This window comes from Chamaea fasciata, unplaced genomic scaffold (assembly GCF_029207755.1).
Source record: "Chamaea fasciata isolate MVZ Bird 193981 ecotype frontalis unplaced genomic scaffold, bChaFas1.0.hap1 SCAF_7, whole genome shotgun sequence".
NCBI classification, from domain to species: Eukaryota; Metazoa; Chordata; class Aves; order Passeriformes; family Sylviidae; genus Chamaea; species Chamaea fasciata.
Window position 1 is genome coordinate 3,745,600 of NW_027094092.1, and position 70,263 is coordinate 3,815,862.

Consider the following 70,263-nt stretch of genomic DNA (forward strand, 5'->3'; position numbering starts at 1 on the left):
AATGCGGACACAGTCTTTAGCTCCAAACTGCCTTGGAAGTATCTTCATATAGTGGTACAGCACCTCAATGTGTATTTTTACTATTTACTAAGTAACCTATAATGTTACCTATTGTCTCTTAGATATAATCTATGTCTCATCGATACAGGTATCACACAATCTGAAAAAAGACTGGAAATCACTGAAATAGAGAGAGATGGGGAAAGGCTTCATGAAAGCTGTCCTACCACAGGAAACACAGTTTTCTGTAAAGTGCTCAGTGGTGAAAAATGTAACCACACTTACTCTCTCCTCTTTGAAATATTCCTCTTTCCCTCCTCCCCCTACATTCTCCTGGATCCTCAAAATCCTTATAACAACAGGTTCTGTTAAGGTCACTTTGATCATACAGTTCCTACTGTAGAAAGCTTTGTAGTTGAACACCTGCTTTATATACATAAAGATGAACTTTCATACCTAGAAAAAGGCTTAACCATCTTTGGTATTGATGCCAAATGGAACACAGCTAGAGATTCCTCAGCTTCAGAATGGAGAGTGAACTTTCTGAGCATTTACAATGGTATTGATGAACTGCACACGTCTTTGGCACTCTTTACAAAGTGCAGTAACTGGAAGGTAGCTGGCGATGCCCTGAAGAGGATTAGGAATTAGAAAATTAGAGGGATAGTATATACAAAATCTGATACAACTTCTGCCATGCTGCTTTTAATCTTTTACTGGGACCACACTGTAAGGAAGCAGATCTTTCAGCTCTTAACCCACATGCAAAGCAAACACTCTGGCTTTTATTGCCTTTCTTTATTCAATCTGCTCTATGCCAGCTTCTGTTAATGCAAAATCTGCTACTTGGAGTTGAGAGCTCTTTTGTCTTCCTCCATGTAAATCAGCTAATCCCAAGGCATAGGCAGCCTGCCTTCCCCACGCACAAGTGCTGAGAGAAGCGATACGTGAGGGAGCTTGCAGGTTTGGTTCTTTAACTGAGCGGTGATTTATGGCTTTTGACTGAGGTCATTGCTTGGCACATAGTGATGGCCAGTTTGATGGATTAAGAACTCAAGCAACTCAAGGGTCCTTAACATTTGCAACCAATCATAATCTGGCTGGCAATGACCACAACTGAAAACCCCACGTATTCTTCTTTGGATCTATTTTAAACTAGTTTAGCTTTGTTTTCTTCTTGGAGACCCACTGCTGCCATTAGATACTCTTTGATTTAGTTCCAAGGATGGGTCAGAGTCACATTTTTCTTTGATAAACCTATTTTGGTCCCCTCACTGATGTACACTGCCGAGAGCTGCACATTTCTTTTTGGTCTGCTATTGCATTAGCACATCAAGGAGAGCTGCAGGAGCCAGTGCTGCAGAACGGGCAGGAGGGTTTTACACAGTGTCAGAGGGCTACTTTTGTTTCATCTGAAAAAGCAAGTCTTGATTAACAGCACCTCAGATATCACCAGTTCCTCAGCATCTGTGAGGTGTGTAAGGCAGAGCGCTTCAGAAACAGCATCAGAAAGGCCTTGCTGCACGGAAGGGATGGGGAAGAAGTTCTGAATAAGGGAAACTCTATGAATACACATTGTTCATGTATTTAATATTAAGCCTAGTGCAGGGATAAAATAGTGAGATCAACTGCAATTCTCTGCCAGGCTGATACTAATGTCAGTGAAGGTGCAATACTCTGTGACTTTGATATTGAACCCCTTAAAAGCTAGGCTTTGAAAGCTGTCTTTGCTATGTTAAAAGTGTCTTGCTGTACTGCATGGCTGGAAAGGAGATATTTCTACCATATTTGCTGTAGGCTCCTCAAACAACAGCGGTAAGAATCAACACCAATCAATACTTATAGAGCACTTTTTACCCACTGAAATAGCATCTCTTGCACAGGAAAGTCCTGTTTTATTCAGACACACTTGTTCTGAAGGTGGTGATTTATTTTTCCTCTACGGTATTTCACAATCCCAAGTGTTTGTTAGGTTTTACTCTTCTCTGTTACATTTTAAATTACTGAAATATAGGTTGAAAATAAGTTGCCTCTATAGTTATTATTTCTGTTTTATTCTGTGCCGATGCCTTGGAGCCATGCTGCTGGCTCCCTCTCCAGTGATAGGGGCTGTATAAATGTAGGAGAAGGTGCTTCAGACAGAGCAAACATATATTTCTGTGGCATGCAGAAGAAGACAAATACCAGGAAGGCTGCTTTTTGGTCATGCGGCTCTTTCAGAGTGACTTGCATGGATGAACATGTTCTTTCCTGAGAAGATCCTCTAGCTCAGAATTGTGTCAGCAATGCTTCTGAGCTAAAAATCCATGCTGGAAACATCAGGATGTACATGCAATGCTCCTGAGCTGAAATCCATGATGGAAACATCAGCATGTACCTTAAGCACTTTTGGGCTCCAATGCATCTGTTTCATAGAGCTAAGAATCCTCCTCCCAGACTGCCTCAGATCTGGATGTTCATGTTGGAAAGTGCGCATCCTCTTTCCTGCAGATGAAGGAGGGAACCAAGCACACTTTGACTGTGGCCATGCGATCTGTTGCAGCAAGAGCTGGGACCAAGACCTGCTGCCTGGTAACCTACTCACCTCTGCCTTATTCACAAAAGGGTGGGGATGAAATGAGTTTTCTTCAGATCGCCAAAAATGTCATCAGACCCCAGAGATCTCCCAGCCTAAACTGTCTCCAACGCCTTCTCATGAGTCCAGGGCCTCACCTCTTCCCCTCTGTGCAGCTGCCAAAACCTCTCGCTTCCTTTCACTGACAGCTTCACAAGTGCAGCTGTGTATTTTCAATGAGTAGCACTAGGAAAATTTGGGGATGGAATATAATTAAATTTTTAAAACCCACAGGAAAGTTTCTGGTTTGAGCATATTAGTCACTCAAGTTCAATTAAAACTTTGTTTCTAAGGAAATTACCTGATGCTGCCACGGAAGGTCCAGAGAGCTGCAGGCTGATGTCTGCTTTGCTGAAATCATCACTGTCATTCACATCCTGATTGAATCCGTAGGAAAACCAAGGTGCTGAAGACCAGTGACAGATTCACGGAAGGATTTGTGTCAGAACCAGTTTGGATCTTGGGAGCTTTTGATTTCAGTTGCTGTGCAGAGAGCCGTGGCAGCATTCCCGTCATGAAGCACAGCAAAGTTCCACCTCTCCTTGTCATCTGATGAAGGGAAGGTTCTGAGCTAGGATTCATGCAAGTCTTGTTCAGCAGAAAAAAAAAAAAGTAATATTTCAAATGCCTTGTAATCCCCTTTTTTCTTTCAGGCAGCCCTAGGTGCTGCTGCGTGGAGGTAGGTCTGCTGCTGAGGCACGTCCTTGTGGAATCCTGCTTGCTTCCTAAACAAGGGATTCTTTAGCTCATATGGGGCATTTTCATAGGTGGCGTCTCTTCCTGTATATATTTTGAACATATGGGAGGTCAGTGCTGCATTGTATGGGACACTGACAAACGAGACACTGAGATGCTCTGAATTTATTTGCTGGCTGTGGAGTTGTTCAGCCCTGTCAGAGTCCTTGTCTGGACTGAAGGAAATCTAAGAACTCAAGTGCCAGATGAATGGAGACAAGAGAAAATGATCTGGGCTTTCTTGGGCCTACAGCTCTCACATGTTCAGTTGAAGCGCTGTGAATGTGTCAGTTCAGATGGAAGGCCAGCAATGGGAAAGAATTACATCCAGCTTTGACCACCAACAAAGCAGCTGAGGATTCCCTGATGTGAAAAGTCATTCCTCCCCCACCATGACCACCTTTTGATTTTATCTTTTTTCCTTACAGCACCCATTAGGTGGCACCTAGAGAATAGAGATATGTCTGGCATACTCTGGACAGGAGATGACGGCAGGAGAGTGAATGCATCCATCTCCCACAACCGTCTTTAACTTCCCCCCAGGCCTCTTTGCACCCCTCCACACTCCTGAAACAGCTCTGCTTTTCTTCAGCAAAGACTTTTGGCTTCACTGTTAGAGGTCCAGGTTAGCTCCATGAGAGAGTTTGCATGGTCCTTTCTAGCTCCTGCATCTTAACTTTCCCCTTAGCTCTGCAGAGCACAGAAGCCCAAGTGATAAAGCTGCTCATGGGCAAATTCTGCTGCTTTCCTCTCTAGGAAGGTGCCACATATTTCATCTGACCTCAATGATCAAGACCCTTTTCCTCTCTGCCATGCAATGTGCTTTGGCCACTTTTTCTGAGAGAGAACTGGGCACATACAGTATTTTTCACTCTCTTCAATTCCCACGTCTCAACTGCAATTAAGAACGGAACTCCCAGAGGTCCTCTGGAAGCCACACCGTAACTCAGGGCCAGGTTTGCAGGACAAGCTGTAGGAGATACCTAGAGATGGTGAAGGCAGACACAGCAATGGGATGGGAAAATTTATCAGGAAGAGTTAGACATAGGTGTTTCTAGTCCCACCCTGTAGCTGGCAAGGCCTTGAAGAATGGTCCAGACTTCTCCTTCTCATGAGTATGGAACCTGCTTTTTGGGAACCTCAGCTACTACTGGTATTGGGAGCAAACTATGAGGGAGTTAAATTTCTGCCCTAAAAAAATTTGTAAGCAGAAATGGCTTTCCAAGAGTTTGTACCACTCCTTTCAGGGATTTTTATTTTTTTTTAAGAGCTAACAGCTGGAGTTTTAAGTGACAGCTACTGATCTGATAGACACTAGAACTCATAATTTTGGTAATTCTGTTTCTATCCTTGTCAAGCACCCTGTTAATGACTGGGTCTCTGCCCTACCTGAAGCAAAACTGAAGCAAAACTGATTTTGGATATCACTCATGGTTAATGACATTTAGGAATGAAGGGTGCCATAATAATGGAGCTGGTGTCACAGGTCTTGTCACACGGGAAAAACTAGGAAATTGTCCTTGTAAGACTTTGTATTGTAGGGTGACCTGAGTACTTCTATATTATCTAGTCAGTTTTTGACAGAGCAAGGAATTGATATATATCTCACAAATACATCTGTCTGGGGTGGTTTCTGTCAACGGGGCTATTTCTTTTGTGGTGTCCTTTTGTGTATGTCACAGGACAACTTTTTATGGGGTCCTTTATAGGAAAAAGAGGAGAATCAGTTTACATCCCACTTAGAAAAAATGGCATCAAACAACTTCTTCAAAGTCCAGCACATCTCCCTAAGCACAAGTAAAAGCTTAAATGGTTAAATCAATCCCAACTAATTCAGCATTTAGTAAACGCTGTCCTTACTCACACATTCTACTATTCCCAAGCAGAGTAAAACATAGGAGACAGTGGTGCAGATGAAAAGAAACAGAAAATATTTCCCTTTGGAAGGAGACAACTTCTCCTCTGGCATATTTAAAACAACTTGATGTTTCCACCTCTAGATTGATGTTATTATGCATCTTTTCCTTCCCCCATCCATATAAATGTTTGGTTCAGCTTGTTGAGGATTGGTCAAATCTCCCTGCATGAGTCTCCCTGGGTAGAGACAGGATCCAAAATGCCAGCAAATAAAGGTTTTGAAAATGCAGTATCAACAGAGCTGTGCAAGTAACTCCTTTTAGTGGTTTCTTGGCTGAACTGTAATGCTGAGAAACAAGTTGTTCTGTGACAGTGGAACTAATGAATCCTGGCTGCCTGGATTTCAATCCTTGCCTCCCAGCTCTTTGCCCACCCGTCAACCCCTGCTCCCCCTGTGTCCCCTGTGATTCCCTCCCCTCCAGCTACCTTCGCTTCCCTTCCTTCTCCCCAGATAACAGCTGGGCAATAGTAGCACAGATTGCAGTTTGCTCTGAGGAGTAACTGGCCAGGGGGAGCAAACTGCAAAGAACGGCTGAGCTCACTCAGCAGAGCTTCTTTAGTGGGGGCACTGATGTAGGTCCCTCTTTTTCTGTTGAGCTGCCAGCTCCTTGAACTTTGTGCTCACTCAGCTTTGCTGGGAATGTCATGTCTGTACAGGATTTGGCTGAAACAGCTCTGAGGTTGAGAAGTTATTTGAGAGACAGATGGACTGGCAGTGCAATCACACAAGCCTCATTTCCTAGGGGAACCTGCCTTCAAATGCTTTGCTTGAACCAAGATAAAGTGTTTTTGCCCTGTTTTCCAAGACTTGTTAACTGCTTGGATTAAACTAAATGTGCGTATTAAATGATACTGTGAGCCTGTGAGTACTCTTCTGCTAGTTTGTCTTTATTTTTTTTTTTTTTAAATAGCAGTGGATTTCTTTCTTTACATATTTTACAAGGAAAGCATGGCACAGCTAGCCCTGCCTAGTTTGTGTTGGCTTCACATAACTTTTGATGTCATGACACTATTTATTTTATATCCCCCTTCTCTTTCTCTGCATTTGATGCATCACCCAAATGTTGCTGTCTTTATGGGAGAAATACACCATGTCTTTGAGCACTTGCTGTCTTCTTAAAAGGTTATGGTATTAGTCCAAAGGTATTTTTCTCCTCACCTTAGCATGGTTCCAAGTGTTTCAGCTTTATCTAATACAGAAGATCAAAGATTTTAAGGAGATGGCTAAGTACACCTCAAGTATTAATGAACTTCAGAAATTACAGGTCCTAGTTTGCCGTTTCCTTGAACAGGCAACGTGTCCAGTCACTCTGTTCGGCCAGACACAAATGAATACTGGGATAAAGTGTTTTTGCACATATAACCATATCGTATTTAATGATAAAGGTATTTTGTTTCCCACCTTATGAGCGTAGCAGCCATCAGTATTAATGGATGGCTCATCCTCATTAAAAAACCAAAAAGCTCTTAAAGTCATCTCTCATTCACAAGACCTATTTCATGTCAAATGTTTATCTTCTTTTCCTTAACTCATTCTACAATTATGACCAGCACTTTGTACTGCACTGCAGGGCATTAAGTACAGAGACACAACACAATTAGGATTTCTTTTCTGACCAAGGAGCTCTATACTGAAATATAGAAAGAACAATAATAAAAAGATAACTTCAGAGGGCCATCAATGCCATCATAATCTATCTAACTTTAGAGTAAAAAGAGTCGTGCAAACTATAAAGAGGATTCAACTGGCAAAATTGATCAGTAACTCAGAATTGTGTTGAAACACAGGCCCTAATTTCATAGTACCAGAAGTTAAGCTGAGCTGTTAATATTTTCTAATAATCACGTTTCATCTGCTGCTGTTTTTTATTTGCACCACTGAAGCACCTCAGAACCCTGGTGGCAGACCAGTGCCATACTGTTCTTAACACTATATAACCACAGAACAGAGTGAAGATTCTTGCATTTAAGGAATGTGAATTCTCACAAAATAAGTCACTGCTTTGAAAACCATCAGTCATGACACTATTAACTATTAATCTATTCAGTAAAGTGTATTTTGTCTTTTCAGCTGTATTCATTTCCAGATCTCATTCAGAAACATTTTTCTCCTGCATATATATTTGATTTTTGTCCTGTATTGAATTTAATGCACTGTGTAAATGTACAAAAAGAAGCTATACTTTGAGAGAATGATGTGATCGCTCCATTCTGCAGATGAGTTTTAGCGCATTAGCCTTGCCATGCAAGAGCAAAGAGATGATTATTGAGGCAGCTAAAAAGGAAATACAAATGTAGATTAGTAGGTCATAGTGGCTTTTATTAATACTGTATTCAAATCCAGTCTTGACTGTATGAAATGCATCATTGTGACACTGCTGGCTGCTTGGTGCCTGGTAAATGAAGTTCACAGAGTAAATCCTGCTCAGGGGAATAGCCAAACTTGATGCTAATTGCCAACTTTGTTGCCATGGTTATGCAGAACAAACATCTCCCTAACCCCCTGGGCAGGAATCAGGCATAGCACAAAGGTAGCTAATTTACTGCTCTGAATAGAAATAGGCTGAACAGAAAGCTTTGGTCAGCAAGGGTTTCTAATCCAGTTCCAGTCGTTAAGCATCCCATGTAGAGAAGTGATCTTACGGCTTACAAGCTCTTAAAGCAGACACACAGTTTTGTTTGTATTTTCTCTATTACGAATATCAAGCCCATCTGCGTTGTCTGTTCTGAAATTTGACAAAGAAGAGACCAAGTTTGGCCATGGAATCATTTCTACACATTCATTAGGTGCCCTTGTTAATGTACAGATGGTGTTGGTTTAGGGAAAATGTGTTGCATTTTTACCCACCTGCTCAGCTCTACAGTTTCTCCCAGTGGGGCTGAACTTCCACAATGAAAACATCAGAGTTTTAGCATGCCCTGGCTACTAGCCCCAGCTAGTCATGGCTAAACACTCGTGTCTGCTGGATGCCACCGTGCTGATAATAGCAAATGGAGCTCCCAGTAAAAGTGGGTGAGCCACAGAGATAGGAGAGAGCTTGGCTGCTGCTTCTGAAGGAAACAGTGAGAGCATAAAGAAGATCTATATCGAGACAATAGAGACCAGGGCACACATGGAAGGCCAGAGCAGTTGGTGAGGGCCTGGGAAGCTCCTGGTGGGCTGGACAGAGGACCACTGTCCTTGAGGGAGATTGTCCCCTTCTCCCAGCTTTAGCTACAATCCCTACTTCTCCAGTTCTGCTGGCTGCAAGAGCAACTTTGGTAGATGCAAAGGACGTGAAACTGAGATGATTTTGAATTTTGTCCCACTTGCTTTGACAAGATCCTTTTTGGCCTATGCTTGGAGGGAGGGCTGTGCACAGCCACTGGTGCTCACAGTGATGCAGGGGATACACAAACCTTGTATCTCCAGCTGATGAGGGCAAAACTGACTCTATCAACTGGCAACTGTGCATGTTCTGCCAGCAAACTATACAAAAATATATTTTAATTAACTTCTTCTGTTATGAAGGCCATTTAAGTGACATATGACTTTCAAAACACAATATTCTGTGGGGCCCGTATATCTCTCCCCACTCCTATGTTTGCTTTTCCTGCTTTAGCATTGGACATTAATGTCTGTCATTGAACATCTCAACCTTTGTATCTTTCTCGTGGGAGACACAGATCAGAGTGTTCAAGCTTTGTAATTTGGCGTTGCTGGAATTTTTGTTCACCACAAATGTTTCTGATGATCCTAATGACGGTTCAGCAAGTTTTGGAGGAAAGAATCATTAAGAATAGAATAAAAAAGAAAAACCCTTGTTGGTCTGAAGTGCTCTCTGAATGAGTTCTGAGGAGTTTAAATTCAGATATGGAATCCAACCTTTCCATTTGCACTAGAAGTGAGACTATTTGCAGTTACTGTTTAAGAGAACCCCAGTGTTGAAATCTTTAGACAAAATGTTTCGAGTTTGTTCAGCAGAGGGATGACAACTGATCAAAAATGCATTCTATGTGTTTCCAGTTTAGTGAGGCTCACTGATTTCCAAGACCAAAACTGCTGTCTTTTTATTTTTACAGTCTTTGTTTGAACTGAGATCCACATTCATTGTTACTGAGCTTTAATAATCTAAGGGTCACTTGAAGGGCTTTTGTTTGAGAGACCTTTCAAGCCAAGCCAAGGCAGCAGTTTAGAGAACGTTTCTTGTTTGTAGACAAAAATATATTAAAACAACCAAGGGAGCTATTACTCTTCCACATAATTATTTTTAATGTCTCATTGGACATGTATGAAATGCCTTTCAGTTCCTGTGGGAGAATTACTTTTTTGCCTTTTGCAGCATAGCTTTTGTTAAATTTCTGCACTGCTTTTCCATTGAGCAATGTTCACCCCAGAAGACTTTATAAACACGAGCAGTATCTCCAGGAATATGCTTCCAACACATAATCCACAGAAGTACTTTGAGATTTGTCAGCGATCATGGGCCTGATACCTTGCATACCTTGTGCCATCTATTTTTTTTCTGGCCACAGTCAGGAGAGAACGTGACCCCAGTTCACAGTGGGAGAAGTCAGAGAACAGCCAAGAGTCCTGCTGGAGGTGAGGCAGAGCCGTGTGCTGCAGCAGCCCATGGTGAGGGCAGGAGGATGTCTCTTCACCCCCTTTTTTCCTGGCAAATAAATGCCAGGGAATCAGACCACCTTGTGTCTTTGGAATAAAAATGATTGGTAAATGTTCTGCCCTGTACAGCTCCTTTCAGTTACCTGGGAAGGACTGGAATGTTTACATCCTTCTTTTTTTATGACAGGAATGCATTCGTGGGGAGGAGAGCAAGCACAGAAGCTGAGGGAAGAGGGAAGAGGGGAAGAGTAGCCCTATGGAATGACAGAAACCATCCTGCAAAAATGTAAGTCTAGTAAAAATATTTGGGCTTGGCTTGGGAAGTGCACATTTTGTGCCATTTGTGCTCCACAGAGGTCCAGGCTTAGCAGGTAGATGAAGGTGCTTCACTGGGATGTCCCCTCCTTTTGGGTATTCATGACCCTTGAAATCTGCCAGTTGCCCTTTTCATTTTGAAAGATGCCCATAGGTTTCTTGCTCACATGTTGGGAGCTCCCACAGATCACGTAGTTGCTGTCTTAATTCTGCACCCTTCTCCTGGGCACGGTGAAACTTTCAGTAATCCCAAATGGACCTTACACGAACACGCCCCGTTATCCATGTTGCATCATAAAGCTCATAAATGGGTATCTAGATAATTGTACTTGCTAACTGGATGTAAAGCCAATTCCAAATATATAGTGCTCCCAGGTTTCAATGAGATAAATTACTATATTCATTGTCTTCAGATGACTAAACTTGAAGTCTTTCAAACTAAGCTTATAAAATTGTAAGTTATGTGGATGAAGTATGATTTGCAAAATGCTCTGGTTTGTGGAGTGATCTTGCCTTGTTTATGGATAAAACCACATTCTAGCAGTTTCTAGCAGGGAAAGGCTGTGGAAGCTGCATCTTTGATCAGGATATGATGTTAGGAGCAAATTATTGTAGCTCTGTGACACAGCGATGTTCTAACGTCTGAAGCACAAGTTGCTCAACAGTGAGTGATTTAATTGTGTAAAAAGTTGCCTTCACACGAACTGCAGTGTACATCATACACAATAATTATGTTGTAGCTCAAGAATATATTGTAAGACTGTAAGGGTAGTATGCACTTACCAGTATCTGCCTGACCTCACAGTGGCAGAACACTTCTAAAACATTTTGTACATGAAAACCACTGCAGATATGTACCTAACAACAGATTCCTTGAGACAAGGACCGTAAAGCAAACTTGGGCTTATTTTTTAATATATCATTACTTGAGGGCTTCCTGTGAAGTTGATCTTTCAGTGTCATCCAAAGTTCCCTGTCCCGATTTGACAATTTTACGGTTTTGAACTCTCACTCCGTTCTTCAAGGTGATTTAATCATTGGTTTGCATGTCTCAACATTTGGAGCCTGCCAGATATAAATGTTTGTGGAATATCTGTTCGCTTTGGAGTGCTTCTGTTCAACCGAGGTGCTGTTAGAAGCACAGCGGGCAAAATGGGAAGGACTGAATATGTGCAGCCTGAATAAGGGGTAGGAAAAAGGATGAAAGATGAAAGAATATAGTGGCCTATATGTAACTGAAACATGGCAGCATGAGAGAGACAGAAGAATTATGTGGAGTTTGGCAGGAGGATGTAATGAGTAATAGATGGAATGATGAAGGGGAAATAAAATCGGCTGGATGAAGAAAAGCTTCCTGACCGCGAGATCTTGTTTGATTACTGATGTTTCCCAGGAGACTTCTGTGATTTGGGAAAAGTTGTACAAGACTGTTCAGAGCCTCACAATGCACAGCTCTTAGTTACCTAACAATGTGGCATCCAGGGGTGGATAGTGCTTCCCTCTTTTAACTCTGTTTGAGGTTCCTTGGATTCCTTGGATTTGCTGGGCATCCCAGAGCATCTCTTGAGTGCTGGCTGGCCTCTGGCTTCTCTTTTAGTTAGGCTTGCTAGATAATACTACAGATCCTGAAGAAAATCTACCTCCTCTGAGCTTGTACATGCAAATCTCTACCTCCTCTGAGGTTGTGGGCTTGATGCTGGCTCTTTGATGCTAAGGGCAAGGTTGGACTGAGCTGTCCAAAGTGGCAGGATCTCGAAAGATGCATTAGGTGGCAATTGCAAATGCCTCTGTGTATGTCCTCAGAACTCTGAGCCCAACCCTTGACAATATCTGGATTGATATTACTGATACACAGTGTTGGAGTGGAGCATGTTGCAAGTGTTAAATAACCTGAAATCCATATTTGGCCGGAGAACTTATCCAACTGATTCAAGAACTTTCATTCCACAATAAAGCAGATGCAGCTATTATGGGGTGTTCATGTTACCCAATCACAGAATTATTTCATTATAGATCTGGTGTCTGGCTAAAGCTGACTCCAGTAGTTCCTCTGAGAGAAGTTTATCAGATGAAAAATTAAGTGTTTTTAGCTGATATCCAACCAATTTGCTGAACTTATTTTGACTTCGGCCCAGAGGTTTTTAGAGTAGGTTTATAACTGAGAGTCCATTTGGGTTTGAGCATTTTAGGAAAGAAACATTCAAAAACCCTGAGGCAGTGAAGACCACACGGCTTCTATAAACTGGAGAGCTCAGATCGTGAAGTCAGAAAAATGGGTTGACAGGTTCGTTCCTGGTGGGTCTCTTCTGCTTGGCCTTTCAGTACATTCCTTGTTTTCAGGCAGCTTCTCAGAGCAATGGGACCCATTTCCTCAAAAGCACACAGAAACTGCAAAGGCTGCTGCTGCTCAGGGTGAAACTGTGATAAACTAAGATCAGTGCTGTTCAACATCTCTGTCAGTGACATGGACAGGGGGATGGAGGACACCCTCAACGAGTTGGCTAAAAACACCCAGCTGTGTGCTGCATGCTGGAGGGCCGGGATGTCATCCAGAGGGACACTGACAGCCTGGAGAGGCTCAGGAGAACCTCAGGGAGTTCAGCAGGGCCAAGAGCAAGGTCATGCACCTGGGCTGGGGCAATGCCCAGCACAGACACGGGCTGGGCTGGGAATGCATTGAGAACAGCCCTGAGCAGAAGGAATTGGGGCTGTTGGTTGACAGGAAGCTCAACAGGACCCAGCAATGTGCACTCAGAGCCCAGAAATCCAAATGTGCCCTGGGCTGCATCCAGAGCACCGTGGGCAGCAGGGCAGGGGAGGGGATCCTGCCCCTCTGCTCTGCTCTGCTCTGCTGAGACCCCACCTGGAGCTCTGCATCCAGCTCTGGGGCACCCAAAAAAAAAGGGCACAGACCTGCTGGATTGGGTCCAGAGGAGGCCACAAAGATGCTCAGAGGGCTGGAGCACCTCTTTGTGAAGACAGGCTGAGAACTGGGATTATTCAGCCTGGGGAAGAGAAGGGCTGGGGGACCTTCCAGCAGCTTTCCAGTGCCTAAAGGGGCTACAAGAGAGCTGGAGAGGGACTTTTCACCGGGACACAGAGAAGCAGGGCACAGGGGAATGGATTCACCCTGACAGAGGGCAGGGTTAGATTGGTTATTAGAAAGAAATTGTTCCCCGTGAGGGTGGTGAGGCCCTGACACAGGTTGCCCAGAGAAGCTGTGGCTGCCCCGTTCCAGGAAGAGTTCAAGGCCAGGGGCTTGGAGCAACCTCGTGAGCTGGAAGGTGTCCCTGCCCATGCAAGGAGGTTTTGAACAAGATAATCTTTGTGGCCATTTCCAACCCAAAGCATTCTATGATTCTAAATATTGCTAAGAACTCAATTTTGAAACTGCACCAAATCCAATGTCTGCTTTGCTCCCGTGATCTTTCACAGTTTTGAACTGTGGAAGCCCTGAATTTTGAAAAAAAATCACACAGAAATGTGAGATTTTTCAGGCAAGTTCATCCACAAATAAATTAAAGAAAAATTCTTGTGAAGACAGTCCTTCTTTGAAATATCTTCTTATTTAATTTAATATTTATTATCTCATGGATGCATATAATTAACTCCATATCGGTAGGTACATAACTTGTATGTTCTGAGATCTATCTAACATGTACCAAAGGAAAAAAAAAAAGTAAATCATTTAGATCTGGAACAATGATCACAATGGAAGTTTCATTTGCAAAGGATTTATGGGGACTTGAAGTGACTATTATGTTTTGAATAAATGCACCATTGACCAGTATCAGATTTCCATAGGCTTTATCTTGTTTTTCCTAAGCAACTGCTCATAAACTTTTTTAATATCTTGACTAGCATGATGGTGCTACTTGCAAATCTGTTCATAGAGCTATTAATCTATGATACTGCAATCTAGAGAAAGGAATCACACTTACTTGCTCATTCCTTTCACTATTTCATTAAAAAAACATAAATAACAAGTTGACAGGGTTCCTTTGTGCTTCTTTCTTTCTGTCTAATGTGTGATAAATATATCAGGAAAGGTTTGTCAAGACATCACAAAGCAGGTCTTAGTTCTGATCTGAACTTTACTGAACTCCACTTTCATGTAATAGGAAGAAAAACAAGCGGTAGATTTGATCAGTCTGCACCCATGACTCAACAGCTACAGCAAACCCTCAGTGCTTTTAATTCCTGTGTCATAGCAGTGCTCAGATGAATTTAGTGCAATCAAACAGACATAAAATCTGAAGGGAATGTCCTGCATCTCAGGAAGATGAAATTTGACTTCGAAGGTAAATTCAACACATGGGCTCCCTCCCTCCTCTGCTTTCTCCCCTCACCTCTCCCCACAGCTTCATCTCTAGCTGTTCCTGCATAGCTCATCTCAGCATGAGCTTTGTGGGACAGTGGCAGTGCTGGAGCTGGACAGTGACTGTCACAAATCTGAAAACAGTGACAGCTGCAGCCCATCTGAATTGTATCTGATACTGCAACTTCTTTCACTGCTTGCAGCAGATCTCTCTAGGGTGGATGCCCTGAAACCGTGGACTTTTCAGATGGCTTTTCACACCCATGTCCAGACCAGATATCCCACACCCACACAAGGGAGAGTTTGCCTGTAAACCTTCAGTTAGTCTAAAAGCCACATTGAGTGGGAAGCTTCTGAGTTAAGAACTGGGAAAATTCTGGTTTCAGCTGGGGCTACATTTTTGCTGCCTGTTGCTTCCAGCCGTCCGGATGAGTAAAATGAGATTAAAATGAGATTCTCTACCTCATGTGTATTGCTGCAATCCACACGTATCAGTACATGCAGTCCAGAGACAGAAGACACACACACACCTTCCTGTAGCTGTGGTTACGAAGGACTGGGTTTGCTCAGTTTTTAAGGAAGCCAAAGGGCTGTCCTGGGGGCTGGGGGCAGTGGAACGTCTGCCCAGGCTGCGAAGAAGGAGCCGTGGGTGTTGGCTGTGTTGTGCTGCTGGGGCTGCGAGGAGGGACTTGCCGTGTTGCAACAGCTCTCCAGCCCTGCCACCCCCTCACAGGTCACATCGCTGACACATCGCACAGAGCAGTGCTGCAAAATGCAACCATCTGCCTTTCTTTGCTTACCCAAGGTCTCCAAGCACTCCAGAAATACTGCTGGAGTCCCCCATTGTTCTAGCAAAACTGCTGCCACCTCTTCCATTTCTCTGGGTTGTGCGGAAGGTATTGAACAGAACCCAGGAGCTTTTGGTTCTCTTCTGCTTTAGGCATTAGGCACATTGTCCCCACTGCTTGTCCTCTATGCTCACCAAACATCCTCCGGCACAGGATGTGCTTGGCCTTCCCCACTGCACGGTACAAGTCCTGGTGGACTGACATCCTTAGGCACAGGTTTCAGTGGGAACACTTGCCCTGCAGCACTTTTAGTCAGGGGCTTACATGGATGAGTTCCTCTGAGGCGTGTACAATGAAAAAAACCCGGTGAAAAGGGGTTTAGACCCTCAGCTAAGACAGACCCAGCTGCTGGAACCCTCTTGCTTCCCACTGAGGACAATTGATGAAGAGGGTATCTTTGCACAGGGCTGCAAAAGGGCTTTGCAAGGACAAAGGGAGCTTTGGGCTTTGCTTTGTGTTGTTGAAGTGTGTTTGTTAAAGAATTAAGTTGATAGATAAAAGGCATGGATGGTTAGTGTTTGGGAACACATGTTCATGGCCAGTCTGCGAAGAAACTGGTACAGGACAATTCATCTTCTGTCCCTGTCCTGTAATACCCTACAATTAGTGATACCTGAGGCTGTGAGTGCCTTTCCTTACCCGTGAGGGACCGAGGATACTGCAGTGTTTGCCCACTGCAGCTGGAGCCTTTCTAATTCTTTTGAATGTAAAAATGTTTGGTTTGCATTCATGTATGTACCCATATTCAAAGATGGTGTCCCAGGTGGCTCAAAGAATTCTCTGAACTGGTGTCCATGCCAGATATTGTTACTGATGTGTTTATGTATTATTACACTTAGAGTTCAATGTACCTTTACAGTGGGATCTGCATGCTACTACCTGGGAGTAATTCATTCCTTAACTCTCACTTACCAGACACCCGTTTATAATGCACTACAGTTTAGAACATTTTTATTTTCTCCTGCCGAAATAAATAGTTTATTACTTTCAAAGCCATTAGCGGCAATGCCAAGAACTGAGCGTGTTACCTAAGAGTTTTTTCCCCCCAAATTTTCTTTTGTATGTAAGCGCAAAACACCTATAAAAAGTCTATATAATAATTTTAGCTGCTCCATAAGTACATCCCATTGTATATCCAAGACTTTAAAAACGTCACATACTCCAGATCTGAAAGATGTTACTGATACCCGGCTTTCCATGAACTCCTATTCACCAGAACCCCGGCGAAGGCGGGACGCACAGGGATGCTTTATGGCCCTATACAGCCCGGTGATTTATACCGAGCCTCGTCCTGGCAGCACGCTAATAAATTTCGCGGAGCCCGCGCGGTGCCTCGTTCCGGCCGCAGCCTGGGCGCTGCAGCGGGCTCGGCCCGGGGCGGCCTCGGGGCCCCGCAGGTGCGGGAGGCGGAGCGGGGCCGCCCCGCGGGTTGAACGCGGGGTCAGGGCCGCCGTCCCGGCGGGGCCGAGCCGGGCCGGGCCCATCAATTTCCCGTGCTCGGTGCCTGCGTCCCGGCGCGGCACTAATGCGGAACAAATTGAGACATATCCTCTCCGTAATTAGTTCCAGCGTTTCCAAGATTTACGGTACAATAATGGCCCGAGCCCCGCCGGCCGGGCTCGGCCCGCCGCCCGCCGCCGCTGCACGGCGGTCTCGGCGCTGGGGAAGCTGCCCCGGCGGAGCGGAGGAAGAGCCGGGGCGAAGGGAGATGTGCGGGAGCCCGCGGGGGCTGTTCGCCATCCCCGCAGCCTGCCGGCCGGGTCCCCGCCTCGGAGGGACCGCAGCGCCCGGCCCAGCAGTGCCCCGCTCCCGTCAGCTACAGGGAGAGGCCACGCATCTTTGCTTCTCAGTGCATCAAAAAAGCCTCTTTTACCCTCAGGGGATAAACAAAATGTCCTCTACGCAGCTCGAAAGCGTTCCGGTGCCCACGTCAGCCCGCACAGGGAAGGCTGGTCCCGCCTCGCCGGCGGCTCCCGGCTGCCGTGGTGCTCGCAGCGCTCGGCGGCGAGAAATGAGAGATTGGGCCCGCCGTGATGAGTTCCTGCCCCTCTGCCCCCTGCGCTCCTGGAGATGCTTCGCAGCTTTGTTTCTGCTGCTCTTGGCACTTAAATAATCAAACTCTGATCAGCTCTCTGAGTGAAAGGAGACAGATCCCCCTGCGCGCTGTGAGCGGCATGAGCAGGAGGGGAAGGGCTGGGGATTTATCTCTCAGTCAGTCTCGCCCACCTACGAGCCGCGGGGGGATCGTTTAGGAGTTTAGTAAGAGTTACCGGCCCCTTAACTGGTTAGCATGGCAGAGGGAAAACGTCGGCTGGGGAGGTGCGGCGCGGTGCTCAAGTTGAAGCAGGTCCTCGAGCCCTTTTTTCTCGGGATCGAGTGGGAATCTTACTAGAATAATCCGCCTGCAGCTATTGTTTAACCTTGCAGAGCATGCCTTCGAGCACAATCGAAGACTGAGCGTTATCAGGAATTACCATAGCTATTGGAACAGCGGGCGGTGAAACCTGTCAGAGTTTTGGATCGGGCCGTGTTTGGAGGGGACGGGGCAAAATGTTCCGGACCGCCTGGGTCTGGACACCGACATGGGAGATGCCGACCCTGAACTGCCACCTCCTCGGCCATTGCTTTCAACTGGGCACCCGAGCCCGGACGCGGGCGCCCGGCGTGGGACACCTGGAGTGATTTACGCCGAAGTGTGACTGAAATCGGGGTCGGGTTCTCTGGGGAAGGGGCGGGCAAATGCCGCCTGCAAAAAGGGAGCAGCTCCTCTCGGCGTGCCGTGCGCCCCCGAGGGGAGATGCTGCCAGCGCTCCCGGCCTGTGCTGGACGAGCGCAGCGGGGCGGGAGATTTCTCTCCCTCCCTGGCGCTGGCTAGACGGGAACAGCTGAGGAAAGTTGCACTGGCCGTTTCCCAAGAGCCTTCAGCCCATCCCGAGACAGAAGGGTCTGGGCTTTCCTCCCCGTCCTCAGGCTCCGCCGCTGAGGATTTGTCCCGGGACGCCGCCGGATGCGTTCGCGGCGGGCGCGCTCCGAGCCCCGCGCGGCTGAGGCGGCCCGGGAGAGCGCAGGTGCCGGAGCTCGGCGCAGCACAGGGCCGAGCTGAGCTGAGCTGAGCTGAGCTGAGCTGGCAGCTCCGGAGTCCCCCCCAGCCCCGCCAGCAGCCGCAGGGAGGAAGGATGCGCTAATGGCCAAGGGGTCGTCTTGTTTCACTGCTGGAAAGTGCGAGAGGAGAAGCTTTGGAAGGGCTTCGGCAGTTCTTCCTCCCAGGTGGAATAATGCAGTGCCAAGCGATCAAGGAAATATTTTCCCCCTTTCAAGATGATTTAGCAAGCTAGGTTATTTCAAGAGAAGAGGAAACCCCCATGCTAGCTCGAAAAACAGCCCACTACGGGAAACGCATTTTCTTTTTGCTCCTAGAGAGCTGTAGATTTCATGGGAAATTAAATACCCCGCTTAGGCTGGCCAGAGACTTCCATTCCTGTATGTACGGTGTCCATCGCAGAGTCGGAAATCATAGAATCAACCATAAAATCGTTTAGGTTGTGTAAGACTTTTAAGGTACCGAGTTCAACCAACCTGATGTGTCGGTCCGTCACAGAAACGAGCAAAGCCAGCAGCAGCCCCTCTCCCGATCCCGCAGCTCCCGGGCAGGGGGTGACCGCGGTGTGCGGGAGCGCCGGTGCGGCCGGAGCGGGAGCAAGAGCGGGAGCCCGCGGTGTCAGCAAGGTCAGCGCGATCCCTCCCGCACGGGCACGGGCTGCCTTCACAAGTGCTGTCCGAGGGTGCTTCAGTTTGCCGTGGACTCTGAAGCAGCACCTCCTGTAAACCTAGAGGGTATTGAATGTCAGCAAAAATAACGAACAAATCTTTCACGCCTACGTTGCACGTGGGTTTTTGTAATAAATAGATGTATGCGCCCAAAGAGAGATTTTAATAGGGAATTATCTGAAATAGTTTGTGAAAAAATAATTTCACTAATAACAAAACCCGACCGTTATGACTAACTAGTTTTAAGAGGAAATGAATTTATACTTGGCTACTCCAATTACGACCTATTTTCATTTCTTTTGTTGTACCAGTTACCCTTTGAGTCCTAAAACATCGCTTCAAGGTTGGCGATGCTTGCGGTAACCTTCGGTGCCGCGCGGGAAGGGAAATCCCGAGGTGTACATTGTCAGCGGGAGGACAAGGGGCTCGGCGTGTCCTGCGGCAGGTGAACCTTCACGGCTGTGTCGCTCTTGTCGCTGCCAAGGAGGGTGAGGGCGCGGGCTGAGCGCCGCGGCGGCGTCTCCGGGCGGTGGCCCCGGCGGCGTTTGCGATGCCACGGTTCTAATGACCGGTGACAATGCGCAAGGGGCGAGGCGGCGGGGCCGGTGCGACCCAGGTACCCCGCGAGTACCGTGAGCCGGCAGCTGCCCCACGCCTGTTTTAGAAGCAGCACCCCCCCACCCCCGAGTGATTATTCATTCGTAGTTCTGCAGGAGGGCGGTAGGATTCCCCTCCTTGCCTTTGGAGAGAGTGTGTCCTGCCTGCGGCAGGTACCGCCACGTCCCGCGGGGCTCTGCCGCCCGGCCCGGCGCTTGCTGGCTGGGCAGTCGGTCTAGGTGTCAGAATCACGGCACCTCTCGCTGCCGGGGCCGACTCGACCCCTGCCGTGTCTCCTAGGAGGAAGGACCGTCCGGGGATAACGTGTAAGGTGCCCTCGGGGGCCCTCCGGCCGCCGCCCCCGGCATGGCCGCTGAGGACCCGCTGTCCAGGAGGCTGGAGAGGAAAGAGAGACTCCGGGCCTTCCCGGGAGCAATGCCAGGTGAATCTCCCAAAGGCAGGTTACACACAGCGCTGCTGTCCTCCCCCACCCGCCCAGCTGCTTCCTTTCCCTCGCACACGGGAGGGTCGGAGGGACAGGGCTAGGGCCGGGCACACGCCGGCCCCTTGCAAAGGGCGCCCACCGCTCCCCTCGCCGACGGAGCCCTCGGTACCCCGGCCCGGCCAGCCCTGAACCTCCAGGAACAGGGAGCGCCCGGCGTGCGGGGGGAGGCCCGCGGGCAGCTCGCACCCGGCAGGAGCTCATGGAGGGGCAGGTTCCTCCCGCAGCGGGAGAGGCACCTGGAAAGACACTTTCCCCTCTCAGGAACGGGGTGCGCCCGCCCCGGGTCGTGTCACTTCCCCTGGTTCCTGCAAGGGCGGAGGCTTCTCCGCGCCGTCCCCAGGGCCTGCGACCTCGCCGCCCTCGGGAATCCCCACGGACATGCACGGAGCTGGCGGGGGAAGTCAGCCAGCACGTACTTACTGGCCACCTGGATCCCTCTAACAGTCCTGCAAGTCTCTCCTAAAGCGGAGGAACGTTAGGGTGAGATTTAGTGGCGCTTGCACCAGAAGAAGGGTGGGAGTGATGTGTAGGGGAGATATATTCTCCCACAGCCACCTCTCCCCCTCCATCCCCGGCTCTCCTGTGTCTCCCCTCCCCCCCGCGCGTCTGGTCCGGCTGGGTTCAGCGGAGCGGGCTGTGGGCAGCCCCTCGGCGGAGGTTGTGTGAATGGAGGATCGGCGTGGCTGACTCCTCCTCCCCTGCGAGCGCCTCTATTTGAGCTTTGCAAAGTTGAGGGTGAGCAGGCATCCGAGGTGAGGCGTGCGCGGAGGCTGTGCCCCCCTAGCTCGGACAGGCGGACATTCGTACAGACAGACACACGCACACGCGCGGACACACAGACACACGCACACCGCACCCTGCCCTGCGCTGCGAGCGGGTGCAAGCCCGGAGGCGATCCTGGAGAACAACCTTTCCCTGTCGCTGCTGCCGGCTCCCGCAGGGCTGGACCCGGGGAGCTGCGTCGCGGAGCAAACTTCCCCCAAAGGGCTGAGCTCGCCGGCCTGGTGCCTGCAGCCGGAGCCGGCCTCCGGCTTGGCGGGCAGGGGCCAGGTGTCTTGGAACAAGTGCGGCCCGGGGGGAGACTGGCTGCCCGGCGGCAGGCAGAAGGTCTGCGAGCAGATGGGCTCCGACGTCCGAGACCTCAACGCGCTGCTGCCCTCCGTGCCCTCCCTGCCGGGCAACAGCAACTGCACCATGCCGGTGAGCAGCGCGGCGCAGTGGGCGCCCGTCCTGGACTTTCCCCCGGGAGCCTCCTACGGCTCGCTGGGGCCGCACTCCTTCATCAAGCAGGAGCCGAGCTGGAACGGATCGGACCCGCACGAGGAGCAGTACCTGAGCGCCTTCACCGTCCACTTCTCCGGCCAGTTCACGGGCACGGCCGGGGCTTGCCGCTACGGGCCCTTCGGCGCCCCGCCGCCCAGCCAGCCGCCCTCGGGCCAGGCTCGGATGTTCCCCAACGGGCCCTACCTGCCCAACTGCTTGGAGAGCCAGCAAGCCATCCGCAACCAGGGTAAGGGCCGCGCTGCCGGGCGCCCCGGGCACGGGGGGCGGCCCCCGGAGGCGCCCGCTCAGCCCCGCAGGGCCGCGCCTGATGTAAACACCAAGCCCAGTCTTTCTCCGCGGCGGCCGAGCCGGGTTAGGCGAGCCAGTCCTCCCGTGCCTCCCTTCCCTCCCTGTGCGGCAGCCACGTCGCTCCCGGGAGCTTTAGGAGCCGCGAGTTGCTCGCCCCCCACCCTTCCTATGGGGCAGTGGATGCAGCGGGCGGCTCTGCCAGGCGGGCAGGAGCCCCCCGGCCCCCTTCCCCGGTCGGAGCAGCCTCTCGCCTTCGCAAAGGTTTGTTCGGGCCGGAGACGGCACAAGCCCTGGAATGGAGCTGGGGCCCGTGGCCCGAGACATCTCCCTCTGCGTGTCTCGGGGGTGATGGGGTGGTGGCGGGGGTGAACCCCCAAACTTCCTCCTGAATCCGAAAAGCGCTGTCCGCACGCTAGTGTTTTCAAGCCTCGTGTCGAAATAACCTCGGGAGGGCTGAATATCCCCAGGCTGGGGTGCACAAGCAGGAACGACTCCTCGTTTCTTGTCCGCATCTCCGCGGCCAGAACCGGCCGCGCAGTAGCTCCCTGCGGTCCCCGGTGTTCGCACCGCCCTGAGAGGCTCCCGAGGGTTGAACGGCCGGGCAATGGGTCATCCGCGTGTGGCACCGGGGTCAGCATCTAATCCTTTTTCTCCCAGTGCCTGCAATATAAACATTGGCGGGTGCAAACGCGAGGAAGAAAGGAAAAGGGGCCAGCGTGCGGAGAACTTGTCTGAGACTTTTCGGGTCTCGTTTCCCCTCCTTCAGCTGGCCCCGGAGTGGCGGTGTGCCGTGGTTTGCTCCTCACTGCCCGGCCCCGGGCGAGGCGCCGGGGAAATTTGACCGAGGGGAGTCGGCCAGCCAAGGCGCCGCGGCTCGGGGCACCGGCAGAGTGTGCCTGGTCCTGCCGGAGCGGGATGAGCGGCCGGGGTCTCTCTGCTTTCAGCATGCGGTTCCCCGCACCCAGCCTGCAGCTCGGGATCGCTGTGCCCCGCGGGGGCAATCGCGTACCCGCCACCGAGGGGCTGGGACCGACCGTCCCGGGGGGCCCCGGGCGATTCGGGCTGCGGGGCGAGGGGCAGAGCAGAGGCCGAGGCCGGCGGGCGCGCTCGGGGCTGGCCGCCGAGGGGTGTCCCGATGCCCGGGCGATGTTTGCAGCGAGGGGCAGGGGTTGTTCAGCAGCGCGGCCGCGCACGGCCTCCCCCGGGCAGTGCCGGGTCGCGGTTTCGGTGCCACCGCGCTGCTGCCTTCGACGCCAGGCCCCTGCCCCAGGGGTTCCCCCGGACTCCGACGTAGGAAGCGGCAGAGCGGGGCTCCTGGGCCGTGCTGCCGATCCCGGCTGGGGAAATGGGCAGCATCCCTGGGGCTGGGGAGAGGCTCTGCCGCGCCGAGGCCCCGGAGCCGCTTCGTGCCCCGCGGGGTCCCCGCTCCAGCTGAGGGACGGGAGGGGAGCGGCCCAGAGCCCGCCGGGACTCTGACGAGGACTTTTGAAAGATATTTGAAAGGATTTTAGACATCGGAGGGGATTTATTATCGCTGGGCGGAAATAGCGACGAGAAAGTGGAGAGAAGGGAGAGGGAGATAAATTCGAGTTAGCGAGGGAGAAAATAGCTGCGACCCCGAGCCATCCTGACGTCCAGGTTTGCCCACCCCGAGGAGAAACGGAGCCTTTACCGCCCCAACACCCGGAGCCCACGCTGGGCTCTCCTCGGGCCCGGCGCCCCGCGGGCCGTGCTCGGCCTGCCGCATCCCCGGCGCCGCACGCACCCCGCACCTGTGCGGGCCGGGAGCCGGGCCCGGCGCACTGACCCCTCCGCACAGCCCCGAGCATCCAGGCCGGCAGGAGCCCGGGGCCGGCGCCGTGGCGGGGAGCAGGGGCCGTGTCCCGGCTCCCTGCCGTGCTCCTCCAGGCCGGGCTGCATCGCCGCGGGGCGGAGGGGTCCCTTCGGCTCGGGGCTGCCTTCCACACGTGCAGCCCTGGGGCTTAGCCACAGCTATTTTCGGTGACACGCAGAGAGAGGGCTCCTTCGGCAAAGGGTGTTCGCCTTTTTTTTTTTTTCTTTTTTCTTTTTTTTTTTTTTTCATGGATAAAATGTTCTTGCTTTGGCTCTCCTCAAGGTTGAACTCTTTTTTTTTTTTTTTTTTTTTTAGACGGTTCCTCCGACCGTGGGAAAGACGCTACCTTGGCTCTGCGATGACATTTCTGCCAAGTCTAGGATGGGGTGGGGGATAGGAGACTAAGGCTTTGAAATCTCTGCCCAATTTTCCTCTTCTCTTTTGCCTGCCTCTTTCATCCAGCTGGGCTCCTCCAACAACTGGGTGCCTCCAGCGGGCCCCGTTCTCCAGCAGATGTACAACTTTCAATTATTTTCAGCACATTTTAATCAGGCCTAGTTCTGATAACGCCCTAATTAAAGGGACCTCACTATCGGCAGCTCGGTTCAGAACTCAACTTTCTTATCACATTCCTGAAGCTTTGGGTCAGGCAACACCGGAAAATGCGGCCAAAACCTCGTCCTGCTCCGAGCTGAGTTTTGAAGGTCACCGAAACTCTCTGGCGGGCCAAAAGTAACGTAGAAAGTGTCAGTGTTTTCTAAAAGTTAAAAGAGAGACAGGGGGAAACGGGGAAAGGGAGTTGAAGGTTGAGCCTCTACCCCGAGGGCTGAGGGAGGAGATAAGGAGCGAGAAACAGCTGTGGGATGGGAGCCCGTAAGGTACCGGCCTGTCAACGCTGCCCGCGTGGCCGCGAAAGGAGCTCTGCTCCTGGGGTCAGGGGGATGTGGGGGACATCTGGCCAGGAACAAGCCAGTCCCACTCCTCTCCCAGCCCCGCAGTCTCAGGGCCGACTTCAAATCACCGCGAAGGTGGAGGTTTTTAAAGCCTTCTCGAATATTTTCATTCCTCCTGTGGCTCCCTCCGTTTCTCCAGCTCGGCCGCGCAGGTCGATGAAGCCCTGTGATGCCTCTGGACTCAGCTTGTCAGCAGAGAGAATAAAAAGGAGAAGCAACATTCGAATCCCTTTGTTGCCTCTCCATTTTATTTTCTCTGAAACCCGCTGTGATTACGGATCGTTGGTGAAGCAGAGACCTGCCCAGCGCCGAACACCCGGCACCGAAGGGGAGCTGAGACAGGCGCCTGAAAACAGCCCCGAGTGTTCCCTCTCGGCTGACAAAATCACTCTCCAGCCACACGCCCCATCCACAGGCGTCCGTGCTGGAATAAGCGGGTTCAGGGAGAGAGGCGTGTGAGGGAGAAAGAGCTCTTAGTCCCTTTGGTTTCTTTTCCCTGCTCGCGTCGGATTTTTTGTTTTGTTTTGTTGGGTTTTTATTTTGGTTGGGATTTTTTTTGTTTGTTTTGTTTTGCTTGGTTTTGGGGTTTTTTTTAAGAGTGACTCTCGGAGGAGCTTGGTTCTCGGGGTAAATGCTGATGAGCCGAGAAGCCTCTGAGATAATATTACTTTGTAATTACTTTTTTAGCTGAAGTTGTTTAGCCAGCTCCAAGTCATTAATGAAAGTTGGTGTCCAAGCACCTGATTTACGATCCCGTGCCGGCCCGGGGTCAGCAGAGGTGGTCCCTTTCCATCTGAATCTGCTCGGTGTAGGAAACAAAATAGGCTGTTTATTATTTTGGAGAGCAATTTTCGCTGAAAGGAGGAGTTTTATTTTTGCACGTAACATTGCGCCTCTTTATTGCAGACTCTTCAGAAAGCCGCTCTTAACAAAATAATAATAATAATAAAAAAAGCGCAAGATTAAAGGGTAACTTCTAAATTGGAAGCGCCAGATGAGCACACTGAGCAGATGGGAATCTTCCTCTTTTAATATGAGCAACAATTAATGAAAACATCCATTTTATTACCGGAGCCGATCTGTTCTCTTTAATCACGAACGAGACTTCCGACTTAGCGCGCCTCGGCGCTGGCTCGGCGCGGCTCTCCCCGCAGAGAGGGATGCGCGAGTTCCGAGGGGCGGTGGCGGAGGGCACGGAGGGGCTCGGGGAGCCTGTCCCTGTCCTTGTCCTCAGCGTGGGCAGCCGCCCCGGGGGAGATCGGCGACGTGCGACAGACGCGAAGCATTTCGAGCCCACGGTGCGGGCTGTGCGTGGCCGTGGGCCCCTCTCGCTCGCCGGCCGCTCGGGGGGGACTCGGCGGAGGCTCCTGCTAACCCCGCTGTGCTCTCTCCGCCAGGTTACAGCACGGTGGCCTTTGACGGGACCCCCAGCTACGGCCACACGCCGTCCCACCCCGCCGCTCAGTTCACCAACCACTCATTCAAACACGAGGACCCCATCAGCCAGCAGCCCTCCCTAGGTAATTTCTGCCCCCGCACCCAAGGGCTCTGTCGGGTGGCCGGCAACCCGCAGGGACCCACCCCAAGCCCCCACAGGCCCGGCACAGAGCTGGAGCTGCCCGGTGCGGGAGGACGCGGCCCTGGAGCCCCCTGATCAGCGCAGGGCGAGCCGAGGCCGCTTGCCCCAAGGGTTAACTCTGTGCTGCTCTCTCCGCAGGGGACCAGCAGTACTCGGTGCCTCCCCCGGTGTACGGCTGTCACACGCCGACCGACAGCTGCACGGGCAGCCAGGCGCTGCTCCTCCGGACGCCCTACAACAGGTACCTCGGCCGGCAGGGAGATTTGCCTCCCTTCCTTGTGCGCGGGTTCTTTGCTGGGACGCGCTCTCTCCCGCGCATGCTGTTCGAACAGCTTCTCCTTTATGCAAGGAAACAGATTTATTCTTTCCCTTCTCAAAAACAAAAACAACCGCCCCTCTCGCAAAAAAAAACCTCAAACCCCAAACAAACAAACAAACCCACACAACCAAAACCATACCTAAAAAAAGAAGATTCACTCGTAAAACCCAAACCATACCAAGGTAAACCCCCTCCCCAACAAAGAAACAAGCGAAAGCCGACAAAAACAAAGAAACCAACCAAAAAAAAAAAAAAAAAACAAAACCCGCAAACAAAACGACATCTCCAAACCCCCACAAAACGAAAAATAGATGCCGCTGCTTCCATCGCGGGCCCCGCTGTGTCTCGGAGTTTTCCCGGGCCGGCTCACCCGCCCGAGACAGGGTTGGCGGCGGCGGCGGCGCCGCTGGACTCTGGCAGAGCATCTCCTGTCGGGAGAGCCGCGCTCCGGCAGCAGGTGCCGGCCGCCTTTGGGAAACGGGAGCCGGGCTGCCCGCACTCCTTGGGCCTGTCCTGTAGCCCGCCAGCGGAGTGAATTTGTGGTTTGCCCTTAACCGCAGCCAGGGGAAGCGCTTGAGGCAGCCCGGCTGAGCTGCGGGGCCCCACGCGTCCTCTCCGGTCCTGGCTCTAGGAGTGGCCGCAGCCCCGGAGCTCTTCCCCGGGGCCGAGAAGGTGTGGGAGTGCTGGCTGGTGAGCAGCAGCCGTGGGCAGAGTGTGGTACAGGCAATTAAACCCCAGCTCCGTCCAAGGGCTTCGTCTTGCAGGCCAAGAGCCGCTCCGATGGCTCCCAGGAGTGATGGGAACTGGCCTGCAGGGAGGTTATTTATTGAAATCGGGGCAATAAACCTATCGGATTTCCTTGCTGGGAGAAAGGTGCGTCTGGAGCTTTGCTGCAAGCAACGAAATCTCTTTGCCAACAGACGGGCCCGTGGCAAGAGCGGCTTCCCGTTTTTTTCTTTTTTTTTCGGTCCAGCATGGGGGCTGGGCGTTGGAGTTTTACAACGTGTTTAGTGAGTAAAAGAAGTTCCCCAAAATTTATTCCTCAACTTTTTGTGAACTTGGAGCCAGTCCCATATCTCGGAGTTGCTAAGTAACTCTCGCACACAAAACAATGTGCCTCTGCGAAGGAAGCCGCGAGCGGCTCCTCTTGTAGGCCGGTTATATCTCAGATTAATCGACACTGGACGTGAGACAACAAAATTCTGTCACTTCCAGAAGCCACTTCGCTAATGAACGTGAGTTGACGTCAAGGGAAGGAGGGAATGAGGTAATGAAGGAAGGAAAGAAGCCTATCCAAAGAGATTAGCTTGCAGAATAATTGGCGGGGCGAACTCCTGAGCTGAAGTGACAGAGATTGCTCGCCGAGCAGGGAAATCTATAAATACGGTTTGGAGGAGGCTTGAGGGGGGCAGCCCCGAGCGGCCGCGGGCAGCCGCCGCCTTCCCCATGGCCCCTGGGCCCCGGGGCTCGCCCTCGCCCCTCTCCTGGAAGCGGCAGCACCTGGAGGTGTGATTCCGATAGGAGAAGGCTGATAGTGTCGAGAGCTCTGTCTTCCGTGGGCTTCCACCGAGGCAGGGGTGAGCGCAGAGCTCTCCTCCCTAAGGCAGCCGCCTCCCGCCCAGCGCCTGGGGACCCGCACCCCGCGCGAGTGGGCAGCGCTCTGCCACGGGGGCCGATTTCCTCCCGACCTCAGCCTTGATCCTGCCCTGCTCCCTGGGAGGTTTACGGCTTACTCCAGTAAGATAAGGATTTAAGCCTTTAAGGCTCACAGGAGCCAATACTGATGTGTGGGGGTGTAAGCGAGGCAGAGCTTGTTCCACGTCGAGGGCAGCCCCAGCTGCACAGAGCCTGCTCCCGCAGCGAGGCCCGCACAGGTTGCTGAGCTCGGTGCTGCCTCTCTTTGTCCCCTACAGAACACGTTCCAGTCCGCCTGGAAAGCGTGGTCAGGAAAGCGGATGAGTTGTTGCGACAGAAACGGGCGGGACTCATTTGCCACATCGCCAACGCCCTGAGAACGACCGCGCTGTCCTTACCCATATTTATCTTGATTTGGCAAAATCGTGATTATTGGTGGTTTTTGTTTGTTTGCTTGTTTGTTTGTTTTTTCAAGATCGTATTTATTCCGCACCTCCTTCTCGAAGATTTTTTTTTCTGCTTTTCTTAGTTCAGGTCAAGGTAGACAGCTCTGCTTTGACAAGTGATCGCTCAGCCACCACATCCGAGTGCCGGGGCTGGGGATGACGGCCAAGGGCTCTGCGCGCCCCCCTGCGCACATGGCCCTCAGAGAGGGCTCAGGGGATGGTGCTCAGCCCCGGAATGGGGTCTCTGTCGTTCCTCGCACTGGCTGGGGACAGCAGGCGCTCCCGTTCGCCTTTAGCAGTGGAGAGGGGGGCGTGTGGCGGAGGAGCTCGGGAACGGGAGGTGTTGTTTCCTCTGTCTCCGGCGAGATGCGGCTGCCGGTGTTTCCCTGCACCGCCTCCTCTCCGCGACTCCCGGGACCCCGAGCAGCGCTGCTTTGTCCTCTCCGTCTTGCAGCGCCTCTCAGGGACGGCCATCCCTCCGCCACCCCCGTCCCGGGTCCGCCGCGTCCAACAGGACCCGAGGGAGGGGTGATGCTTCGGCAGGCGGAGGTGGAGCGAGTGGTCAGAGGGAGAGGATGCCGAGGGAGTCGCCTCCACCTGATGCTCTCGCTTCCCCCCCATGACCATCTCTCCAGCAGGGTGCGAGGGACCCTCCCGGCTCCCCCGCTGCCCGCGGAGCGCGGCCCCAGACCGAAGCCGGGCCGGGTGGCGGCTGGGCGTGGGCAGGAGGGTCCGGCCCGTCCGCAGCGCGGAGGCGCTCGGGGCTCAAGAGCCTCGCCTTCTCTCCCGTGCCGCGGCCAACTCGGGAAGAAAGAAATGGTTGAAAGATCGTAATTCTTAGGCTGGAAGCAAAACTATCTCTGAAATCTCTCGCCCCGGGCCACTACTTGCTCTCTGTTTATGGCCCGGGCAGCTGTGGTTGCTGCCCCGCGCTTGTGGTTGGTAGCTGGACACGGACGACAAACCCGCGCAGATTGCAAGCGAGCGTTTGTGGGTCCATTAAAAATGGTGATGTGAACTTTTCTACCTCGCGTTGTTTAAATGTAGTAAACATGCTCGATGTTGAATATTTACTGTGAGTCACACTTGCAAAGACTTTAAAAGTGGAGGAGTCTCGGTTCAGATTATAGCTCTTTCTGTGCAGAGGTCAAGAACTCGGTATTACTGCAGTGCAGGCCAAAACAAACTCTATATGATCTACTACTGGTTTCCTTTTAAGTTCCCTTTTTGCTCAGCGTTGACTTCCTTTTATTCCACTCCAACTTACATTAATCCCTGTTGTAGAAATGTTCCCCCCCCCCCCCCCCCCCCCGTTTCTCTTTAAAAGCATCTTTGTAATGAAAATAAGTTATTTTTAGTGTCTTCTTTGTGGCCGCTCGAAGGGCCAAGGATTCAGATTGGAATCAGCACAGGCGTATCCCTGGAGACCCCGCTTTCCTCCTCCTCATGCAAACCCCATCCAAAGCCGAGATTTTGAGCGAAGCTCTTGGTTCCATGAGATCATCTCACGGTACTGTCAATAACAAACCGTGGCCAGACGTAAATGGCGTTGGGGACGTCCTGTTCTCTGTCACATGTCAGATGTGAGATGTTTAATCCGAGCCACTGCCCGGTGGCCCCCGGGCAAGAGGCGGCCGGCGGGGCAGCTCTTATCTCCGGGCTTAAGGGGCGCGAAGCACGGCGGTGCCCCCCTGCCTCCCTCCCAGGGCCGATTTACCCAAAGCTCCGGCAATCCCGGCTTTTTCGAGATGAGAACCTCGCAGCTCCGTGGCTCGGGACAGAAAAGAAATTTCTCCCCTTGGCCGCTGCCGACCGCAGAGATGGCACGGACCCCACCTGCAGCCCGTGGGAGGGGGTGCGGTGCCGCACCGCGGGCACCCCGGTGCCCCAGTGTGACACGCCCGGAGCGTGCCGGGGCGGCCCGGGCTGATGTGGGGTCCGAGGCCGGGCTGATGTGGGGTCCGGGCCGGGCTGGTGTGGGGTCCGAGGCCGGGCTGATGTGGGGTCCGGGCCGGGCTGATGTGGGGTCCGGGCCGGGCACCTGCTCCCCCCACGCTCATTCCCCGGCTCCAGCCCCCAGCAGTAGGAGGACAAGGAGGAGCGAGGGCTGAGATTCTCTGCTGGGGCGCCCGGCTCACGGGGCATCAACGGGGCAGTGCAGGGTTTAGCGCAAATAGCGGAGCTCAGCTCCCACCCCTCTCCCAGTGCTTCCCACGACGCCAGCCTGCCCGAAAGCCGCTCGGGGCTCCCTTCGGAGGCTGAAGCCAGCTCGGGCTCGGCCGAGGAGCCGCGGCCGGCATGCGGAGCCAGGAGCGGGGCGCGGCCGGAGCGCGGGGGGCGCGTTTGGCCGGGCGGGCACCCGGAGAGCTGCGGCGGCGCCGGGGCGCGGGCACCGCGCTGCTCCCGGGGCGCCTTGTCTTGGACACTGTCACCCAAGGGCGGCACGGAATACAGTGGCCGCGAGCTGTGACAAGATGAATAAGTGTATTGCTTTATGAAAAAGCAAAGGAGGGGAAAAAAAGTGGATATTGTGGGGGAGGCTCTTATAAATGAACTGTCAAGCGAAAGAAAGTTAAAGGGAAATCTCCTGCTGTAAATGCATCGGGCGGGCACTTCTAATAAAAATCAGGGTCCTGGAGGAATTAATTACAGCAGCATTACAGGAAGAATTCGTGGAATTGCAAAACGTAGTTGGCACAGACCAGCACGGGCTGCTATTGCGAATGGGGAAACTGCAGGAGAGTTTAACAATTCCTGAGCTGATATGCAGGACATTGTAGTAGCATAATAGCACTTCAGACACACTAATGAATAATAGTGTCCAGTGATACTGACAAATGATATTACGCATACTTCGAGATTGAAGTCACTTAATTTGTTTTTATATGCAAAAGCTTCCCAGTGGATTCTAGCTTTTTTTAGGTCGCTTCTACCTGCCACGGAGTAAGAACAAACAAACAAACAAAAAACCCCCCAAAACCCCCCCGTCTTCTAATAACAAAACGATATCAATTCACCGCGTAAATCCAGCGAATTTAGGTGTAATTAATCAGCGGGGAGACTTGCATTTATTGTGAGCGGCGGTTCCCCGGCATCCATCACACCGCCCTCCTGAGAGGCCGGGGGCCGGCGGGAGCTGCCCTGCGAGGAGAGCCCGGGGCGGGGGGAGCCTGCCCGGGCCCGTGGGGACCTGTCCTGCCCGGAGAGCGCTCTCGGGGCTCCGCGGGGCTCCGCGGGGCTCCGTGCCCGCCCCGCGCCGCTTCTCACCGCGGCCGCGCTGCCCGCGTTTGCCGCTCCGAGCGGAGAGCGGGGCCGGGGAAGCGGCGGCCGCAGCCCTCGCCGGGCTGCCTGCGGTGTGTGCCGGCGGGGAAAGAGCCTGCTCCGGCGGTGAGCTTCGTTTATCGCTCAGCCACTCCATTTTTCTCCTGCTTGTCAAGCCCCTCTATGTAGCAACATCCATCACGAGTCACGATAGCTGTTTCACTCCATTACCCACGTGGTCTCTCACACTCCTGGTTAAAATAGTTAACAGGTTTGACTTTTTAAAACAAATAATCGTTTGCGTTACCCCGCCGGGCTGCTTATATTCGTTTCATTCATTTCAATGCGTCGATATCGGATATTATTTTTCGGCAAGGAAAAAGTTTTGTGTTTCTATTTCCAGCTCTTTACCAATCATCAGGCTTGCAGATTCAAAGTGTCTTTTGGAGCCACAGATTTCCTTTTCTTTTATTTCCTTTTATTTTTTAAAAATTCACAATGCATCGATAAAAGGGATTATATAAAATAAATTCACTTCCTGCTATTTTATATTTAAAGCAAATAACAAAGAAATTGTTGATATTCCGATGTTTTGGGTTTTATTTGATAGCTGCGATTTTAGTTCTAATTTTACATCTTTTCACAACAGCGACAATTTATACCAGATGACCTCACAGCTTGAATGCATGACATGGAATCAAATGAACTTGGGATCCACACTGAAAGGGTAAGGAGCTTTGTTCTCTTCTAACCTGTTGCCCTAGTGAAGTTGCATTACTGAGCTAACTCTATCTTGGATTTTATCATTTGAATCCGGTCACTTGCACGAAAAAAAACACTGTCCGGTCATGAGAGTGGCTCATCACCTGGCGGGAGTTTGCGTGTTTTTGATGATCCTTGTCCCAGCCTGAGCGGAGCGTCGGGGTGCTGGCTGGCCGTGCCGCGGAGCCCTGCGCTGGGTGTGTCGGGGGCTCCGGTGGCACCGGGCAGGGCAGGGCAGGGCAGGGCCGGGCTGTGCCCACTCCCGGTGCCTGGGCCCCTCCCGGAGGGGCAGCCGCGGCCACTTCGCGCTCTCCTCCTTGAGCTGTCGCCCCTTCCTACCATCCCTCTTCCCTTTCCCTGCCTTCGCCAGGCCCTGCGTCCTGTGTCCCGGCCCGGCCGCCTCCCGGCTTCCTTCCTCGGGCCATTGTCGCCCTCCCACCTGCCGGGAAGAGGCTCCGGCCCGCCTCCCCCGCGGGGCTTCCTGCGGCCGGGCGGGCAGGAAGGCTCCGAGGCGCCGCGGGGCCCCGCCGGGGTGGCGGCCGCTGCAGGGCGGGCAGCGCTCCGGTGCCGCCGCCTCCATCTCCACACCCACCGTGCCCGGTGCCTCCGCCGCTTCTGCCGGGGCTGGGGATCTCCCAATGCAGCCGGGGGTCGGAACGGGACCGAGCATCGTCACCTCGGTCCATCCGCGGTGGCTGCCACGAGCGGCAGAGCCACCTTTTGATCTTAGCCGAGAGAAAGCCGCAGATTGCCTGCTCTGCTCAGGGTTGATAATTCACAGCTCTCAGGAGATAATTGGCTCTGAAAACTCCCCCACCTAAAGCAGGTATTGCCAACTTTGAGATGTTCTCAGTGGCCAAATGTGTGCAGTCTCAGGGGAACAAGCAGGAGAGGCTGATAAAAGCCTGCACGGATCTGTGCTTTCATGTAGTTGTCCATAGATGTGAAAATCTTGTTCAAGATGGACTTTGTGTACACTGCTGTACTGCGATAAAGGAAAAAAAAATATTATGGGTCTCCTTGTAGCTCATAAACCAGTGGTGTTTGAAGGTTAGAGGGAGTAGTGTAGTAAACTAACTGTACTCAAGTGAACAAGGGAATTGAGCCTGAAGAAATCCGTCAAGGAGCTTTCTTCTGGTTAGAGGTCCCAAAATCCTACAGTTGTGTATGTTTCACTGTCTTTGCTGCTGGTCCCCTCTTTTTAAAGGCTATTTCCTACTTTTCTTCCATAAGTCTTTTTGATTTCCTCTTGAAACGGTACCCTTTAAAGATCAGTCATTGCAATATTAGACACTGTTTTGTCTCTTCTGAAGAAAATATCCTGCAAAATGTAGAAACACATCAACCTTGACTGAGGTCCAAGTTATTAAAGCAAGGAAGAGGTTATTCTTTGGGGAACTCAGTGAAAAAAAAAAAAAGTCACAATAGAAATATTAAAGGAGTACTGAACAAAACAAATGGCTTCTTACTTGTCCAGGAGTCAGACTGTTAGCAGTGTAAAGTATGTGACCTAGGATGCATGAAAAGGGGGAAAGAATCAAGATGAATGATCTATGGTAAAACAAAGCTGAAAGTTTTGGTATAGGCCAAGATTGTAGAATCTGTGGAAAATCAGTGCTAGACATAGCCTCATCACTGGTAACATGAGCCAAAATAGTTATCTGTCTTTTCTGGCTGAGAGTTACAATACACAGTACCTCCAATCTCTGTTGCCATGAACATAAGGTATTCTTCCCAAGATTTACATCTTTAAAATATATGAACTGTTCATAAGTGATTCCCAGGCGTTTAGTGTTTCAGATGCTTTTCTCAATCTCGTAGTTGTAATTTAAGAATTTTGGAGTCAATCTTCCTGTTGAAATATGGAGCTTCTAGATTCTGTCCAATGATGACAGTCCCTGTTCAGCTCCTTGCCTTCAGTTCTCCCCAGCACTTCTTCCTGGCTTCAGTGAGACTTTTGCACATTATAAGAAGGAAGAAAACGTTGCCAGTAAGTTCTGCAAATAGTCAGAGAACTCTACAGTTATATAAAACTTACGAGTCACACATTTTATACTTGACAGCAGACCAGGTCAGTAGCTTGCTTTGCTGCGTTCATGTTCAGCCTAAGTTTAACACACTGAAATGAAGCTTTTGCAGTACAATTTAGGTAGAGTTAGTAGGCAGTTCCTGTGCTGAAGTTGTCCAGATGAAGAGCATCCTGGTTCTAGCTCTTTACAATCTTGCCAATATTTGAGTGATCAGCTCCAGAATCTCCCCAACCCAGATTAAAAGTTTGAAATTTGACAAAGAATATTGTCAGGTGGCCAGAGCTTTGTCCTTTCCAGTCATTGTGAAAATCATTCCTGTTGAGTCGCAAGCTCGTTGTGTCAGCAGCAGCAAGAGCCTGGCCTCTAAACCTGAATAATTTTATCTGCTCAGAGCCTGCTTCAGGCTGTGGCTTTAAGGTCATGGAAAACTGTTTTTCCTGAATGCTTTTTGCTTCACGGATATTTTAATGTTGGATATTGGAACTGAGAGCAAGAAGTTTCTATGTGTCAGTGGAGCTTGGTCTGAGCTCTTTTCAGTAGGTGCAAGCATGAGGAATCTGTGGAAGGCATGGCCTGAGAGAAAGGCAGAGGTGGGCAGTAAAAGGTATGGAGCAGAGATCCTGGCCAGCCATTGCTAAATGGTGAAGAGAGACACCTGAAGTGAAACGAGGTGTTGTCTTCTGCCAGAGTACAGCACCGTGATGGACTGGCAGGGAGAGAGTGGTGTTAGCAGGGGAGCAGATAGAAAAGGCTGCAGCCGAGAGTTCTGGAGGTTTCGACTTGCTGGCAAACCAAAAGGATGTCTGATGGCCCAGGATGACCTTCCCTCTGCCACGAGCTGTCCTTTGAGAAGAGGACAACCCACCACTGCTACCATACAGTCCAAGTGACCTGAATCTGTATTTTAGATTTTCACTTGGGTTTTGAATTCCAAATTGATAGAGCTCTGATGGAGCTCAAGTTGTGCTTACAACTCACGTGAGAGAAGGGGAGTGCTTTGTGAGCTTCTTGTGTGTGTAAATTGTGTTGCTTGTTTGTCCAGACAACCCTCTGCCACCTTCTGAACTTTGGGTGGACCACAGGGAGGGCTGGCTTGTCTGTGAGCTGTCTCACAAACTGGCAGCTTCTAGAATCTGAAAGGAAAGCTTCATTGTCAAGGCAGTGAACCTCGCTGTGGGACTGGATTTTATCTCCTCAGACTGCCTGCTGATGATTTGTTCCTCATTTGTGGTATTTTGTTTGGAGCTGCTGGGATCAGATTTATTCTGTTGCAGGAAAGTCAGTAGGTCCCAGACATCTCAAAATTCATGTCCCACATCGGTGGGCACTTTTGCCATTGGTTTCTGTCTTCCATATTTTTGTGTTGCTTTTTCATTTGTCCGATATGAAAAACACTGCTTCCTTCCATAGCACTTCCAGAGGAAGATCTCAGGGCTATAAAACTCTCCTTTATATTTTGATGAGTTAAGTGTAAAAGTGTCATGGAAATAACTGATACCAAGCAGGAAGTGACACTGCATGGTAGACAAGAAGTGTAGCTAAATTCCCAACAGCAAGACTCAATTTAATTGTCTCTTCAGCTGCTCGAGTAAAATGCTTTGATCCATACTTCTAACAGTCATCTGAAATCAGGCATGGAACCAGACAACATGTTGGTTTTCCCTTTTTGGTTTTGCTTGGGTGTTAAACACTCAGCATGATCCATGGAAATGGAAATGGGTATTTATTGCTGTTTTCTCAGGCTCACTGTAAGGAATATTAGGTATGATCTCTGTAGAACGCTATTAAAGCCGCATCTAAAGCAAGGCAGTGAAAACCTTTCTTGTTTAGGAGTGGTTTGTAAAGGTTTTTCTGTTTAGCTTTGGTGGTATTACTAGTAAAATGTGGAGGTGAAAAACTTGGGTTTAGCTCCGCAATCAAGATGAGCTGGAAATGGGCAATAACCTCCGGTCTCTAATCTGGAATTTATCCTTTCCCACCAATAGCTGACAGTCTCGTTCTGAAGGGAAGGGTTTAGTGAAATCCTGACTCCCCTCAGGTCGATGGGAAAAAAAATCCCAAACCAAAGAAAGACTACTGAAGTCAGAAACACAAGGGTCCCCTGAAAATTTAAAGCCTTCCTTTCATTAGCCAGCTGATTCTCCCATTGAGGATGGCAGAAGGGCTCAAATCTGTGAAATCACATTTTTTTTAATATTCCTTTGCCTTGGAAAGGGCAGATAAAAATGCATCTTCGTACTCCACCCTCCATAATAGTATTAGACAAAAACCAGGCAGAAACAGGATCTTCTATATAACTAATCAGGATCCTTTTCTGTCTCCATACATATTTTTCCCAGGGTGCTAGGATGGTAAATATTTTAGCAGAGGGAATTAACTCTACTTCTCTTCCTTTATGTTCTGTTATCAACGGGACTAGCCCACACCCTCACTTTGCCTCATTTTTGGCTCTGTTTCTAAACCCTAAAATTCCTGTTCCTGCAGTGAAACACAATTAAATTGAAGCTTAATGTGGTGCCTGTTTTATGTAATCTTGCTTTCTGGCTTTTTTTATTCTTCCAAGTCTGAATCTCATGAATCAATGTGTATTCACATTTCACATCTGAAATTTTCTAGCTCTCCTCAGTGTGCCCTAAAGCTTCCCTTTTTTGGTTTATGAAATAATAATAAAAAGCTTAACTCTTCAGATTAAGTTGTAGCTGCTTTATACATTAGACAGGCAATTTCAGTTTTACAAAGTAAAAATGGTGTGAGAGAGAAATTGCAGCTTGATTATTTTTTTAAAATATTCAGATTAGAATGTCATCTTTTATGAGTTTTTTTTTATAACCACTTAGATTGATACAACTCTCTAAAGCTGTTCTGTTTTTCATCACACATTCTCATCTGTAAACCCTTCATTTTTATTAATCTCTGTACAATCTGTACAACTCTGAGATTAATCATTTTAAAAGAGCTACTCTGCGAGTGTTAAGGATTTGCTGGGCTAATGGTAAATGCAAGTGCTTCTAAATACTCAACAGCACAGAGCTCTTCCTTTGTAAGTATCAGCCTTTGTTTCCCAGTTATCCAGAATTACATTTTATGGCTTTGTTTCCAGGTCTGGCTGTCTAGAGCCAGAGAACAAAATACACTGAGTCCTTGTTTCACCAACTAACGCAAACTCTAAATATTCATAGTCCCTTTCTGCCTTTGAGCGGTTCTGGTTGGAGTTAAAAGGAGTTGTATATTTACAAATAATGGCAGAGCTGGACTGTGAGGTCAAATCCTTCACTCCTTACTCAAACAAAAAATTGTGTTGGATCCTGGCAGGGCAGTTTGGCTGCATCTGGTCTTGCTTAGTTTTGAGTCCTTTTAGGACCTCTGGAGAGATCAGTCTAGTGTCTCTCCTAAGTATGACTCTGGGCCTTACTGGGGATTTCGTCTGGCTTTTTTTTCTTCTTTGGTTAATTCAGCTGAGCCTATAAGGCATTGTCTCTTTGCCTACTTAAACACAGAGTGCCTGACCAGAAAAGATGAAAGTTAAGGACTGTCCTACCCTCTGGAGATTTCCTTTTAGTTAATGTACTGCAGGTAGAAATTCACCCGCTACTTGTATTCCTCGTCTCTGTGGCATTGTGTTCGCTCATTATCTCTTGCATGCAATAAAGCAGGTGTTTGAATTTAATAATGGATGTAGATTTGTATCTGTTCTTCTATCCCTGCTTTTATTATAGTGTATAAACTGCAACCATATGAAACAAGCCAACTGTGCCAACTGTGATGCACTCTGTGGCATAAATCATGGGTAAAGCATGGAGTGAAGAGGCTGGAAGAGGAGGAACTCTATTTCTCCACGAGGTTACTATGGTTGCAGGGTGAAGGCTGAACTTCAGGAGAGCTACGGTGTAGGGACAGTTTGTGAAAACTCCTCCTTCAGAGTTCCAGTTTCCCACTGACTGGAAAGAGTTTCCACCTGTTAATTTCTATCTCCCCAAAGGTCAGATTATTCCACAGTGCTCCATAATGAATAAATAGTGTTTTAACCAAGAAATGTCTCATGATCCATTTTGCTGTCAGCAGCCATATGGCCATGCTGAGTACCAGCCCGTGCTGATGGAAATGTGCCCAATGTAAAATGGGAAATAGAGCTCCTGGTTATTAAAGCATCCCTCCTAGGGAGCTGGCTAAGGACTTAGTATATTATGGGTCAAGGGGCTCAGAAAACAGGTTTTAATCTTCACGGCGTTACAGTTGAATGTGCAGTTTTAGTGAAGTATAACTAGAAGAAATAAGGGGAGGAAATAGGTAAAAGGCTGGCTGTTGAGGATGGCTTTCCAACTGTGCAATAAAAACTGAGATGGAGATCATCTGGAGGATACCTCTCATTCATAGAGCCATTCCTTAGGTAAGACAGGGTCTTTGTTCTGCCTCTTGTTCCTGGGAGAAATTATTTCAGAACTGACTGGTCTTTACAAAAAAGGTTACCACTGAAAGATGAAAACCATGAGAATTTAGAGGGAAAGTGGGGCTGTGTTTTATGGTATAAGATTTTACTACATATTCCTGCTTCTCCTTCTAAAGTTTCTGTCCTGGGAATTCTTATCTGTCTTTGTGTCTGTTGTTTATTGTAGTGTTTAAGGTTGTTAGGACAGGCGTGAAGGGGAGGTTACACTCAGGGTGACCAGTGCTGAAGTTCACATTTTCCCTTGATTTACTGCTGTGCTACAGGTCAGCAACAGCTTCTGCTGCAGAACTTCCTCCTTATCAATGGTGGTTCTCATTCCATTCCTGTTTCAAAATGCACTGTGTAATTTGTGATCAACATGGGTGCCACCAGGGGTTGGGGGATTTCAACACCCCTCTCCCCAGATTTTTTTTTTTTAATTTATTTTTTTTTTCACATGTAAAGACTTACTGCCTTTGAACAGAGAGGAAAATTTGATGCTGGCGGGGAATCTGTGCTGATCAAATGGTGATAGCAAATGGCAATTTGTTACTGCAAAAAGCTGCCTGTGGGCTCTGGGCAGAGAGAAGACCCTATTTATTTGGACATGGTGCAATCTACAGCATAGTTTAATCCATTTAAATCAGCTAATGGTATCTTCTTTATCTATTAATACAGCTATTACTGCAGAACAGAGATCCTTTCTTGCCACCCCTCCATAACTTATTTCATTATGATCACCTTAAAACTGAATTAAAAATGAAATAAGCAGAGCATACCTTCCCAAAAGATGTAGCCTTTAGTTTGAACAGGCAGGTGGAGCCAGGATTTGAAATTAGCACTGCAGAACAGTGAAAGAACTGACCTCAGAGAACACCTCTGCCAGTCGCTACGAATGTTGAGGAGTAGTGCAGCCCACCCTGTGCAGGGAGAGCTGCTCTCAGACTTCTCCCCTTTAGACATGGCCTGCATTCCAGCTTCACTGCCTGCTCTGCAAATCACTTAAGAGGTTTAAAACTTCCTTGTAATTCTACTCTGCACATGAACTTTGAGTGAAGGGAAAGGAAGGACCGGTGAAATGAGAGTCTGGACCTCAGGGACCCCTTCAAATTGCTATTGCAAGCATTTGGCAAAGACTGAGATAACATCCTACATATCCATCTTTGTCCCTAGCTGTGTGCCCCGGGGTTTTGTTCTGGGCTTTCTAATTTCTGGTGTAGTGCAAAACATGTACACTTGCCATTGCCAATGTATACTTCTACAAGTGATAATGTAACATACTTGTTCAAAAATTAAACCTAAAATGTATTTACGTGATTTTGACATTAGGAAGGCTGCAAACAGGAGACATAGCAATGCTCCAGCATTCAGGAAAGGAGAACATAGGATTTTGAAGAACGTAATTAGACAAAAACATATGGCTGTGGCAACCCCAAAACACACCAAAACTTAAAAATTCTTAAAATTCTTGTGAAAATTTATACCTAGTAGAGATAGACTTCTTTAAAAAAAAATTAATAAAGGGTTAATTTGTAGTGCATCCTACAAGCTGATATGTGGGATAAATAGTTTAGACACTGATTTGTAATCTCTGTTTATGAGTACATGACTGCTATTCTTATAAATGTCATCACTTGCATGGTAGTATCAGGTAATATCTGAGTCATGAGGTGCTGACAAAAATCCACTGCACTTAATGTGAAACTTGAGGCATTTTGCTCATTCCAAAAGATATTAGCAATAGCCAGCCCCACGTTTGACTGATAAATAACGTGAACATGTGCACATGACACCGTTGTGCTGCTATGTGAATTTTTTCCTCTTACCTAAAATCTTTGTGGAAATACATCAGAGTTCAAATCATGACAATTTCTGTTGTTTTTTTTTTTTTTTTTTTTTTTTTTTCTTTTTCCCCTGGATACCTTAATGAATACTAATAGATGTATGTATGGAGTCAGAGCATTGTGCCAGTGGGAGCAGATCCATGTGAATGAAGGCAAAGCAGGTCTCCTTTAGTGAATTTTGCTCGAACTTGGATATCATGGCTGTAAAAGCGAACTCTGCAAATGTTACCACTGGCTTAGGAAAGAAAACCTCTCAGATGGAGCTGAGTACTCAAATATATTTCATTTTTTCATTATTCCCATCTTTACTTACAGACATACAACGGGGTATGAAAATGAGAACCACAGCACTCCCATGTTGTACAGCTGTGGGGCCCAGTACAGAATACACACCCACGGAGTCTTTAGAGGCATACAAGTGAGTATGGTGGGGCATTCTTCCTAGGGAGGTAAAACTGCTGCCCGTTTGTAGTGTTCATTCACGACTTCACTGGTGTTCATAAACCCATCCTTGGTTTCCCCATGTTGTCAAGAATTGCTTTAGGTAAGTGTCCTGACTTCACTGAAGCCATTGAACTCCAATAAGATTTCTTTCTGGCACAGTCACCTAAAATTGCTCGTCTCTTCTTCTGGAACACGTCTGCAAGGCAATATTCCTTACCAGCTTCTCAGGATGGTCCAAAATACCTGATCCAGTTCCCAGCTTCTAGCTCCAATCACTCTGGCCATGTGAAGCCTCTGTGGTTATGATGGACTATATCTAATAACTCCATATATGAAAGTGTTAGATGACATTTGGCTTTTACCTGTTTCTGAAACGTTACTAATTTAAGCGTATTTCCTTAAAATGAAATATGTGATTGTTTCCTAATAACTAAGTAATTAGTGAATATTTGAGAGGAAGTTACCATTCATGGGAGTTCCTTTCCTCCCTTTCTGAGACAGTCATATCATTATGAAACACCCCTGTTAAAAAGATGAACCTTGTTAAAACTGATGGCAAAGTCATTACAGAATAGCTGTCTCTTCTGTGTTGCTCTGTGTTGTCATACATCAGTGTTTTTAGATAGCATCTTTTCTCCTTTTCCTTTCCTGGGTAGTTTAGCAAGTCATTATTCAGTGGCAAGCTCTCAGAAACAGGCTCCTGAGCCAGCTTTTGTTGAGTGAATAAAAGTAAATGTTCGACATTGTTTGAGGAAATTAATTATCCCAGAAGGAGGAGATCATCTTTGATGGAACATTGTGACAGTGGCCAAAATGCATTAAGGCTGAACTATTCACCAGCTCCATCTAGACAGTTGTTTTTGTTTTGTTGGTAGTCAGTTTGTGTTAATCCAAGACATCCATTTCCTTGTCCTTTAACTTCATATGAGTATTTTCAATAAAAAGTATTTAAAATACTCCTCCGGCTCATGCTCTTACCTTTCACCCCAGTATTAACTTAAAATTATGTGGCAATGAGAACTCTGCCAGGACTGTGTGGTTGCACATGAGGTCAGAGAGTGGGCCATTCAGTCTCACATGCAAACACTGGCGAGATAATTCACTAAGCAGAGTTCACTGTGCTTCCCCTTCGGATAACTTTCACACTCTGCAAAGAAGCAATTAAGGCGCACGAAGGTTGTTGACGTAGAATGCGACAAAATTTCCTGTTTCCAGTATGGTCTATCTAAGTACCTGCTTGTCCTGGGGAGGTGTTGAGTGACCTGAATGTGTGAAGTCAGAGCTGAGCACACCCAGGTGGCCTCAGCAGGTCTCTGTCGTTGCAGGACGTCCGGCGCGTGCCCGGAGTGGCTCCGACCATCGTGCGGTCGGCGAGCGAGACGAACGAGAAGCGTCCCTTCATGTGTGCCTACCCTGGCTGCAACAAGAGATACTTCAAGCTGTCCCACTTGCAGATGCACAGCAGAAAGCACACTGGTGGGTATCAATCACAGCACAGCAGAGTGGGCAGGGGCGGGGTTTGAGATACCGCAAGGGGCAAGAAATGCTCTGCCAGGTCAGGGAGCACGAGAATCCATCAGGTGAGTGAGCGCGTGCTCTGACAGCTGGGCAACCCCTCCTTGTCATCTGGCAACCCCTCTTTTGGAGCTGAAGGCTCCCAGGATCTAGCTAAGAAAAACACACAGCAAGTAGGCCACCTCCCTCCCCCTCTTACTATTAGAGGGCTGTGAGTTGTTTTCTCTTTAAATTTTTCTTTTCCTTCTTTCCCCCCTCGTTTGGGACCATTGAATCTCACTCCAAATCTCACCTAATGTTAATTATTAGGAAGTTTCCTCTGCAAAAGGAACCCAGACATTCAGCGTCCTCTGGTTCTCCTGCACAGATCTTTTCTAGCTGGCGATGTAGGTGGGAATTTGCAAGTAGGTTCCCTGCTATGGGATCTTTCCATGAAGAACTGAGCCTTTACCCAGTCATTTGTAGGCTAATGTCTGCATTCTCTCTGAGTTCAGGAAATGGGACCTCAAAATGTGAAATCAAATGCGCTGCTGCACCTCTCCAAAGAGTAAACAGAGTTATTCCCCCTATTGGGGGATCTATGGTGTTGGATGTGTAATATTATGAGATATCTTTAGATCTGTTCCTCATGGATTTTTAAATTCTTTTTTTTTTTTTTTTGATTGCCTCTCATATTTTTATTTAGAAAGTTCTATCTGTGCTTACCTAGAAGTCTGTGGGTGTAATCTGTAAATACGGATTTTCCATTAACCATTGATATGATGGAAGATCAAAGGAATGAAAGAGAACAGGAAGGCAGCCCATGCTGGGCGGCCTAGCAGATTGTCTAACATTTCACAGAAGATAGTTGCAGTCTTCTCCTTTTGGAGACCATTAGGTCAGTAAATTGTGTAAAATGGGAGAAATGCACTCAAAGCATTTTTAATTAATGAGTGGGCAAGTCAGACAATATTGAGACAGCTGTCTTCAGAGCTGCTGAAATTAAAAATTTAAGATACTTCCGACTGAAAGTGAAAGTTCATCTTTAGAAAGTAAGGTCTACAGAAATACTATTATATTTCCTATAAATAAATTTGAATCCCGAACATTTGAAAATCTTTAAAGGCCATTAAATTCAGCATTTTTCTCCATTATGCCTAAACAGTTCTGAATTTTTCTCGTCATCGCTATTTCCTTCATTCCTAAATTCCTAAAACACTCCGTGTTTTAGCAGTCATTATTTTTTTGTTCTGGTCCTGTAAATTTTATTCCATTTAGTTGCTTGGCTTTCCCAGTATTGTTTCTGGACCAACCAAAAGGACTTCAACTTACGTACGTTATGTTTTTTCCTTAGCTGCAGAAGATTTTTAATATTATATCATATATAATATAGGCTTGTAGAGTCAGAAAACCCCCAAAAGACATAGAGGATAGGCCTCAGTCTAACACCCCAGAGAGGTCTTCTGCCATTGTCTTTGAGGCCATACAGGCCTCTCCTCTGGTTCATGCTGCAGTGGAACAGGGTAGAGGAAAAAACACTTTTCCCCCCTCAAACACTTTTTCTGTACAGGTGGGCACAGATCCTTCTGCACACACATATGTTGACGGCAAAAATTTTTTACTTCTCAAATCTTTGCAAGTTTCTTTCCATAAGAGGCCAGCTTGTTTCCCAAAGCTTGTGTTTGCTGATACCAGCATTGCTGTGTAAGGTTTTGAGGCTGGTTGCAGCTGAAGAGAGGAAGCAAGGGATGGTGCACTGCTGGAGTGAAAATTGCTTGGGTAGCTTGCCTGGCTGATGCATTCAGCTTTAGGAGCAGAAGGGATTTTTTTCTCTTTATCATCTGGCAGGGTTTTGTCCTCAGCCCATTGAATGGGTACTAGACATTTCCTATTATTATGACCTGGGATTTCTACTTACCAAATTCCCAGCCGCTGTAGAGGATTAGAATGTGATGCTCTTCATTTCCTGTCTCCTCCTGTGGTCTGTCAGTCCTAGATTTTGGGAGGGTTTGGTGAACTGTGGGAGCATCTGGAGGGGATAATTTCCCAGTTATCATATTTTCCTGGCTGTTTGATGTGTGGATGGTCTGGACTTAGTGGCCATGAAGGTTTTCCTCTGCAATACTCTTCAGGAGCCCTGGGCAGTCAAACCCACTGTTGTGATGCAGATCCACTTCCTTTGCAACCTCATGGGTTTGTCTAATCCTGACTTTTTTCTCGTGCGGGCCAAAAGAAAAATTTGGAACCAGTTTTCTCCAAAAAGAATGTGGTTGTGTTTGTAACACCTCTCCTAATCAAACAAAAGAATTTATTAATCTTCCTGTAAGGTGGTTCTGGACTCACCCATGGATTTGAAGCTCTTCCACCTTATGCTATCTTAGTGTAGTGGTCGGTCAGTGGTTTTGGTCATTTTTTAAATGATGAACACATGATTTGAAATCAAGCTGTTACATATATACTGTATTAAACTAACAGATTGTGTCTTTGCAGGATATTTTTTGCTGTAGATGATATTTTTTATTTCTATAATAGATACGTACAAAGGACTGGCTCATCAGATCTTCCATCCTTCTTTCCCAGTTGCTGTATTGCAAAACCAAGCAAGGACCTGAAACACAAAGTTGGATTCTGTAATCAGTTTTAACCAATGTTTCAAATAGCCTTAGTTGAAAATATGTTAACACTTTGTACCCTCCGAGGCTGCTTATCTGTTCTTAACAATGCCTTTATTGAAACATGTACGGCCAAAAAAGCTTTTTTCTTATCTTGGTGTATTTTGCTGCAGCAGATAGGTTTCTGAAGGGAAATGCAGAAATACATCTAACTTTTCAACTTTTCAGCAAATAATGTGAGTTGTCATTCTGTGGCAGGCTTCAGGCGCTTCCTTGCAGAAACAAATTGATGTCTAGACCTCCATAAATTTCACTTCTGGTGGAAGCATCAGCATTCTTGCCAGAGACCCTTTGGGTTCAGTGCCACTCGTTGGATTTATCCTAACACAAAGCTGAGCAGGTTTGCAGAGAGAAAATCCTCTGCCTGTTTGCCAGGGATATTCTTTAGCCTAAAAAGGCTCAGCTGCAGGTATGATCTGCAATGGAGTTTAAGAATCTGCACATCAGGAAGGTTGTCCTTTATGGTAGGGTGTCAGGCTATATCCTTTCTACAGCATAAAAAAAGTATACTTAGGTATCTAAGGTACAGGATTAGTTTCAGAATAGTAATGTCATGTCACACATATGGTGTGAAGACAACAGAAAATGTTGACTCTAAATGCTCCCTACAAAATAAATAAACGTGTTTTGTGTGAGTTTGCTAAAGCAAATTATATTGAATAAAAATGTAGAATTAGCAAGGCAAAGTTGTAATCATGGCCCTTGTTTGGTTAAGCGGGTACACTTAGACAGGAAAAGGGGTTTAAATTGGTCAAGGCCTTGTAGATCAGCCTTCAGATTCTCATTCACACTTGGAGTCTCTGGTTTCAAAATCAGCCTCCTTTTCTCATCTCATGTGTTCTTGTTAGTGACAGGCTTTTACTCTCGCAGAACTCCTTAATTAACAGCAATGACTGTGAATGTTTTGTGCAACTCCTACAGCAGTAGAATTTTCTGTTTTCCCATGCACCTGAGCAAGTGAATTTGCTCCAGAGAAAATGTGCACACTTCCCTTAGTTTAAGTTAACTGCTTTTGACAAAATCAGTTCGTTTTATTAGAAACATTTACTGCAATATGTGCAAAAGCAGATTCACGCTTGTTTTACAATACTTGACCTTTTTATTAAAAAAAAAATTCTTAATTATTAAAGACATGCCATTCCCTCTACCCTCTCTCATCTTTATTATTTCATTATGCACTAAGTTCAGCCTTTCTTTTGCATGCCCTCTTTCAGTGGTGTAAGGAATCATGTCTCAGGTAGAAGGACTGGTGAAGCTTCAGCTGCATCTCTCCAAAAATCTGCTTTGTTTTGTGTGTGTTCCCATAAGAAGGTGACAGCATTACTGGATATTTTCATATGTAGAGAGACTTTGGCCTTTTACTGGAGAGGATTTGATGGGCCTGGGGAAATGAGACACTCTCACTGTGGGAATTTAATGGGGTACTAACAGGCTTTTGCTAATCTGGGATGTTTGTGTTGTCCTGTTCTGAGGAAATTTATGGGAGCTCACAGGCATGTGACAGCTTTGGCAGCTGACACAGAACATGTAGAAGGAAAGGGAAATTTGGATTTCTGTCTAAATGTTGTGCCTCTTTTTGTTTATTTGCTTTTTTGTTTTCTTCCCAGCGTCATCATATCCCTATGTAAACATTCTAGATTGCCTCCTTTAATATCTGCATGGGTTAAACCTGACTTTAATTTAATCAAGATTATATTCCAAAGGATTTAAAGAAATACTTTCATGTGCATGCTATCAGACCCTCTATGCTGTTTTATTCCAATACCTCCTTAAGCATCTTCTAAGTTCGTATTGCAATTAGCAGACAATCATCCTGTCACTGCATTCTGCTCTGCTGACATCCCCCCTCTTAAATCTGCCAGAGGGCTGAATTCCTTGGAAGTAAGTGGTTTCTGAAAAGCAGGCACCCCCAGGGAGTCCTTGCGGTCAAAGTGTATGGAACTATTTCAAACACCTGTGGCAACTTTAATCTCTTATGCTAATAAATTAAGCACAGCAGACATAGAAATTGTCCACACCTAGGTTTGAGAATCAGTAAACTCCTTGGGGTGTCTGTCACAGGAAGTTAGCTTGTTCTTGCAGATTTAGTTGCTTTTGTAAAATTTTTGTTTTAGCTACACCAGGATGAATTTGGAATGCTCTCCTTAATACGCTGCTTATTCTCTGTCACCTGGATCAAAAGGCATCTGCTTTAAACTAAACTGCTTTGTTCTGGTGTCTCAGAACACCAGGGCAACCAGAACGCATTTCCTCATTACAGTAGAATCAGACACGCAGACCCCCGCAAGGAGGGTTTATCAAAGCGATACGTTTTGAAAGTTAAACAGAGAGAAATCAAACCCGCTGCCTGCTCCAGGTGGTGTTTTCCTGTAGGCTCTTCCCACAGGAGCTTTGGTTTACATCTCAGCTTCCCACAGCAGACAGAGCAGGTCTCAGCTGCTCCCGTGTGTCCCTCCCAGATAAAGCCCAGGATCCTCCCAGCTTTTGCTCCTGCTCGTGCCGAGGCTCTGGAACCAGACTTTACGTGGGCATAAATGTGATGATTTCTGAGGCTTCAGCAGGATTCCAATGTTGTGCAAAGGGACCTTAGTTTAGAAGTAAGTCAGACCTGGAAGATCATCGAGCACCTCCTGTAACAGCATAAGGATTGTTTTGGCTTAACTTGGCCGAATTTCCCCACCTCGGTGCTCTGCTACCCACTGACAGTGTTTCCCTCTTTTGTCAAGGCTCCTCAGGTGTTGGATTTCTTTCTGTATGTTTATGGTGAAGTCCTTTGCATTGAAATCCATGTCCACTTGAGACACTGAATTATAAGGATTTCTTTTTCAAAAAAAAAACTCAGGATCTTTTCATCCCAGAGAAATCCCACCCTGAGGATCTCTGCTGAACTACATGGGAGAAGGGGAAGAGTTTATATTTACATGAGGCTTCGCAATAAATAATTCATGGCTTTGCCTGTGGGAGCTGTGCAGCTATGTGAGAAATTCCATTTAATGGCGCTTCATGGAAGAAACCTAATTTGTGTTTTGGGGAAGAATATGTCTTTTTCTGAGGTTGAATTTTTTGCTCAGTTTTTTTTGTAATTAATTTAATGTGGTTGAAACCGTCACCTATGTGGATAGAACTGATTTAGTTTTTGCTTTGAACCCAATTCAGTTCAAACTGTGAGTTGTTCCTCTGTATGAATTATGTGCTGCTGAAACAGGTGGAAAGGGTTTAATGGGGTTTTAAGAGAAATATAAACCAAGACATTCCTGTTTTTTCCAGCAGAAAAAAAAAATAAAAATCACTCAGTTGGAATTTTTTTGCACTTTAACCTAAGAGACTATTTTCTCAGAGGGAGCAGATTCAGTGTCAGTGTCAATGCAGTAGAATTATGCCAGCCTTTCCAACAGAGTTGTATGGCTTTATGACAAATCAGTCCTGCTGCGCCACCAGACTGTTTGAGACTGCAGAGAAGTCTTTCAGAGCAACACGTTTCATCTTCTGGTTCAGCTTGAGGTGTCTTCTCATTTTGCCACAAGTTCTGACAAGCTGTTTTTCCTCTCTAGGTGAAAAACCTTATCAGTGTGATTTTAAAGACTGTGAACGAAGATTTTCTCGTTCAGACCAACTCAAAAGGCACCAAAGACGACACACAGGTTGGTGGACAAGACTTGCCTACTAGAGTTCATTTGTATACGGGAATTGCGATCCTGAAATACTCCTGAACTTCTTTCTATTTTTCTGATGTTGTCTGCTCATAAAACCAAATTCTTGACATTAATTTTAGGAGAGGGTGGTTGCTAGGTTTTTTAACTGGCCTTTAGCCCTACTGTGGTTGTTTTGGTGACTTTTACATCCTGACACCATCTTTTGAAACTTTCATAATGAAACTGTTTTCTCTATCCTCTGTGCCCAATATAGAGAATATGTTGTGTCTAAAGTGAAACAATTCTGCAAGAAAAATTGGCCAATGTGTAAAATTTCCCCAAGACCTATGTGTCGTGTAAAGTAGTAGTGTGAAGTAAGTTAAACCTATTGGGAGCACATGAAAAGAAATTTCTGCATCTTGGTTTTTCTTGTGTCCTGTTTGCTCCTTCAGGATACCCACCGTGCCAAACCACAGGGTCAGGGTTAGTGATGTTTGCAGATCTTCCTTGGTGCAATGGTTTAAGTGAGGTTTGTTTATGATGGAGCTGTTCAGATGCTTCAAACTCAAGCGCTGGGAGAGGAGGTTACAAGGGGTGGTGGCCTCATTAATGACTAATTTTCTGTTATGTGTAAGCACAGAGCAAGGACGAGTAGTTACAGTAACTAGAAAAAAAAATACAAAAAAACCCCCCACCAACCAACCAACCCAAAAACCCCCCCCCAAAACAAAACAAAAATCCATGCTTTTGAAACTTCAGAAATATCTGATATCATTCACCCTTTCAAAAACGTTGGGACATAAGAATAGATTTTTTTTTTTTTTTTTTGGCTCTTAGGTGTGAAACCCTTTCAGTGTAAAACCTGCCAGAGAAAGTTCTCCCGATCCGACCATCTGAAGACTCATACCAGGACTCATACAGGTAAAACAAGTGCGTAAACTTTTCTTCACATTTATATTTCTTTTTTTAATTATTTTTAATTTTAAATCAATGTTGTTGTAAATTACATGATTAGAGAGTGTCCTAACCAGGATTTAAATATTTGAAACAGCAGAAAAATTTCAGAGTGTGCTGATTTTTCAGTGTGGCTGTTTTCCCCAGGCATGATAGTCACTTTTCACAAAGGGATTTAGGTGATTTTAGAAGCTATGCTTTCTTCCTTCGTGTTTAAAGAAATTTCAGCTTGGCAAAATAAATTTTGTCAGCTATTATGAAATGAGCATCATGGTCTCAGCCCACAAATGTCAAGTTGATCTACTGCCTTTACTGCAAAAACCCTACAAGACAGAAATTTTAATTCTAGCTTTAGCCAAAGGTCTGTAATCTAAAGTATTCGTGCCTACTCATGCTTCTCCCAAGTGTCAGTTGAGCCTAATGCAGGATAGCACGGCAAAGCTCTTGCTGTTGCTGCTTGTACTGTAATCTCTCCAGCAGATAAAAGCAGTGCCTTTTGCAAACTCACACTGGCAGACACTAAAGTAAAAGCTTACTCAAATATTCAAGGACCCTTTTTTTTTTTTTGTAGAAACCGTAGTATTTCATATTAATACATGGGGGGGGGGGGGGGGGGAAGAGGCCATTTTAGTCTACTCTGCCCTCACATAAATGTAAACACCATTAAGGAGCAACTGCAGCAACCTCTGTATTTTAATTTTAAGTTGTAGAATTAGTCCTATGTACTGACATTTGCTGTTCCTTCTGCTATGTATGCAGTGTTTTTACCAAGTAATTGTTTACCGAGCACTTTGGCATGTTGTTGGATGTCACGGTGTTTTCCATACTGGTGTTAACCTTTTAAATTCAGTCTCTGTACAGATGGACAAGGAGCCTGAAAATCTTTTTCTCCCTGCTAAGAATTCTTTTTTCTCTTCTGGACCATAAAAACACACATTTCAGACTTCCAAAAATAAAAGAGAAATTTTAATAAAGGAAATGATTCACCTGAGAACAATGGCATTTTCTGTGGCTCTGGCCAAATAAATGCTTCACCCAATGGCCACATCTACACTTGCAATCTGCAAATGGCAAAGGCTGTGTTCCTGGGTTGTCCCCGTGGCCCTGTTGAGCTGCAGGGTCTGGGTCTCTGTGCATTTGCATGAAGAAAGATGTTTTCTTAACCAGCAAGAGGTAATGTTCTGGGAGAGACAAAATGGCAAGTGGTTGTAACATGCTGGCAAGCTGGGATAAACTACATTCCCCATCACATTTCATTGCTAACTGATCTGCTAATTCAGGACTTGCATGACTCCAGTAATTTTTTTCCGCCCAGATTAGCTGCGGTGAAGAACTTGCTCTCTTTTTTGCTAGTGAAGTTCCTCTCCCTGTCCTAGTTCCCCATGGCTCCTGGTGACCTGAGCGCCACAGACGTTGCTGTGGGTTTGCTACCTGCCACTGGCACAGGATGTTATGGAGCCACTCCTGACAACACTTTTGGATGTGTCAGCTCCTGAGGGGGACGAGCACGAGTGGTGGGTGGGGATTTTTCATCTCCACCTTGCCCCGCAGCTTCATTCCTCTTTCTTTCTCGTAGTCCCTAAATTTTGTGACAAAGCACCTGGCTCAAGTTAACTTGCTCCGTGTTAAATCTTGAGGAAGCAAAGCACAGGTGGCTTCCATGTAATTCCATCCTAATTTTAAGTCAACTGCCAAAGATTCAGGGATTTTCGTTTGTTAAGATTCAGAGATTTTTTTTTTTTTGTTCACAAGCAATTTCAGTGTGACAGCGATCTTTGCTTGTTAAAAGCAAAAAAAAAAACAAAACCCCAAAACCCCACCAAAAACAAAACCCAAAAAACCAACAAACAAACAAAAAACGAAGGAAGTTTTATCCATCCATAGCCACGTTTAGCAATGGAAATGTGGTTCCTGATATCTGCATCATGAAGCTGTTCAAAGTAATTGATGCCCAGCACAGAACTAATAGAAATTGCTTCCCCCTTGTTGGGAGAGGACTACCAGGATTGCTTGTGAAGGATTGCAGTGGAACTGTGCTGCTGTTACTGTGGGAGTTCTGTGAGAGGCTGGGCAGTTACAGACACCTCGCCTCAGTTCACAGGATGGTTTTGCTAATGCTGATGAAAGGAGACCTGTTCATATAATCTGTGGGTTTTGACCTGATCAATTTTTTCCCACACTCTTTTATGCACCCATGGGAGATAGTTGATGCTTTTGCCAGCATCTACGCTAAATGGATAAAGTAGATTTTAGGCAATCCCCTCCCACCTAAAATGCCTCTCATGGGAGTTTGCAAACAGAAATACACATTTATGCAAATCCCCTTTTGTCTGAATTTGGATTTGGTTTGTGAAATGCCCGAAGCGTGAGGTAAATAAGAAGAGAAGATGCCTGGGTGAGGCTGTACCACCCCAGCACGTCTGGAGTGTGTTAGAGAGGACGAGGTGTGTAAACAGCATTGAAGAGCCCAGCCCCAGAGCTGAACATACTTTAAAATATTGCATTTATTTTGAGGGGGAGAAAAAAAAAAAAAAGAAAATGAAAAAAAAAGAAGCGTGAGTCACCGGGCACTGCTCTGAGCTAATGAAAGCATTCCATCAGCATTCCTGCGGCATCAGAAACACAGCCTGAAATTCCTCTTACACATTGTAGGGAATCAAGAGACCAGGTTAAGCAGTTAAAAAGTGGTGGCATTTCTTGTTAAATTTGAACGCGCTTTGCTTGGAGTTATTTGTAGTGAATATTATGCACATGAAAATGTTAGAAAAATGCTATTTTGAGCAATTGACACCTCCCATCGATGTGAATCCACTTTATTTAGATAGTAGTGGAAAACTTAGAGTCTGGCTCAGCAGACTCCATGCTGAACTCTGTTGCTTTTACCATATTCACTTACACTCACCAGTTTCAAAGAACTTCAGCCAAAACCCGTTGAATTAGCTGGAAAAAAGCCTCCCCTTGACTGGAGGTCAAGCTCTAAAAAGTCACTGACAGTTTCCACAGTGACTAACAGTAATGTCTGCACCACTGCCCGAGGTGTGACTGAAGCTTGTGTGAATGCCAGAGTGACTTTGAAACTCGGTCATTTGAGAGCTAAGAGGAGCACAATCATGGCAACGCGGTGTTCAGCAAGGGCCTGTCCTCAGGAATGAACCACTGCAAAGTGTTCTACATCCCCTGAAAAGGCTGTTGTTAAACATCAGCTGAGGCAGAGGTAGGAAAGCACCGAACGCTGATGTGGGCAGAGGTTGGGGGCACTCCCACGCCCTCTCAGGACAGCCCAGGGTGTCTTTCCTCCTGACAGGGGCTCTGCCTGCTCCTCACAGCCCCGCAGAAAGAAAACAAACAGCAGTGTCTCAGATGAGCTGTATGCTCAGCTAATAACAGGGTGTTTTGTTAACAGGTGAAAAGCCTTTCAGTTGCCGGTGGCCCAGCTGTCAAAAAAAATTTGCCAGGTCTGATGAATTAGTTCGTCACCACAACATGCACCAGAGGAACATGACTAAACTGCAGTTGGCCCTTTAGACAGTTCAAACAAGTGAAAAAACCAGATGGGACATTATAAGCTACTGCAAACTTGCTCAGCCATCCTCGATCACCTCTGTCAGAGAGCTGCAGCTGTCTTCGCATCCTATTTGACACAAGTTAACTAAACCGTAGGATTCTGCTCAGCCTTGCCTTCCATTTGGAGCTACACAAGTTCCTATTCAATAAGTTCAAGAGATATTTACTTGTGGTTTTGTACAAAAGTAGGCGAGATTGCCACAGTTTCAAGATTACTATAAACTGTGCTTAGCTTTCATGCCTGTCTCCACCTTTTTTGTGTTATTTTCACTTGAACTTTTCTAGGTACAAATTACTGTACCTTTTTAATTCCTGCAGTGGGTGGGATGATTCCTCCCTGTTGAAGGTTAGCTCTGCTCTTACACCATCCCTGCATATGCTGAGGTTCCTGAATGCTAGTACAGCTTTCCTCACAAAACGAAGGAATGGTCACCTGAGATACTTCTGGTAACTTTTGTACTCGTGCTGCCAAAGGGCAGACTTTTAGAGCTGGAAGCTCTGCTTTTGAATTTCACAAGTCAAACCTTTTTTTAAAGGTTGTCTTTCTAGAGCAGCTAAAGCCAGATGAACCAGAGCCTCTCTGTACAGAAAATAAGAACCTTACCATTAAGTTAACTTGGTTTTTAAGAATTGCATAGTTGAACCCTCAAAACTGTTTTGTCTGTCAGTTAGCTCTCTACTTTTCTCTCTCTCTTTTTAACGTATTGGTTTAAATTTATTCAATCATGAGATGCGTAGATCTCCTTTACACAAAACTAATTGCAATCATTGTAGACATTTGGGGTTTGTTTACAGTGTAAAGCCACGCTGGTTATGTGGCTAGCAAGCTGTATAAACTTAAAACTGAACTTCTAATGGGGCTGGTCCAGGATCTCCATTAACAGATTACTCTTAAGATAAGTAACTTAAAAAAGACTCTTTGTCAAGTATATGTGAAAAAGACATTATTAGTGTAAGGAAATATATTATTTCAGGGTTTTGGGAGGAGGGGTTTATTATTTACTTTTAATTGCTTGAAATGGTGTGTATATATATATATCTGATAATGTATTGCTCTTAGACATCTCCAATTAGAAAATGTATAAATATTAGAAGCATCACTGTTCTGATGTTGTTGCTGTTACAAACTATTGATAACACTAAGAATGTAACCTGCATTTTTCACTGAGCTTTCAATTAAAGCCCATTCAAAGAGAAACAAATGAGAGTCCAACAGATGTCTTGTTTCATGTCTGGTATTAAATTTCAAATGCCCTGTCCAATAGTATCCTTTTTTTTTTTTTTTTTTTTTTTTTTTTTTTTTTTTTTTTTTGTATATAAAGGTACCACCAGCACTGATGACCACTAGTTAACCTGTCCAGGTCTTGACCACAATTTATCCATCTCACTTGGGAATCATACTGGCAGCAGAAAACAGTGTCAAGTTTCATATTGTGCTATAAAGCAGTTGCTTCAATCGTTTCGTCTCCCTACCCAACCATTCCTTCTCTTTCGACCTGTGAGATTTGTGCAAGAACTTTATAGAACGAGTAAAACCCCATTTATAAATAGCAGAACTGGCCTTCTGTAGAACTGGGCTGAAACCATAAGCACAGATAACTTCCTAGATTAGGATGTCATAGACTGACTTTTAAGTAAAAGTTAATTTAGGGTTGGGGTGGCTTAAATCAGTTCAGCAGGTTGAAAAAGACAGTCTTTCATAGATGATGAAGTGTGAAAATGAAGATAAAGAAATATTACTGTTTCTTTGTCATCCTGCCTACTTTTCTTTGGAAGTAAGTACAGCCTGCCTCAGCGCCCTTTGCCCTTGCAAAATATTTGTATCTCTTTAGCAAAAATCTTTAATGTATCTTGCCAAGCTTTTTTTCTCTAATGTACACAATGGAGTTCTATGATGGGTTGAGCTTTCTCTCTTAATGTGCAGCTGCATCGTCAAGAAAACTCAACAGTTAATTCTTCAAGTCCTCTTTTTCGCCTGGGTATTGCATCACTGTTAATTACTGTTGGGGTACTGTGACTCATTTGTATCAGTCAACTTTATCTTTTGCTGCCAAAAGACAGCATCTCTCTGGAGAAAATCATAACAAGTGTGGCAAACATCAACTATTTGGAGCGAACGGTGTACATAAAACTGCACAGAATTAAAAAATAAAGCAACTCCTCCGGCTTTCTTGAAAGAAAAGTTCAGCTGCAATAACAATGTCCTCTGATTTACCCAGCAGTTCTCGGCAACTACAAAACAATCTGTTTTTCAGTCTGCACCCAAAATAGAGAGCTGCCACAAGTGTTTATACTAAAAGCCAAAAAAAGAAAAATCAGCCTCCAGTTTTGCCTGCATCAGTCGAACATAAATAAAACTATCTTTTGTGAAATACAACCAAAACTCCACTGCAGCACAGGCCAGACTTCCAGTGACCTGTAAATAGCTACAGCCATGGTTTGCTGCTTGGGGAATCACATGCCTAATAATAATAGTAGATGGCTACAAAAAATGAAGCGTGGCTTGATGAGTGACAGAGCATGTCCTTTTGCTTTTGCTGTCACCACTTTTTCAGTGAAAGACTTACTGCTCCTCTGCTGTTTGATGATCATTATGTCCCCCAACCTGCCAAGCACAGAGAGGACAATGGTAAATGTTTATAAGATTTTTTAAAAAAAATATTCCCATTTATTTTATGGTGTTTGTTATGAGAGGCATTTCATATCTCTGCTTTTCATTTCCCTGTTTTCGGGATTCTACCAGCAAGGTAAGCCACCTTTATGGAAGTGCTTTACTGCGTGAATTTCTCGGAAGCAGCCCCCAGATGCTGGCTCTTGCAGTATGCAATTCCTCCTTTTGGGACACACAGAGATTGATCAACAGGCCGAGTTTCTGTGAGCTTGACCCCCATATGAGGGATGAGGGGGCTGCACTCTATTATACCTTACAAATATCCTCAGCTCTCTGGGAAATTTTCAGTCCCACAATTGATTGAGCAAATCTTTTATGCCTCTGCCCTCTGTTCTTAAACAAAATGGTGACTTAAAATGGTATTTTGGCTGATGGTTAGTGTCTTAGTGGGATTGGCACACTTTTCCTCTCCCGTGGCTTCTACAGCCCCCCTGAATGGAGACTGTTAATTATATAGATAACACTTCTCCTTGTTCTTGCTACTTCATGAGATACAATATGTTGAGTAGGAAAGGGAATGTGAGCTCTTCCCTCTCTGATGGTGTCAACTGGAATTCAAGAGTTGACCTGGACGAATATTTTTGAGGTAGGTGAATCCAGCGAAGCATCTGTCTGCTTAAGGAAAGCATGCCTGCCTGGGTTGTAGCCACACAATCTGCTTCTGGTGCATGTCTTCATGGGTATGGGCTGTGCTGACCAAACAGGAGGTTGCTTCAGTTAGGCAACTCACCTGGAGGCAACCCATCCTTCAGACAGGTGATGATTCCTGTAAGGGAAGTGGGGGGGATGCCTAAAGAAGTAGCTCTTTCCTTCTCTTTCCATGGCGAGTTAAGAAAGTTGTTCATTTCAGAAGCCACTCCAACCAGGCCTATCTGTTTCAGGATGTCAGTAGGATTCATTTCACTGCTCCAACAACCCACCTTACAGCAGCAGGGAACAGTTCCTGAAGATGCAGGTAGGTGCCATAAACCACTGCTTCTTTGTCCTCGCTGCTCCCCAGAAGGGCTCTGAGAAAAGCCTGTTGTGTGCAGCCTGGTTTTGTCATCCATAGGACCTGACAGCAAATCCAGCATGGCAAGCAAGCTGCTCCCTGCACTTTGTCTAAAAGCCCAAGAAAATACTCTGGAGCAGGTTGAGAGGCTGCAGGGAGGCCACAGGTCCTTCCTCCTTGCATGAGGTGGGCACCCAAAGGCCACCAGCAGGCACAGGTGGCACCAGCCGCCAGAGGACATGGGAAAAGTTCTACTGCTCAGTCCTGCTTGAGGCCTGTTTGTAACTTCCCCCTGGGACAAGTAGGGATAATCACCGAAATTGTCCTTGCTTCGGGAAGACCCTCATTCCCCTTCCTGCCCTCCAATTAACAAAAAAGTAATTAAAGGCAGTGCATGCAGTTCGGAATGGCACTAATGGACAAGAATGTGCAGCTGCAATATCTGGGAAGATCCAATAAAAGATTCATTAGGATTCTTTGAGTTATTGGAAGTCCTGATGACACAGGGGAGCCTAATGAAACAGAAGACCTGGTCACAAGAGTGATGAGTTAAAAAAAGCCCAAACCCAAACCCCAACCCCACGGACACCGTTCTAAAAATTAGACAATTAAGAGTAAAACCAGGAATGTAGCCAGAACTATTCCACCTCAAATAATAAACACAAGGATAAGTTGCCAAGCGAGGTCAAAGAAGCAAATGGTAAAGTGAGTTTAAGAGACAGCTAGACACTTTTATGGGGAGAGAGGGGATTGAAGGATACAGTGACAAAACTGGGGGTAGAGTTGAGATAAACCCAGAGGACAGTGGTGGGCCAAGAGCCTCAGAGAGTGCTCGGAGCCCCAGGTGCTCAGCAGAGATGTAGAGCAGCTCTTGGAGTTCAAGGGAGAATTACCAGGGCTCTGGCAGGGTCCTGTGAGGGGTGAAGGGGATCTGCTGGAGCAGTTTGAGAGGAAGGTGGGCCTGGCAGACAGCAGTGGGTGTGCTCTCAATGGGTGTGCTTTCAGTGCACTGATCCTAAGTGCTGCTTTGGTTTCACTAGTGAGATTCCCTGAAAGCTTGCTGAAAAGTAGATTTTTTTAAGAAATCCCGCCCAAGGAGCTTGTCTTGTTGCAAGTTGCCAATGCAAGGCAAAGAAAGAGATGAAAAAAAAAGAAAATTCCAGGAAGAAAACTCCCCCCCCTTTTTTTTTTAACTTTTCATTTTTCATGATAGTCCACTTGTAACATAGGAAAGAAAAGGGTTGACTAGAATACGATTCAAATGAGGCAAAGACAAAATATACAGAGGTTATGCTCTCTGCTTGTACAGAGCTTTGCATACTCTCACGTTGTCAGCACAGCTTGGGTCAATTCCCGGAAAAAAAGCTGGCATAACTTCACATAGCAACATGGTGAAGCCTGGTTTGAAGGGCTTGGCTTGGCCATCTCTGCACTGGTTGGTTCCACCACCACAGCAAGGTGATTAAACGAGGGTGGGGGGAGAACTGAGACCAGCACAGCCAGGGGAAGTAAGCCAGAGAATCAAACAAACAAAGTGCAGTTTTCTGTATAGATTGCAATCCAAACACAAATGCCAGCTTCTGCAGGTAAAAAGAGTCAGCTCTGATACCCCAAAGCACTTTGAGTGGTGAAAGGTGGTTCTCTCTTAGAAGGGACATGTAACATGGACAGAGCTTTGCCAGGTGCTGTAGGAATGGACCAGGAGGAAGACTCTGCCCAAAAGAGACCTCAGGCCACAGAAAAGGCTTTAAAAAGAAATGCTTAAAGGCATGGAAAATCTTGAATGAGAAAGTCTTGTTGCAGGCAGGACTTTCCTGTTCCGGATGACTAAATGACTATCCCATAGGGATAAATATAATTTAATTACATCACTGTTTTCTTCAGTGATGAACTTGTTGCATTCTGAGGAACTGTGGCAGAACCAAGATCCTGATCTGCAAAAATAGGCTGAGCAATAACAGAAGGACATAGCTGACATCCTGACTTGAATGGCTAAATAAATCTGATATAAAACTAACTGTTCTTCCCCAGCATCAAAAAAAAAAAAAAAAAAAGCCGTTTTCATTCAAAGGAGCTCTAAGAAAACACAGGGAACTGAGACACCTTAGTATGGAGGTGCAGGGGAGAAATACAACTGTACTTGTTCTCAGACTGTTGGCTCATTCTCAGATGAGTCATGCCCCAGAACTCCCATCCATTTGAATGAAATGTTGAAAAACATGACCACAAAATATAAAACCCAAGAAAACTAACCTCATTGCCCGGAAAAATCCTGCCCCAGAATTTCTTGGGAAATGGCGTGTCCTCATTCACATGCTCTGTTGGTTCAATAATCACATCTGCCTTATGTTTCCTCCCAGGAAGGTCTCTGACACTTTTAACTCTATCACTGAAGTTTTGAGGTTAAGTTACGGCGTGGCTGCACAGCAAAGGTGCATTGTAAAGGCAAATAGAGGAGTTTTTATTAGCTGTGTGGCCACCACCACAGCCCAGCAGAGCCCTGTCCAGAGCACGAGGGTGGTTTTGCTCCCAGCCATAAGACGGCCTGGCCCAGTGGGATTGCTGACTCTTGGAATGTGGGGCCACCAAGCCCCTGCTGCCGCTGGAGGAGTTTCCAAACTTGCAACAGAAAGTTAAAGCCCTCACAAAGCAGCAGTCGGAGCTGGAGACTCTCAAGTGATGCAACCCCAAATGTAGTTCAGAGCCCACGTGTGCTACTGTGCTGCTGCTGCCACAGTCATGGATTCTATCCCTGTGGCTCTGGGTAACTATTGGCAACCAAAAATTTCCAAAAACCTGGTTGCCTAGGGTGTTCTTCAAAGGCCGACTCCTCTGCTGTCCTTGAGGCTACCTAGGGTGGTGCTTCATGCTCTGAAGGGTGTGTACTCTGAACCACTGCCTGCTTGTCTCCTCGGAACTGTGGCGATGGGTGCTTCTGTTATTAGAAGGAAAAATGACTGAGACACAAGGAAAGGAAAGGTTCCATGGTGCTGGGATGGTTGTGGAGTGGATGGAGCCCTGAGTGAGCTGCTCCCTTCCCAGCTCTGAGCTGCAGGACTTCAGCTTGCCTTGCTCCAGGCTCCCCTTCTGCGAAGCCAGTCTGGGAAGGGTGAGCTGCAGTTTGCAGCACTGAAGGTCATTGCACGGGACAAACAACCTAACAACAGTCCAATATTTCTGAGCTGTATAAATTCCTAGTGTCTGCTGCAGGCAGAATCCAAACACTTGTGTCAATTCTGTACCATGCCCCAGACTGCCAAAAAACATTAATATAAGCATATTTATCTGGGCTGCAGTGTGTTACAAGAATTCATTAGGACAATATGTGATACGGTGCTGAAACAGAAGGCTGGGTTTCTCTGGCCAGAGATGAGGAAGTTTAGTCCCTGCTGAACTTTTACTACTGATAAAGACAATGTCTGCTGGCAGCATTCATTTTTTTACTAGGCCATCTGCATCTAGTCAAGGATAACTTGACTTTCTGAAAAAGTCATTCATCAGAATCAACCCCGTACAACTTTCTCTTGATGAGTAAAGCAACACAAAGAAAGACCAAGACGGTTAATAAACTTCTTTGGGAGCAAAAGGTCAATGCAGCTGTAAACAAAGCAGTGTCATAGTATTATACAGAAGCATTGAAGTTCCCTGCGTGTTTATATGGCTGATGCCCCATTTATTTTTTATCAGTGTTTGTTATCATTTATTTTGTTCTGCTTTAGCTGATCTATAAATCTTTATAACAGCGTTCTTTATTTTCTTAATTTTTTCATCTCTCTTATCGCCTTTTATCACCTGTTTGTGTCCAGTTTGCTACTCTCTGCTGCTTGATGGCTGCTTTTTAACCCCTTAGTTCTCATCCAACACACACAGGTATCATACTCAAGTCTTTCAGAACTTCCCTGTTTTTTCCTAAAGCTGAATCAAACGCTTAAGAAATCTCCACTGTTTCCTTAACAAACCTTTCACCGCTAAAGGCAAAAAATGACTGAGTGCACTGATGGGGAAATATTCCTGCCCCAAGTGACAGAGTCTTCTTTTAGCTACACAACACAGAGAAGAGGCAGTAGCCACCTATTTTTCACTCTAGGCACTGTACTTCAGGTCCACATTGGAGAGCCCTAGACTTGCACCCCATGGGGAGGTAACAGATTGCTTTTCCTGCCCTCCCAGTCTTTGGCTTTTGTGCTTCATGCCTGCACATGTGGAGAATAAAGCCACTAGAACCTGAAACATAGTTCCAGGCTCCCTTCACATCAACCACTGGTCCTCCAGCCAAATATTTTATCAGGAGATTGGTCTAAATTAAAGGCAGTCAGCCAACAGGAGAAGATTCCAGGTCCACAATGACAAACATGAAGCAGCTGATACCTTGGCAATGTTATTCAGCTATTCAATGATGATTGCTGTAGAGCCATAACATTTTAAACCTCACAGATACACAGGTGAATTTTGCCTAGGGAACAAATATTTTCTTGTACATTTTAGAGATAACTAAAACTCTTCATGAAATAATCTCAAAGAAATAAAGAAATAAAGAAGTGAGGAGCCTCTAGACTTCACCTTACTTCCTTTGGTGTGCTATTTTGTTCTATCTAATTAGATTGTGAAAAATTTTGCATGGACTAGATATCCAAAATCATATTAAAAAATTGTGTGACTGAAATCAGTTTTAGAGGGATAGCCTCAGTAAAACATATATTGCTCTTTTTAAGGGTTTACATCTTGAAACGTTTTACTTAATAGACACTTGTGCAATGTAATTACTAATAGCACTAGAGTATTTATTGAAACTGGGTCCTGTAGGGAACAAAAACATGCTAAGGACCCTGAATTAACCATGAATTTTGAGACCAGCCAGTTAAAACATTAATGTCCCTTGTTAATAAATGTAATATAATGTAATGCACTTCTAATAGTGTGAGCCTCTGCTGGAAGTGCAACCTTAGACTCCTACTTAGAAATGCCCCAGGTTCATGAAGTTAATACACATAAGACTTTTATCTGAGGAAAAAAAAATTCAAAACTCAGTTTTTCTTCCAAATTTAGTGTCTTAGTTATTCCACGTGAGTAGACAGCTAGTGGATGTTCTGCCACATGGACAGCAACACTCTAGGAAGGTCTCTGTGCTGGGATTATATTCTGTATATTTTATAGTTCAGCTGTATTCCAGTACCTCTGGTATGTGTTTCTGCCTTCAACATGGTAAGATTTGTAAATGATATATAAGTAGAATAAAATTTCAGGTGACAGAGAAAGCTAGAGCAGATTTTTTTTACTTTTGTTACTGCTTTGTTGTTTCATTTTTTTAAATTCCCCTCTCTGCCTGGAAGGAGTATTAAATTTTAGATGATGGGGGTGAGCTGATCTTCAGACCCATACTGTCCTAAACCATGAAGTCCCTTTAAAAGCAATGTAGTGAATAATCATGAAAAATATTACATTGTTTTCAGTCAGAGGAAATTTTGTCTGTTTGTATTGTTTAACTTGACCATTTGCTAGAAATAACTTAGTGCATTCCTGCCTCTTTTTGTGAAAATGTTAATAGCTGGTGAAAGCAATTTTGCCTTCTATTGGAGGCTCTTCTGTACACTGCACAGATTGCTTGAGCTGACTGGCATAAAATTTAATTTGCATTGATTAACCCCAGGCAAGGGCAAAATAAAAAAGCTGTGACCCAGAAGTGTAGGATTTTAGAGTGAGATGGGCTGCAGAAATGCTGTCTGTGAGATGGCTGGGACCCTTGAGTTGATTTAGTCGTGAAGTTTCCCACCAAATCCCACTGCTAAATCCACCTAATATTTATACTGCAGGTATAAGTACCTACCTGACTCAGCTGTTCCTTGAGAACTTTTTCAACCACGCTTGATTACATTTCTACAGCTTACTTAGGGTCTGCACCAGTCACGAAATATCAAGTGCCCGACAAAGAGTGTTTTAAAGACACAGAATGTTACTGTGCACTCACAAAACCATGTATTTTACGATGTAACCTTTATTTCCAGCCCTGTGAACGCTTCACATAGCTCAAGGTTAGGATGATCGTTGTTTGCATGTGATGCTGCATTTGGTGCTGTAAACATGCAAGGAAAAAAATATTACTGTTCTGTTTCTATAAGGAGGTACTAATTTCCTCCACAACATTAATTCCTCTTGGCTTCTGGTGTGGAATAAATGCATTGTTGTGGTATTGATATGGCTAGGAACCCTGAAACATTCCCAAGTTAGTTAGGCTTATGAATTAATTACTCAGATGGGTATCCAATCCTTAATATCTATCCCAAATTTCAAATTAATTGGGCCAAATGTACATTTAATCTTTTGGGACCTTTTTTATTTTTTTAGAAATAAAATGCTGAAAACAGTTATGTCAAGTCGAACAAAATGTTTCTCTCAAACCCCAAACTGAATATTTTGTTTCAGTATCTTGAGAAAGAAAAAAAAACGAAGGGATTGAAGGGTACTGATCTGCTTAACAAAGAAGTCTTGTATTCAGAAATATGGAATGAGAGCATTTCGGCTGCAGAAAGTGCAAGTTCAGTTTTTCTTCTTTCTCTGGTGCAATTCCTGTGAATCATTTTCCCAATAAACAAGTACAGCGTGGAGATTTCCTACAGGCAACCAAATCACATTTTTATCTACAGATACAAGAACGCTGGGTTGGGTTTGTTTTTTTTTTTTACATTACACCAGATAAATCAGAAAAACTGATACTGCTGGTGCTGGGAGAGCTTGGTCAATGGCCACCTACTACAGACCTAGCAGGCACTGAATCTGTCAGGTAACAAGACTGCAGACACTCGTGCTATCATTAGTGAATCATACCTTAAATCACTTTCTTTTGATTTACTGGTTGAGGTCCCAGTCAGCACAAAGATGAACAAAAACTGTTGCTCTTTGTAGGATGCCTGAAATGAGGCTTTTAGTCCGTGCTCTGTTTTGCAAGTTGAGCTCTGGTTGGCAACACAATGAAAAGTCCATAAATGAACTATAGAAGTCACCAAAATCTCAGTCCACAGATACCTGTAGTTAAGAAACTGCTTTGGATTTAAAAATATAGGAGGAGTAAAATTTACAGCCACAGAACAGTCCCATTTCACGTTTCAGAGACATTCTGTTTCCTACAATAAACTAACGAAGATAGATCCTGGTAAAACATGGATATGTGATACAATGGGAGAAGTATCTACTACAGAAAACTTTGGACAGGGTTCACTAACTTGAGGGAAGTGCTTATCTCCTTTATTTGTTCCCATTATGTAATGAGCAGTGCAAAATAGCACTCCAATATCCCATTGTGCCTCCATTTTTTTTCCAAAATAAGGCTCAGAGATGTACATCTACGACAGTTCTCTGCAGCAAACAGATCTTTCTTATTTAGGAAACATATTGCTTAGTGTATCTCAACATTTTAATAAGAACTAGGGAACGATCTGAAAGGCTATTTCCCTCTACAATTAAAAAAAAGTCACAGAAGCAAACAATTTTTTGTAAATGACATCTCTCACTTTACTCCGGTAATTTAAGACTCACAGTCATTATTATTTCAAAAGATTAATTCTGTTTAAATAATCAATTGAGCAGAACAAGATGTTAGTGGGATAGTTAGCTATGTGTCATAATATACTAGATAAAGGGTTGTACCCCACTTAAGAATTAATAACATTTTAAACCTCTACATAAACTATTTTTTTTATCAATAAACATGTCTCTGACGGAGGGCCAGATGCACTCACAGGTCTTAATTGTTCAATCCAGTTACTAATCCCCACTTGATCAAGATTTTACTGACTTAGCAGCTGTCTGGAGAGTGACAAATTTATGATTCAATTGCAATTTCATCTTAAACTTGAAACTGCATGATCATTTGTGGGAATTAGCTACCTGATAAGATAACGAGGGTGGAAGAAGTGCACATAATTCTGTGCAGCAGAATCAGAGTGTTGCAGAACTCCTTAGGATGCACTGGAAAGACACAAATGGCCATTAAGGGATTAGCCCATCACTGATTGAGTGGCTGCACAGAGTTGGGGTTTGCTAATTCACTGGAGTCCTAGGTCATTATCCTTGGATACAGGAGACAGTTGAATCTGTGTCCAAACACATGAGCAGTAAATTGGAGTGAATGGATTGTGCCAAAAATGAAAAACAAAAAAAAGCTGAACCCTTGTTCTTCAAGTGTTCAAATTTCCAGGTCATACCCCAAGTTTTTTCTTTCTTGGCATAAAAAATATTTTTTCACTGCCTTTAGTATCAGCATATTCTTGTCTCTGTAATCTCCTTTGAGTGTATTGCTTCCCCTCAATGCTATCAAATTTGTGCTTAGTTAACAAATGCTGAGACTTAGATAACATTTCAGAAACGGATTAGGAAAGCAATGTTAGGAGTTTCCCTCTCCGGTTTCGATGGCTTGTGCACAGTTACTACTAAATAAGTAATTAAAATAAATGAGTTTCCCTCATTTGGGTTTTGTAATGATAACATTTATTGTTTCATGTGCCATTGACATGTGAATCAATAGTGCTGTAATGGCTCTGTTTATTTTCAAGACCTGTGACAAAAGTAACGCTTTTGTTAAAAATAAATACAAATCCAATTGGTTTTTCTGAGGGAAGAAATAATAAAATGTGGCAGGAATTGCACAACATTTCTGCTATCCTTGAACATGTGTGGATGCAGCTGATGAGTAACATTAACTGATGAGCAATTCCACTTCTGGGCTCTGTAAGAGTATGCCTAAAGACCATTTGGCAATTCAAATTAATAGCTAAAATATGTCAAATTTTGGAATTTTTGCAGTACTGGCTGTGGCCTTTGGCTAGCCTGAATAAGCCCAAGGTCCCTTGGGCTATTTCTCTGTGAGTTGAACTTAGTGATCTCTATTCCCAAGGTATAGATGCATCTAATGTTTTTCAACTTATCTCAGTCTAGAGGGACACATAAGTTTTGAGGGGCTCGTTTCCTGAAGCATTTCATTAGAAATTTGTGAGCTGGTAGATTGGAAAACCCACCTTCACAGAAATATACTTAATTTTCATCATGCAATGAGCAATTTTCCCTTCTTAACATGACAATAAAATATGCACTATGGAACAGAGATTGAGCTGGAGGCCAAACTTGAATATCAACAGAGAAGGCAGGTGAATGTGTTCAGCAGTAAAATCCTTAGGCCAGGTAAGCTTGCTTACCTGAGCCCAAAAATGTCCTTTTTGACCCAATATTCATCAGGTGGGTAATGTTTTGTTATTTTCCAGATCTTTTGCCCTCTACCAGTTCCAGTTTAAATGTCAAAAAACTACCAAGGTGCCTGAGTCTTTGGGAATATGCTAATACCTTAAATAGGAATTAGGAGAATTCAGTCGAACTGACTTTTGTGGGAACAGAAACAAGATAAAACAGGAGCTGACATAAGTTGGGGGGAAATAGATTAAAAGGAAAAATTATTATGCAAAAAAAAACAACACAGAGGAATTTATTGTTTTGTAGATTTACACCATCAGTCTAATGGCAAGCCTGAAGGTTTAAACTAGTTGAAAATCTTTATCCACATTTTAAATGTTGAAATCCTTGGCCAGCTCTGCTTTCTAAGACTCAGCTGATGACCAGAAAATTTGGATGGTTAGTAGGACTCAGAGAGCAAGCTAAAAGGAAGGAAAGTGCAAGAAGAAAATCAATCTGCCAAATTAGACAGAGCAAAGGAACAGGAAGAAAAACAGGAAATAACCTAATAAAATATAGTGGAAAATAAATAACTTCCAGTGCCCCAACAATTTCCTCTTACAAAAAGTATTGGCAGTATAAAGCAAATTACAGGCACATTTCTGTCTGGCTGTGGAAAGTCAGCTATTTAGGGACAACATATGGCATTTCCTCCCCGTCTGCCACCAAATGCAGATAACAGTGTCAAGCTTGAATCTGGAAGTCCCTCAGGTGAAGATCAGAGCACAAGCACGACCCAAGCAAAGCAAGCTGAAGAAAGAACCAGATGGTTCGTGAAGGTGAACTTTTTGAGGTGCAGCCATGGAAATCTCTACCTATTTTTATTGGCCTCTGTCTCAGGGGCTGATGTCACAGAAAACACAGGAAAACTGAAGGAATGAAGGCAACGCCTCTATGCCACAGCATCCTAAGCTTCTGGAGGTCTCCTGGGTAGCCAGGCACAGTGGCTCTTTGGCACCAGAGCAGAGAAGGGGGCAAGATAAGACACATTTATGAACTTATTAAGTACTGATCTCCACTCTGTTAGGTAACAAAGAGGCCAGGGGCTCTCCATGATGGCATTTATTTAGGAATGATGCCACAGCACAGCTGTGCCACCAGGTTTTTGAAGCAGTTTTCCCAGCAGTGACGTATGAAGACACCCGAGTGAGAATAGCAGTCCTCCCCCAACTGCAGGAAGCTTGGCAAATAAGTAATGAATCTATTTTCGAGTGGAATCCTGGTTCTGCAGTGTTTACAGTTTTTGCACTCTATGGAGTGTGATTTTAAAGAGGCTCAGAGCTTACTTCAAATTATTAAAGTAAACATTGTAGCATTAGTTTTTAGCCAAAACCAACAGAAGTGTAATTAACTCGAGTAACTCTGTGCTGAGCAACAACATACATCATTTACTTCTTTCCCTGTGTTTAACTGATCCCCCATGGAAGCAGAAAGCACTTTGGAAGTGCAGCTCAGTCTCGTGAAAGTTGGAGTGTGTCCTGTAAACGAGCCAGTAATTCCTCTGAAGGATTCCACAGGTGAACGAAAACACAGTGTTAATGGTGTGATTTAGTTACATATGTTCCATCCTATGCATATATACTTGGGGATATAGAAGAAAACAAATCAATCACAAAGTGAATACAGGCTGTGGAATGTACTTTATAAAATCAGAATCTTTAAAAATACACATGCCTTTTCAGCTTTGAGTTTATCATTAAGTGAAATAAAATTACTGTCTTTCACAATACTAAAAAAAAAAAAAAAAATTGCTGCTTTTTAATTTACATCATTTCTAGCTTTAGAATGACAAAATGAACCAGGGCGTACCATGCTACGATTTCACCCGTTGACACAAAGGAAAAGGATAGAACAGACATAATACATCTGGTTTACGACTTTTAATTGCCTTTGTGACCCAGTTCATACCAAATCCTCTCAAGGCAGAGTCTCTTTCTTTGTATGCATCATGGGGCTAAATCTCTATCTGAAATATGTTGCTTAAAAAAACATCGCCATGTTAAAAAGTAACAATATTTCTTGCTCACATAAATCTTTAGTGCTTGCAGGTGACCTGAGAAAGTGAGAAGTGGAGAGTTCAGTTGTCTGGTGAATGAGTATGTTAAAGTTTCCAAATAAAAGCTACTCTTAAAGCACCAGATTCTTTCAGCAATTAATCACTATGCTGTTGTTTATTAGGAAGACACGCCTGGAATTTTTAGTAACTCAGGTAACCTTTCATGGTTTGATGGATACAAAAGATAATTGTGTCTGCAGTGATTTAACGAGGCTCTCTGATGTAATATAGTAGTCTGTGACTACTGAGTTGGTATCTCTGTCATGGGAATAGGGAAGGGATATTGGAGGAGGGCATGTGTACAGAAACACACTGTTATAAAAACAATCTATTGCTAATCAGTTACAAGAAATATTTTCTGCCATGTAGCAAGCCGGAACAGACTGCTGGGGTAACAACTCTGAACTTCACTAGCAGACTGGAAATCCTGTGGCAGTGTTGAATAACTGCAACAAAGAGATTTGGTTGAATCAAGAAACGAGCAATGTGCTCAATACAACATCCCATGGACACACAACACTTCGGTTTTCCTGAGCTCTGGCTATTGGCAATCTTTGAAAGGACGGCAGCATGGATCCTCGAAATCTTTGCAGTAAGCAGGAGGTGAATCACTGCATTTGCTACAGAGTTGGCATCAGATGGTGTGGTGTTTGATAGTTATTTTTGTAAAAATTAGACAGGCTTCTGAAAAGTAAACAATATCATCCTCAGTCGTAACCATCCTCTCTCTGGGCCAGGAACTAAATCTCTCCCTCACACACATCAGAGATGGGATTTAACTCTGCCCTGTGTCCGGCAGTACTGGCTTCCTAACAACAGTGTCACTCCCTACTGCTACTCAGCCTGTCAGAACATCAAATGTAATTTAGCAGAATCTTACCGTCTCCTTGAAGCAGTCCCTTTAAGATTCCTTCTTAGCTCAGTTTCGTAAAGTCTGCATTCAGGCAACAACTGTTTTTCACTCAACTGTTCAAGTCCCATCTGACTTTCAAAATTGCAATGTAAAATTTCTCATTCAAGGAACCTGTTCCTTCAGTTGTATCTAGCAACTTTATTTCTAAACAATATCCTTCCTCTGTGGGTCTTTTTGTTTTGTTTTGTTTTTGTTTAGTGTGCGTGTGCTCTCCCTAGAGCAGCTAACCCTGGGAAGATTGGATGTAATTCTTTCTTGTGCTGTGTGGCAGTAAGTATTTAGTAGGTTCCAGCTGTATGGTTTCTAAGAAAACATTCCCATTCACAAAATTGCTGAATAAGTCTGTAGTCTACCCACGGTTTAGGATGATGGATTTGCTGAAGTGCGTTCCCGAATTAGATGCAGAGAGGTTGAAATGAAGGTGATGAGCTCTCACAAATGTACCTGAGCAATTACTCTCTGCAATAATGTGAAAAGCGTGAAAAGTCTCTTCAAATATGAAGATCCAAATGAACCTGGAAAGCTGTCAGTAGAGAAAGATCAGGTTCTTATTTCCAAACTGAGCACTTCTGGATGTGGAACAAGAAGCAGTTAGCATAAGAATACACAGTGGTTTTGGACATGCACAACTTATTAGTGGTAGCTAGAAATTTTTGAGCGCCTCCATTTTTAAGCGGCCAAATGGAGACACACTAAAGACATATTATTTTCTAAAATAAAGTCACCTGAAATTACTCATCTCTCCTCTGAAAAATCCCAACCTTCATTTCATGTT

At 46.1% G+C, this 70,263-nt stretch overlaps 1 protein-coding gene across 6 annotated transcripts; it reads left to right on the forward strand.

Annotated features, from left to right (window-relative positions):
* The first annotated feature begins 10,060 nt into the window (after positions 1 to 10,060).
* WT1 (WT1 transcription factor) lies at positions 10,061 to 55,745 on the forward strand. Of its 6 annotated transcripts, none has more exons than XM_066187251.1 (9): positions 10,061 to 10,155; positions 25,977 to 26,099; positions 26,297 to 26,399; positions 32,469 to 32,546; positions 41,197 to 41,299; positions 42,651 to 42,801; positions 49,043 to 49,132; positions 49,961 to 50,053; positions 53,481 to 54,866. In XM_066187251.1, exons 1-9 carry the CDS (start codon positions 10,131 to 10,133, stop codon positions 53,600 to 53,602), a joined length of 888 nt encoding a protein of 295 aa, XP_066043348.1. In that variant the 5' UTR covers positions 10,061 to 10,130; the 3' UTR covers positions 53,603 to 54,866. The 6 variants fall into 6 exon arrangements, with proteins under 6 accessions (XP_066043348.1, XP_066043346.1, XP_066043347.1 ...); XM_066187249.1 differs by lacking the exon at positions 10,061 to 10,155 and adding an exon at positions 20,977 to 21,730; XM_066187250.1 differs by lacking the exon at positions 10,061 to 10,155 and adding an exon at positions 20,977 to 21,730 and having other exon boundaries at positions 49,961 to 50,044.
* The last annotated feature ends 14,518 nt before the right edge of the window (positions 55,746 to 70,263 follow it).

Bases quoted from the DNA above. Each gene is read 5' to 3' on its own strand.
- WT1 (XM_066187249.1), top strand. From the start codon at position 21,340: ATGGGCTCCGACGTCCGAGACCTCAACGCGCTGCTGCCCTCCGTGCCC. The intron at 32,547-41,196 runs GTAAGGAGCTTT...CTTTACTTACAG, and splicing joins TTGGGATCCACACTGAAAGG to ACATACAACGGGGTATGAAA. The intron at 42,802-49,042 runs GTGGGTATCAAT...TTTCCTCTCTAG, and splicing joins GCACAGCAGAAAGCACACTG to GTGAAAAACCTTATCAGTGT.